The sequence below is a fragment of the Medicago truncatula genome, chromosome 7 (genome assembly GCF_003473485.1).
Source record: "Medicago truncatula cultivar Jemalong A17 chromosome 7, MtrunA17r5.0-ANR, whole genome shotgun sequence".
Taxonomy (NCBI): domain Eukaryota; kingdom Viridiplantae; phylum Streptophyta; class Magnoliopsida; order Fabales; family Fabaceae; genus Medicago; species Medicago truncatula.
In genome coordinates this window covers 1,862,462-1,934,550 of record NC_053048.1, presented here as the reverse complement: position 1 = coordinate 1,934,550, position 72,089 = coordinate 1,862,462, and the positions used below count along the sequence as shown (strand labels likewise).

Here is a 72,089-nt window from a genome sequence, read left to right as displayed (position 1 = left end):
CTACTTGTGCATAAATATGTATGTTCTCATCCCAATGGTGTGTTATTTTCGTAGATAATTTTACAATGGTAAAAAATATATTGTTTTCCCTTTACATTGAAAAGTTAGTTAAATAATATTCAATTCTTATTATTATCAAATTTATTATTTGAACTTCTTTCTTAATGTGAATAGGATAAATACAACACACTGATATGCTCAAGAGGCATTTATTAAATCCCTCTCTAATTCCTTCAGTAAATTTTGCAATCAAGGAATTTGTGAGGGATTTTATTTTTTCTTAACTAATTTCTCTTCCTAATTTTGCTTTTCATAGTAGTAAAATTCATAACTTCAAGGTCCATGAAATTTGAAAAACAATACAATTATTTGGTGCATGCACAAAAACTAAATGACAACTCCTCAAATATTCTGGCATAAAAGAAATTGCAATTCTTTTTCTAGAGCAGGAACTCATTCATCTCAGTTTGCTCGCTTGGCAGTAGCCTTTACGACACCTACCAATATAATTTTTCACACTTGGACAATCTTTATCTGTTATACAAATACGAGTAGTTGGTAAATAAGTAGAATCACATATTATTATGAAAAGAAATATGTAAATAAGTAGAATCAGATTATAAACGAACTTCGGAGTTTCAACCATATTTTTTCTCTCTTTACATCTAAAAAATAAGATATGATTTGATATATGTATAGTGTAATATGTTTATACTCTCATACAAGTAATTACATTTTTTTAAAATTTTAAAACCCTTCATAATATTAGAATACTTACAAAATGCCTCTTAAGTACATCAGTGTGTTATGTTTGTCATTTTCACACTTAGAAAAAAGTTCAACTAGTAAACTTGATAACCTTAAGAGTTAAATATTATTTAACTTGCTTTTCGCTATACTTTTTCCTTCAAAAAAAAGTTCATTTCATTTTTAACATTTTGTGACAATAAAGAGAAAAAATATATTTTGTACCATGGTAAAATTATCTAAGGATATATAATTCACCATTGGGATGAGAACCTATTTGTATACAAGTAGAATGCATGTGGGATCAAATTACATTTTTATTTAATCATTGGATCATAAAGAATGTTAGACATTTACTAAAACTGTGTGTCTAAATAGCATTACAAATGTTCTTTTATACATGTGATTACATAATTAATGTTTGAGTCTGCTGCAATAACTTGATCAAGTAGATGATGATGAACATGATGAAAAGTGGACATAAAATCTAAAGTGTGTGTGGAATACACTAACCTTTACATTTGATTCGCCTCCATCAGTGATGCCAACCGGATGCAAAAAGGAATACCAGCAAATCTCCTTCAAAATATTTTGGAATCCTTGACGTTTTGCATGTTCACACCAAATATATCGATCAATGATAGTTTACATAATAAAGATCTGTCAATTTCTCTCATGCATTTGAGAAAAGAAAGATTATTTAGTATTACTTTTGGCAGATCTTTGATTCAAAAGAATGTGATGTTCTATTTTTTTTGTTTAATGAATTTCTGCCTCCAAAATGTCTCTATTTATAGAGAAACTTATGTCCTTTTGATGAAGAAAGACAACTTTTTAGAAGAATTTGTTCATGAATGGTTACAATACTTGAATTATCAAGAATTACACCATTTACTAAAAGGTCTCTCTTAACCATTGCAACTTTTCAAATTTATATTTTAAAAATTACTCTCACAATTAATAAATTAATTACAAAAGGAATATGATATAAATACAATTATTTGGTTCACGCACAAAAACTAAATGACAACTCCTCAAATATTCTAGCATAAAAGAAATTGCAATTCTTTTTCTAGAGCAAGAACTCATTCATCTCAGTTTTCTCGCTTGGCAGTAGCTTTTACGACACCTACCAATATAATTTTTTACACTTGGACAATCTTTATATGTTCAACAAATACGAGTAGTTGGTAAATAAGTAGAATTACATATTATTATGAAAAGAAATATGGAAATAAGTAGAATCAGATTATAAACGAACTTTGGAGTTTCAAACATATTTTTTTCTCTCTTTACATCTTAAAAATAGGATATGATTTAACTTGCTTTTCACAATACTTTTTCCTTCAAAAAAAAAAGTTCATTTCACACTACTAGAAAACTCGGACTAAGCGACGGCCATTTTCTGTCGCAAAGTAGTCAAAAATCCATAGCAAACGACATTCTGACGGACACTACCAAAAAACTCAGATTTAGCGACGGCCCTTTTCCGTCGCCAATGATTAAAATTCGTAGCAAACGACATTGTGACGGGTTTTGCGACGCTCCGGAAATCCGTCGTAATAATGGGGGTCGGAAAAATTGACCGACGGAATATCAACTCCGTCACTCATTGCGGCGGCTCAGATACGGTCGCAAAGAACAAAATTCCGTCGCTAAGACTCCCACTTTATGGGTATATGTGACCCAGTTTTCCGTCACAAAATACCGACTTTAAATATATCCGTCACAAATTACTGAGGGAGGAAACCGTTGCAAATAACTGAGGGAATAATCCCGTCGCAAAATATCTGGGAATTTGATTAGCATCGCAGTGGTATCCGACGCAATACTGCAAAATAAAAATTTTGTGACTTTCCTATATTCCGTCACAAATAAGTTTTTTTTTTTTTTCCTTAAAATTAGTTTAGGAAATTTCTCAATTATTTCTCAAAACAATTTTGGAATATAAAACAAGGTGATGAAAAATCACAAGATAAAATACATTAATATGATAAAATATGATAAAAATCACATTAATATTTGATTAAAAACCTTTTTGATTGCGTTCACAAGAATCACACTACTTATCTTTTGCATCAAAATATATTGAAATAATTACTAAATAGTATTAGAACATTTACTTTAAACTAAAAGTTATAATCAAATTTTCAAAATAATATGATAAATAATCAAGTAGGTGGACACAGATGTTAATCCTAACTCGAACGATGAGGTTGATAAGGAGGTAGATGCGAATGGCCTTGTGTAAAAGACTCCATTAATTTCTGGAACTGCTCTCGGAGCAATCGTGAATCCTCCTGTGACTGTTGTGCCTGCTCTCGAGCTAAATGTGACTCCTCCTGTGATGCACGAATCAATTCCTCGTTAGTCTTCAACCGCTCCTTGAGTTCCATGTTTTCAGCTGACATTTTAGATATTGCAGTCCTCATATGCTCATATTCAGATGGTGAGATGCCATCAGATGACCTGGATGAAGAAGGCTTGTATTTTCCTGCCTCTGTCCCCAAACCATAAATACGTCCTTTCTTGTCGACTCCTCCAACTACGTCCAAGAAGATGAAGTTGTCTGACTGATGGTCATTAGACACATCATCCCCCTCTGTTTGTTGTGAGTTCCTTTCAAAAATCCGTCTTTCATATTCATCCTACAAAATTAGAGTTTGTCTTAATTCTTACGTACAAAAATATAAAATTAAATCAATTACTACAATTAAATTCATATACAAACCAACCAATAACAAGTTAAACAAATTAAAACTAGTTTTTAACTAATAACCATGTTATCATGACTTCTTTCCAAGTGAAGAAACATAAGATTATCATGTTCAGATGTCAGAACCTAATGAACAATAATAAGCATGCATAACATTAAAAATTATGGCACAAAAGCATGTAATATACAACAATATACATGATTAGATAACCAAAAACAATTATAGCACATGATGGCAGAGTTATAGTGTAGCAGCATGCATCAATACACATGAGAACAATTATAAATACTAATTTTAAAGTTTTTCTAATTACCTTGACTTGCCACCAACATCCCAAGTCCACAAAAGGATATAACTAATTCTAGATAATTTTCAATTGTTTTATGTTCATTTGACAAAGGGCTGGAAATGATAATATCATCGAATTGTAACTTACCGCAACCATTTGAGATTTGGAGGATACCCACTTTGATGGATCACCTTTCATTTTGTGTGTCTTTAGATACACTTCCCAACAACTTGGAGTCATGTTTGAGTCAGTTTTCTATAGTACAAAATAAATAGATTAGTATTATTATTAATTTAAATCACTATGCTTTACTGCAAATATAATTTGTTTACTTACTAATCTTTTAGAATGTTCAATTGTTGGAATTGACCCACAAGTGTGCAATGGACCATTAGAGGATCTTCTATTTCGCTTATTAACTGCTGCTTTGTCCTTCCATTTACTATCTTCCCAATTTTGTTCCAATTTTTCACGCAATAGAGCAGGGATCCATTCGCCTTTGTCCATTCCTCTTCGTACCCGATACATTGTATTTTGGTACCCATCAGATGCCTTATGATGATAAGTCTTCTTTATGTCTTGATCATGCTCAGGAAGCCACTTATATATCCTCTGCAATACAAGCAATGTAATTAATATAGGATAAACCGGACAACACGCTAGGAGCTTTGCTCTGGAACTTGTAACTCTTTTGTGAGTTATTAATATTCACCACTATTCTCTTGTTTCTATTGATTTATTCTGTTTTATTAGCTCTCTCTATCATATATGTTCATTAAAATTCGCTCTTTTCACTTTTGAAATTGTTTTTTCTCGAACTGTCGTTGACCCAGCAACAGTTAACCACCGCCGGACACTATTAAAGTCAGTTGAACAATTAGAAAAGTACCGACAATTAGAAAAGTACCGACGATTAGAAAAGTACCGACGACAGTTGAACAATTAGGGTTGTATATATGTTAATTGGTCTAACATTTCATTTTATAATTTTGATAAGAGACTAGTAACAGATTCCAATCCATACCCTCCAAAGTTGGGAGGGAGCCAAAAATGATGGTAGGCAGTGCGGTGGAATAGAATATATACCAGCAATTCCAAATAAAAAATGGACTAAGATAACTTCAACCGACAATTCCAAATAACAAATGGACTGAGCGACAAATCTAACAACGAGGACGATAAACATAAGTTGGAGGAAGAGAAGGACAGTACCTGAAACTCGTTATACCACAAGTCCGCAAGAGCCGTGTCATTTTTCATTAACTCTCCATAAGTTGCCCAAGTCCCTTGAAACAAACGTTTCATAATCTTTGTAATGTCACGTGGGGGCTTAACAGCAGGCTCAAACCTATAAAAATAAAATTAAACAAGTAGTAAAATACAAGGATACAAGTTATTATATAATTAAACGGAAAATTTTATAAAAAATCTTACGTTAACTGTGGTCCCGGACGGATCCATATACGCCTATCAGTAGGATCTGTACTCCCAGCTATCGGATACGAATCATCACGTGATGATGATGATGCATGTGGATCACCACCAGATACAACATCATATGGTCTATGTGTATTAGAAAGATGTGGTGGACTAGGAGTAGAGTGGGGAGATTGGATATTTGTAGGTATTTGAGATGTGGGAGCATGAATTGTAGACATTTGTGGACTTGGAGTAGAGAGTAAAGGTGGGAAATTTGTAAATGTTTGAGATATGGGATGATGTTTCGGTTGCCTTGTAGGTTGTGGAAGTTGGATATTTGAAGGTGTGTTAGATGTAAGATGATGTGTAGGTTTCCTTGTAGAGTGGGGTTCTTGGGTATTTGTAGGTATTTGAGAAGTGGGAGCATGGACAGTAGACATTTGTGGACTTGAAGTAGAGAGGAAAGGTGGGAAGTTTGTATGTGTTTAAGATATGGGATGATGTGTAGGTTGCTTTGTAAATAGGGATTTTTGGATATTTGAAGGTGTTTTAGATGTAAGATGATGTGTAGGTTTCATTGTAGAGTGGGGTTGTTGGGTATTTGTAGGTATTTGAGAAGTGGGAGCATGGACAGTAGACATTTGTGGACTTGAAGTAGAGAGGAAAGGTGGGAAGTTAGTATGTGTTTGAGATATGAGATGATGTGTAGTTTGCTTTGTAGATAGGGATTGTTGGGTGTCTGCAGGCCTAGATGCTTGTAATCTAGAAGAATGCGACAAAGTAGTTTTATGCTTACCTCCCTTATTTCCCTTAACTTTGTTGATGCTTATACCAGCACCTCTTCCACTGCCCCTTGTAATATCATTGTCTTCCATCTATCTATATACATATAAAACTAGGTAGTTAACTACTGTACATAAAAAAAAAAAGTTAAAATGCGCACAAAATTAGACATGGGCATAAACAAGTTAAAAGGCACAAAAAATTAAAACATAAGCACAATTAGCATTTTCCATTAATATGCATAAGAATCACACATAAGGATTTGTTGAAAAAATTTAATATTAGTCTGGAGAGTATATCACTTGATAATTTAATATCAAGTGTTAAGAACTTAAAGAAAACTAAGATTTTGCTTATGTCTCCTTCTTATAAAGATTAATCACGGAAATTTCAAATAAATTGGTCTCTCTGTAAAACTAATCATGGACACAGTTTTATGTCAAAGAACATAACCTAAAGCATAGTAAAAATACTATGAAAAAAAAAAGACCAACCATTCTCCCTAATTACTCATTAAAAACAAAAACAAAAGGGAAGGAGAAAAAAGAGTTTAAAAAAAAAAACTAAATTTGGACATTTATTAGTCTAGATTTTATTTGATTTTTCCTTTTTATAGCACTTAAAAATAATTTTAATTGGTTGACCGTGATTTATTTTTTTCACAGTCAGTATTCTAATTAAACTCAAAACAAAAACAAAATTATCTATCCAAAATCTGTTCTCCCTAATTAATAAAAAGGGGATTCAACTGTAAAAGACAGACCAAAAAATCTTCACTAACTAAAACATATAAATCTATAAAACAGCCCAAATCAAAACCTTAACATATAGGCATTCAAATTGTGCATACCCAATTCAGTTAGCATAGTTTACAACATAAAAACAAGAGAAGGAGAAAAAAGAGTTTGGAACCTGTTTGCAGCAGCCAAGTGAGATGAGCTAAGTGAGCAACGGCCCGAGCAAAGTGAAGGATTTAGGAACCTGTTTGCAGCAGCAAAGTAAGATTAGCGATAATTTGATCGAAGTGACCTGATGATTGAAGTTTTGGGAATTAGATTGATGAAGTGAAGATTTAGGGCAAATGAATTTGGAAATTAGAGAGGGGAAATTAGATTAGGAACCGATTGGGGGACCTGTTTGGGAGTTAGATTGATGAAGGATGAATGGATTTTGGTATGAGCGATTGCTGGTTGATGGGTGAATGAGGAAAAACTTTAGAGTTTTGTTATGTATCTGTTTGTTATAATAAGAATGAGCATGAACGATGCGAGGGAGAAAGTGGTGTTATGTTATTTATATAATAATAATACAAATAAATATAAATAATAATAATAATAATAATAATAATAATAATAGTAATAATAATAATAATAATAATAATAATAATAATAATAATAATAATAATAATAATAATAATAATAATAATAATAATAATCTATCACAGTATATAATTGGGAGCAAGAATGTTCTATTGTTTGTGTTATTGAAAAGATAAAATAAATTATTATATATTTTTGAATAAAGAATTTTTATTATATTTGTTATTATTGTTTTTTGAATAAATTTTATATTTTTTATATTATTGTTAAAAGATTAACGTAATTTGTTACCTACAATAATGAAACCGTCGTATATGAAAAAATCCAAGTTTTTTTTTTTTTTTTTTTGAGGGATTTTATAACAAACTTTTGTTACATATAATAGTGAGAGTAGAAATTATATAAATAAGACTGTAATGTTGTTAAAAATTTAAGTGCAAATTAGAATAACAAATCTGATGGCAAAAATAAAAGACTCTATGAATATTCAAAAAGAAGAAAGAGTGGAAGATTCGTTTGAAAAAAGTGAAGGACAAAGAGAAATAGTTGAAGATTCATTTGACAAGATACAAGAAAAAATTTGCAACGAAGAAGGAGAAGTTTCATCAAGAGTTCTAATGGATCATGATTTAACCGAAGAAGAGTATCAATTTGAGTTGAAAAAGTTTCAAGATATGGTTGAAGCTGGGTTTAAAAAGATACAAGAAAAAAATGGCAACAAAGAAGAAAAAAAATTACCAAGAGTGCTAAAGGATTTTGATTTAAACGATGAAGCAGAATGCGAATTTGATTTGAACAAATTTCCAGAAGAAGGAGAAGAATCTTCCATCACGAGTTTCAACATGTGATTAGGAAGATGTTAAGAAAACTTCTTCCTAAATTTTATTGAAACCCATTTTATTTTGATTTTAGATTTGAAATAAAGAGTAACTTTGAATCAAAGTTTCAACTTTGAATCAATGACATTGTCTAGAGTCTAGTACAACATAAAAACATTTTATGTTTAGTATTGCAGTAGTTTATCTTCTTTTTGAGAATTACATATTGCTTGGCCATAACCTTGCTTTTCTATAGTTGGTGTAATTTACTTTTCTTCATTTAGCCTTAATTTTTTTTTACGTATTTTCCACCTCTTTGATTTAGGTTTGGTTTATTGTGTAAAGGAGCCTCTTTCGCTAATTTCTTGTCTACGTAGTTTTCTAAGAAGCTACTGAAAAAATGCTTATGATTTTAAGCATTTGTTAGGTTTTTCTTTTAGATGCTCTTTTTTTTTTTGTAAATATTTATCAAACTGGTACAACCAAGGTATTATTTTGTTTTAAAAAAGTAATCTTTTTTTATAAGAAACTGATATAAAAGTGATTATTTTGCTTTAAAAAGATATTTTTGTTCTTCGAAAATGGATACCAAACGAGGAGTTCAGTGAATAGGTAACAAGTTAAATTTACAGATTTCACTAAAATAAATAAACAAAGTACTAATCACTATTGATCTCAGAAACTTACCCAGCGCCACGATTCAGCAAGGCAGGACCTCCACCTCGACCGCCTCTAGGCCTGGAACATCCCAAACAAAAAAGTAAATAAGTGATTGAAGATTTCAACAGAATTTGAACCATTGGAGGAAAAAAATATATGATACTTGCTTCCTATTTTGATCTAGTAGTTTAGATATGGACATCAATTTTCACCATTCACAAATAAATATGTACTCCAGGGTGAAACTAAGTGTCCAAATAGACATTCCCTCAAACATGTTATGCTCTTACCTTAGTTTTGGGATACCACATGAATATGAATAGGGCAAGCTTCAATTCTCCATACATGGGCAACCTTCATATAAGTTCCGCCATTAATTTTTTGTACAAGTCTTATTGATCAAAATTGAACAATATACAAATAACTAAAAACTCAAGGACTCACCACCCAATAACTACATTAGAAAACTTTTCTAGTACTGTGAGAAAAACTACAATGATCCTGCAAATTAAGGATGAACAAACACATAAATCAAACAATGATTATTAACTCCATTCCAGCAACTAATACCTTATTAGGTGACAATAACTCTAATCCATCTTATTTGGCCTAACTACCTCTCAAGTCTCAACTCAGCTACTAACTGCCCATTTACCAAATAACTAACCTCTTAAATAACTACTTAACTAACAATAACAGACCTATCAAGCAGCCATTATGTGACATATTTTGCACCCCCTGCATCACTTGTTACTTATAAAACCAGCCCAGCCATTTGGCCTCTTTAAAACTTGGTAAAACCAAGGTATTGATTTTGGCTACTAAAAGTTGAAAATACAAACCACTTTCAGCACTGCAAATTTCCATACATCGGTAAAAACAACATTGTCAAACAATGTACCAGATTGAATAGGCTTACCATTTTTGAAGAATGCTTAGCATTCCTCCATTACAAAAAACTAACTAATAGGCTTCCCCTCCCTTCACATTGAATATTTTTTAAAATAGCTTCATAGAAAATATCCTATAACAATGCAATCGAAAACCAAACATAAACAAAAAAAATCAAATAGCCAAATCAATTATAAATAGAATAGAACGAAATCATAAAAAATGTTCCATCTATCTATCTGCCACCAATGATCCTCATTATGCATTATTTCTTCTCCAAAAACACCACAAAAAGGGAATTTCTACAACAGTGAATAACTGAAACTTAGAAACCTTTCCAAACATAACATGTAGCGAATTACACGATTTTAATACCAAGATAAAGTCACTTAAATGAGGTTAATGCCACTCGAATGAAAAATCTTCAGTAAAGAACGTTATATTCGTTTCTGCATTACTACCATCCCTCCTGCAACTTCATTATGGGACTAATTTTCTGGCATACCAAGAAACCATATAAAAATGCTAGCACAAATGCTATCTCTATCTATATATGCCCCCTTCAAAAGTATCCAAATCATGCAGCAAAAACAAAATGCACAGATGGACTGAAAAGTAAAAGTTACTAAAAATCAAACATTTTTATCATCGCACATAAATTGAAATTTAATTTGTGTATATTCACATATACACCCAGGAAAAGATACAAAACAAAACACTGAATCATGAAACTCGATGATAAAAACTAAAAAATTACTTCAGAAGTGTCGATTAAAAATACAAAACTCATAAAAACTATTGTCCTGCAGTCCTTGAGGTTGTCACCACTTTCTTGGAATACGCCTGTTAGCTCTAAAAATTTGATACACATACCTGAGCTATTTCTTCAGAAGTGTCGATCATTCGTGCTCTGTTTTCAAGTTTGTAACAACAGCATCAACATCCATATTTATACCTCATCTCAGATCCATTGCATTCATTCCAGCTGCTACTGATTTGCATCCTTCCGTAAATATTACTCGGATAAGAACTGTAGCACAAGTGGTTCCTGCCAAAATTTATACCACTCATTAGTCGGGAGACAAAATGTACAATATCAGCATGTCAAATGTGGCCGTATTTACATTTAATTTCTAACATATATACCGCGTCCTAGGAATAAAACAAATTTCTAAAAAAAGCATAAGATACTCCCTCCCTGCACATTTTTTTTTGGATTTACAATCCGAAAGTAAGACGCACGAGAAACTTGGATGTGATGAAAAATTCACAAATTCATTATCATAAAATTTGTTTAGAAGTGTCTCCAAAAATTCACAGATTCATTATCATAAAAATCTCTCTATAATAAAAGAAATTGAAAGAAAATGAAAAAAGGATCATGTGTCTCTAATCTGTTGCATGACAAAGGGAACTACAAAACCATTGGTATTCATGTTATTGTGAAGAAGTGTTTCATAAGGCACAAAATTCATCTCTTGTAAATATTCATAGCTATCATCATCATCATCATCATTAACCTTGTTAATTCCAGAAGTTCCTTCACCATCTTTTCCTCTACTATTACTCCCCATGATAAACACAAACCAAGATTTTTTATAGTGATAATCACCACAAGCGAGATAGATATAAGTATATGAATTCAAAATATAAAATTCAACCGATTCACTAACCTCTTTCTTAGCAGCCACAAGTTTCTTCTCTTCTTCAGAGCTTGTATCATCATCTTCATCGTTAGAATCGGAGCTATCTTTCTTACTCTTTTTTCAACAGCAACAGGCTTTGCATCCTATACAGTGGGGCATAAGTTAGAACATCAAAGCATTATAAATGAATACCTATGTGAGGAACAATGTATAGGTTCTCATAAAATTTAAAGAGCACTACATTTTCATCCTGTAATTTACATTTTCACCCATTTCCTATAATTGAGAGAAACATATTGGTATGAAAGGAAACATATTGCAATTCATTTGGTATTTTCAGAATAATCATCTATGTTGTTTAGAAACTATATACTATGGAATATTAATAGTACATGAATAGTGATATACCTGAAGTCTGGCGTGCCCATCATCGACTGCATTAATAGCTACCTTGAGAACCTGAATTGCGGTTTGGCTATTCCTGAGTATCCCCCTACACCATTTTATTGTTTCTTTCTCTAAATTTTCTAGATACATCAAATCAAAACATTATATTGACCATAAGTATGAGCTTGATTTATAAACATTGTAATTCTGCTAATATTTTTTCCTTTGCCACGTTTCCACAAACACCTTGTGGGTACTAAAGTTCAAATCTGACATAACTCTTTTTAATTCTTTACACCCTTCATTTAAGAGAGAAAAAAACAGTTACACACTAAATGATACAACCCAAATATCAGAACATGTCCAAACAGCTTAAAAATTCATACCTTAATCATTGATTCTTGCTTCTGTTTACATGTTCTCATTCCAAATAGCAGCAAAAACCACTTCTAATATCCCCTTGAAACCCTTTTTGATCATCCATAATCTTTGTACCAGCCCTAGTCTTAGAACAACTTAGTTTAGCTTAAATATCAACTTTTAGTTTATGCATCAACGTCCTTGATAAAGCCCTAGCTTTCTCTCAACCTTCCACTTCAACTACTTCCTTTAGAGAATGAATCACCCATAGTCAGTAGGCAGTACCCAAGCTCTTGCAGCAACCAAACAACACAACAAATCAGCCAGGCTTCACATGCAATGTTTTTGATGAGCTTAAACAATGAACTTTTCCAATTTTCTTTCTTAAAGAGGGTTCGACTGAGAGGAATAAAAGGGAGGGGAAGAAATTTAAAGTTGGATTCTAGTTTAGTTTGCCAATTAGAGTGTGAAGATGGGATTGAATGTTGATTTCTACTTGATTTGAGAAGAATTAGATAAATTGAGGTGAAGGATGGAGGAACACGTGAGGGAAGAAGAGAAAACAGAGGGAGAGGGAGGGTTTTCTTAGAAAGAGAAGTGAAGAACAAAGAGAAATGATATTTGTACAACCCTTTTGACAACTTTTGCACAACTTTCTCTTAGATACCGCTTTTTCTTTCTTCATTGTTTTTTGATCAATAAGAAGAGAAAAAAACAAGGTTGTCACCAAAGTTGTCATCAATTGGATGTACAAATATCACTACTCAAGAATGAAATGGGGAAAATTCTTTTAAAATCTATATGGGAAAGTCACTATTTACTAATTTACCAAAATACTTTCATCAGGGCAAAATAGTAAAAAAAAAAAAAAAATGGACAAGAATTGTCCTATATAGTTTAGTAAATTACCGATGGATAATTTATTACTAGTTTCATAAATTTAATTTTTTTAATTATTATTAATTTTTTATTTTACAAGTTAAACAGTACGTTTCAATAACTCTCTCATTTTTGCATTTTTCACATTTACCATCACAATCTAATTCAGATAAAAAAAGTATAAAGCATGATACTTGTACAATAATAATAAAGTGATATTGAAACATAAATTCACGAGTAAATTCACATTCACATTTTTCACATTCAATCCTTTAGAGCATCCATAATGGTAGTTCCTTAATAGAGACTCCTTAAATGGACCCCACGTTGCATGTCACTTATTTATAATATATTAATAAAAGTACTTATTAAAGACTCAATGACTCCAATGACAATACACTAATAAGGACTCAAATAAAAAGTACTTAAATATGCCCCACTAACTTTGCATCATTAAACAAAAGTAATTTATTAATTAAATTATAAATTACCTCATAATATTTAATTACAATCCTTAAAAAAATTATAAAATATTTATTTATTCGTATTAACTTAAATTTCTACCACATTTGATAATAATTTGATAATAATTTCAAAATGGAAAAATTAACATTATAAATTTTACATTGCTTGTTAAAAAATAATAAGAATAAAAGAAAGGTTGGGTGGGTAGAAAATGGTGCAAGTTGTCCAACTATTCCTATTTGTTTTTTCTTTTATTTTAATTTTTTTTTATAATAGTGGTGTAACGGATATAATTTTCTTTTTAAGGGTTTTTTATATACACATTTTTGAAGTTTTTTTTTTTGGTCGAACATTTTTGAAGTTTTAATCCCATATTTTAAAAACCAATTTTTTGATCCCTATATTAAGGAAGTCAACAATTTTTTTTGATCCCCCATAAATTTTGATGATGTCACATCCTGTTAATGACATGATGCTGGCCGTGTATTAATCAGGTATAAAAAATATTTTCCATGTCATTCTTATTCATTAATATTATTATTTATTTTATTTTTATATTATAAATTAATTAAAATAACTGCCTCCATCTTTTCCATCAACATTCAACACTAACACAAGATTAATTAGAATCCATCATCAGCACTCTTAAAACTCAACCCCCAAATGTGTATGTGGTTGTTGGTTGTTGAAGATGAAGATTTGTTGAAGAAATTTTTATAATGAATACTAATATTGTAATATATAAGTAAAATAAAAATATATTTTTCAAATCATTGTGCCAAGTAAGCGTCACATCAATGAAGATGTTGGGGTACCAAAAATATCCGTTTACTTTCTTAATAGAGGATCAAAATGTTGGTTTTTGAAATAAGGGTATTAAAACTTCAAAAATATGTAAATAAGAAGACAAAAAATACATTTAAGCTAAATTTAGATTTGAATAAAAAATAAGTAAAAATGAAGGAAAAAAATGCAAATTAGTGGGGTCATGTGTTTGTTAGTGGAAGAAAAGGAAAGATTTTCAACAAAAAAAAAAAAAACCTAAAATAACTTAGTACTAGTAAAACACAATTAAAAGAAATAACAAATGAGTCATGATGGCTTGGTGGTAAGTTTCCTTGGTTGCAGTTCCAAGGTCGCGGGTTCAAGTCTCATCTCATCTATAAATAAGTTTTAATTAAATCACATTTTTTCATCATTTAATAAAAAAAGGCGAAATTCTCTTTGAGACGGCATCCAAGGACGTCGCAAACCATTTAGGGAATCTGCGACGGAATATGTAACGGAATACTTATCGATGGAATAAAACCCTCGCTAAATCCCTCACAAAATTACGTAATGTCACATTTCTGAAGGAATTTATGACGGATATGTAGCGACGACAGAATCCCTCGTAAAATTCGTCGCTAATGACATCAAAAGAGTACTCATCACAAAATCCGTCAATGTTTGCGACGGAAATTAAATCCTCACAAAATTCCGTCGCTAAAACTGAATTTTCTAGTAGTGGGATTTTGCGACGCTGCAAATATCCGTCGTAATAATGGGTGTCGGAAAAATTGACCGACGAAATATCAACTCCGTCATTCATTGCGGCAGCTCGCATTTGGTCGGAAGCACCAAAACTCCGTCGCTAAACCTCTCACAGTATGGATATATGAAACCCAGTTTTCCATCACCAAATACCGACGTTAAAAATATCCGCCACAAATTACTAAGGGAAAAAACCGTTGCAAATAACTGAGAGAAATATCCCGTCGAAAAATATCTGGGAATTTGAATAGCGTCGCTATGATAATGACGCTGCACTCCAAGACAAAATTTTTGTGACTCATATTTTCCGTCACAAATAAGTTTTTTTTTTTTTTCCTTTAAAATTAGTTTAGGAAATTTCCCAATTATTTCTCAAAACACTTTTGGAATATAAAACAAGGTGATAAAAAATCACAAGATAAAATACATTAATATGATAAAATATAATAAAAATCACATTAATATTTGATGAAAAACGTTTTTGATTGCGTTCACAAGAATCACACTACTTATCTTTTGCATCAAAATATATTGAAATAATTACTAAATAGTATTAGAACATTTACTTTAAACTAAAAGTTATAATCAAATTTTCAAAATAATATGATAAATAATCAAGTAGGTGGACACATATGTTGATCCTAACTCGAAGAACGATGAGGTCGATAAAGAGGTAGATGAAAATGGCCTTGTGTAAAAGATTCCATAAATTTCTAGAACTGCTCTCGGAGCAATCACGAATCCTCCTGTGACTGTTGTGCCTGCTCTCGAGCTAAACGTGACTCCTCCTGTGATGCACGAATCAATTACTCGTTAGTCTTCAACCGCTCCTTGAGTTCCATGTTTTCAGCTGACATTTTAGATATTGCAGTCCTCATAGGCTTATATTCAGATGGTGAGATGCCGTCAGATGACCTGGATTAAGAAGGCTTGTATTTTCCTGCCTCTGTGCCCAAAGCATATATGTGTCCTTTCTTGTCGACTCCTCCAACTACGTCCAAGAAGATGAAGTTGTCTGACTGATGGTCATGAGACACATCATCCTCGTATGTTTGTTGTGAGTTCCTTTCAAAAATCCGTCTTTCATATTCATCCTTCAAAATTAGAGTTTATCTTAATTCTTATGTACAAAAATATGAAATTAAATTAATTACTACAATTAAATTCATATATAAACCAACCAATAACAAGTTAAACAAATTAAAACTAGCTTTTAACTAATAACCAAGTTAAACAAATTAGAACTAGCTTTTAACTAATAACCAAGTTATCATGACTTCTTTCCAAGTGAAGAAACATAAGATTATCATGTTCAGATGTCAGAACCTGATGAACAATAATAAGCATGCATAACATTAAAAATTATGGCACAAAAGCATGTAACATACAACAATATACATGATTAGATAACCAAAAACAATTATAGCACATGATGGCAGAGTTATAGTGTAGCAGCATGCATCAATACACATGAGGACAATTATAAATAGTAATTTTAAAGTTTATCCAATTACCTTGAATTTCCACCAGCATACCAAGTCCACAAAATGATATAACTAATTCTAGAAAATTTTCAATTGTTTTATGTTCATTTGACAAAGGGATGGAAATGATAATATCATCGAATTGTAACTTACCGCAACCATTTGAGATTTGCAGGATACCCACTTTTATGGATCACCTTTCATTTTGTGTGTCTTTAGATACAGTTCCCAACAACTTGGAGTCATGTTTGAGTCAGTTTTCTATAGTACAAAATAAATAGATTAGTATTATTATTAATTTAAATCACTATGCTTTACTGCAAATATAATTTGTTTACTTACTAATCTTTTAGAATGTTCAATTGTTGGAATTGGCACACAAGTGTGCAATGGACCATTGGAGGATCTTCTATTTCGCTTATTAACTGCTTCCTTGTTTTTCCATTTATTATCTTCCCAATTTTGTTCCAATTTTTCACGCAATACAGCAGGTATCCATTCGCCTTTGTCCATTTCGCTTCGTACCCGATACATTGTATTTTGGTACCCATCAGATGTCTTATGATGATAACTCTTCTTTATGTCTAGATCATGCTCATGAAGCCACTTATATATCCTCTACAATACAAGCAATGTAATTAATATAGGATAAACCGGACATCAAACTAGGAGCTTTGCTCTGGAACTTGTAACTCTTTTGTGAGTTATTAATATTCACCACTATTCTCTTGTTTCTATTGATTTATTCTATTTTATTAGCTCTGCTCTATCATATATGTTCATTAAAAATCACTCTTTTCACTTTTGAAATTGTTTTTTCTCCAACTGCCGTTGACCCAGCAACAGTTAACCACCGCCGGACACTATTAAAGTCAGTCGAACAACTAGAAAAGTACCGACGACAGTTGAAAAAAAGATCAATTTCAAAGACGAAAAGAGCAATTGTCGTGTTCTTTAGGCTTCCACATTGATCACATGCCTTCCTAAAATTCGAAAAAGCTGCTATACATAACTATCAGAAGTTGTGTTTCAATGTTCTTGAAATTATATTTCCATTGGTAGCCTAAATTATAACTTGCATGTTTATTATGGCTACTGCAGGACACTACATCAGCTATGTATTTTCTACTTCATTGCCAAAAAAAAAATATGATGGTGCTCGTTTGAAGATGTTATACATTTTCAAAAGTATATATATAAAATTTTATACAAGAACATCAGACCGAAAGAGTTCTTCAATGTATACATTAGAGTGAAAAATGTCTACTGTTTATAGATTCAGCAATTGCATTTCAATCATAATCAGATTACCATATAGGACAAAACATTGAAAGGTAAATGCATTATTCTCCAGTAGACCAACACAAACAAACAAATAAAGCCAAGAAGCAAATACAATTTTAATACCTAGCATGCAGAGACACAAGTAGATGACACATATCTTAACAGATTTTGGACTAAATTAACATTAACTCCTATATTGATGAAAAAATGAGAGCCAAAGAAATTGTGAAATCAAGAACTTTCACGTTAATTAATACCATCATGATCATCTAGTAATCTCAAAAGAAGTAGATTTTACAAATTTAAAATGGTACTCGTTACTTCAAAGTTCATAAAAAGACATTGTAAGTTCTTGATAACCCAATCAGAAAGCAAACACCAAATGTATAAAACATAATAGTTAATAGTGGAGTGTGGTGCCAGTGAGACACCTTGAAAGCATGTATACAACATGGGTGCAAAAGGACATGGACACATTGATAAACTGAATTCTAAAAAATTATAGCACATGACATGGCTATAGTATAGCATTTGAAAAGTAAGCATAAGTTATTTTAGACATATTAAAATGTTATTGTGTATCTACATTTGCAGTATTCTCATCTGTACTAGTATAAAAAGGCAAAACAAAAAAAATCATAAATTACGACTAGATGTCTGTGAACCTTCAAACACAACAGGATTCAATAAGATATGGCTACTGTTTCAAAGATTAATTGAAGTTTGACCGAAGAAGTTAGTAGTTATGATTCTATTGGGAGTTTGTCACAAAACTACGTAATGTCACATTTCTGATGGTAACTATAACTGTTATTTTGCGACGAGAGAAACCCTCACAAAACCCGTCGCTAATGACATCAAAAGAATATCCCTCACAAAATCCGTCAGAATTTGCGACAGAATTTACACCCTCGTAAATATCCGTCGCTAAAACCGAATTTTCTAGTAGTGTCATTTTTAACATTTTGTGACAATAAAGAGAGAAAATATATTTTGTACCATTCTCAAATTCCTACGGAATTACCAGCGGATTTTGGTGAATCTTCCGTAGAAAAATTGTCCTGCGGATTTTGCCAAGGATTTAGGTTCCAGCTAATACCTTTGTGGTCCAGCTTCATATTAATAAATTGTGGGTAATTGTTTCCTTAGAACGTCAAAAAAAAAAATTGTTTCCTTAGCATTTTAGAATCCGCAGGAAAGGTACATTTGCATGAAATGTTGCAAAATTCGTAGGAAACATTTGGTTAGTGTTTGAGGAAAGCCTATAGGAACCTTTATCAAGATAACACTTTCCACAGGGAAATCCGTAGGCAATGGATTTTAGCATTCCAAACTGATAAAAATATGAATTATAAAAGATACAATTTTTAAACATTCTAGCAATTAGAATAAATTAAATGTGGTTGACCAAAAAAAAAAGAATAAATTAAAGGGTTAATAGGGCTTTACCCCCTGTAATATAGGGCACTTTTGATTTTCCCCCTGTAAATTTTTTTTTTTAGATTCTATCCTTGTAAAATAAAGATTCTTCAAGATTGCCCCCTAAGCCCTGTGACTCAGCAGAATCTATGATGTGACATTTTTTTTATTTTTCAATTTTTGTTTGGATACCAAGTGTAAAAAATAATTTACATGTCATTTATAATTAAAAAAATAAAAAAATCTATTTTTTTTAAAAACGAAAAATATTTGAAAAATCAGAAAAAAAATACAAATTTTTTTTCAAAAAATTAAAAAATTGAAATTTTTATTTTTAAAATGAAGTTCCAGATTTTTTTTAAAATACTTCCTAATTCCATATTCTTTTTAAAAATCGAAAAAATTTCAGATATTTTTAAAAAAATTTAAAAATTCAGATTTTTAAAAATATTTAAGTTCCATATTTTTTTTAAATCAGAAAAAACATTCAGATTTTTTTTGATTTAATTTTTAAAATAAAAAAAATATTTTATATTTCAAAATCTTTATTTCAGAAATTTAATAAATTCTTTTTTGAAATTAAATAATTAGAAAAAAAATTCAAATATTTTTTACAAATTCAAAAAAATTAGATAATAATTTTTTTTTCGAATTTTATAATTTTAATTTAATTCGGATTTTTTTTGAAATTTAGTATAATTTTTTTGGAAAATTTGGAAATATATTAAGTTCAAGAATGGAAATGGTATACCATATGGATTTTCCTGTCATTGACGGGAAATATATTAAGTTAGCATTTATAAAAGAATTCAAAAAATTTATTCCTGAAATTTTACGAATTTCTTTTTTATTTAAAAAAATAAAAAAAAAATCTTTTTTTTTTTCTGAAATTAGGAAGTATTTTAAAAAAAAAATCTGGAACTTCATTTTAAAAATAAAAATTTCAATTTTTTTAATTTTTGGAAAAAGAATTTGTATTTTTTTTTTCTGATTTTAAAATAATTTTAGCTTTTTAAAAAAAAAATAGATTTTTTTTAATTATAAATGACATGTAAATTCTTTTTTACACTTGGCATCCAAAAAAAAAATGCCACACCATAGATTCTGCTAAGTCACAGGGCTCAGGGAGCAATCTTGAAGAATCTTTATTTTACAAAGACGGAATCTAAAAAAAAAAATTTACAAGGGGGAAAATCAAAAGTATCCTATATTACAGGGGGTAAAGCCCTATTAACCCTAAATTAAATGTGTAGAATAGAAGAATGTTTAACAATTGCACTCATCATACAACATAATAAGAGAATAAAGATACCCCAAGTGGGGAAAAAAAGATAATGACCAAGTGAGTAAAAAAGATACAAAGCAAATATAATTCCTCTCGATTTTCCTGCGGAATTACCAGCGGATTTTGGTTAATCTTCCGCATAAAAACTGTTTACTGCGGATTTTGCCAAGGTTTTAGGTTCACAGATAATACCTTTGTGGGTAATTGTTTATTTAATATTTTAGAATCCGCAGGAAAGGTATATTCGCATGAAATGTTACAAAATTTGCAGGAAACATTTGATCAATGTTTGAGGAATACCTACAGGAACCTTTATCAAGAGAACAATTTCCACATGTAAATCCGCAGGCAATGGATTTTAGCATTCCAAACTGATAAAAATATAAATTATATAAGATACAATTTTTAAACATTCCAGCAATTAGAATAAATTAAATGTGTAGAGTCGAAGAATGTTTAACAATTGCACTCATCATACAACATAATAAGAAGTTGAACAACGATCCTATGAAAACATTTACATAGCTCCTCTGCCATGCTACCTCAAACGATTTAGGACTTAAACTACCAATCAATACCAATAGGACCAAAGTAAAATATAAATGGTAAGCCACAAACAATTTTAACAGAAATTATTTCATAAATTACAAGGAATATAAAAAAACTGAAATTGGTTGCTACATCTTGTAAATGATTAAAATTACAGTAAAACAAAACTATTGCAATATCCACTTTAACATTGAAAGAATTAAAGAGAAAATTATTTTTATTAATTGTGAGAATAATATCCAAAATATAAATTATGAAAGTTGCAATGGTTAAAAGAGACCTGTTAGTAAAAGGGTGTAATGCTAGATCATTAAAGCATCGTAACTAATCTTGAACGAACTCTTTTAAAGAGTTGTTTATCTTTATCGAAAGGACACAAGTTTCTCTATAAATAGAGACATTTTGGAGTTAGAGATTCATTCAGAAAAAGATATAGAAATATCACATTCTTGTGAAGGAAATGTCCTACATTCTTTATGATCAAATGAAAATAAAAAAATAAATTGATCCTATGTCCATTCTACTTGGGCATAAATATGTTCACATTTCAATGATGAATTATGTCCGTTGATAATTTTACCATAGTACAACATATATATATTTTTCTCTTTATTGTCAAGAAAGGTTAAAAAGTAAAGAACTTTTTTTTAAGGAGAAAGTATAATGAAAAGCTATTAGTTAAATAATATTTTATTGTTATGGATCAAGTTTATTAATTGAACCTTTTTTCTAAGCGTGAAAAGGATAACCACAACACACTCATATATTCAATAGGCATTTGGTAAGTATTATAATATTATGAAGGGTTTTAAAATTTTAAAAATGCAGAAACTATGTAAATAAATTATTTGTATGAGACTATAAACTTTATAGACTATAAATATATCAAATCATATCTTATTTTTAAGATGCAAAGAGAGAAAAAATGGTTAAAACTTTGAAGTTTGTTTATATTCTAATTCTATTTATTTGCATATTTCTTGTTATGATAGTATGTGATTCTGCTTATTTACCACTTTCTCGTTCTTGTATAACTGATAAAGATTGTTCACGAGTGAAAAATTATAATGCTAGGTGTCGTAAAGGCTATTGCCAGTATCTTCAATACTGAGATGAATGAATTCTTGCTCTAGAAAAAGAATTGCAATTTATACATTATGCTAGAATATTAGAGGAGCTGCCATTAAGTTTTTGTGCATGCACCAAATAATTGTATTTCTTTTTCAAATTTAATGGACCTCGAAGTTATGATTATGCACTCTATGATGAAAATGAAATAAGAAAAAAATTGTTTTATTTATAGGGTATTTTTATCTCGTAAATTTGACAGTATCACCCCTTCTCCATGTATCTAAGCTTTTGAGGTAGCAGTTCTTTGCTGCTCTCCTTTTTGGTTTAAACAAAAAAACCACCTAAAAGAATCACTTTAATAGTTAAGTTGAAGATTAGTTTTTATCTAAGGGTCCGTTTGGTTCGGGGGTTTTGATGGGGAGGGGAGGGAATATTTTAAATTTATTGTGTTTGGTTCAATTTTTAGAAGGGGAGGGGAGGGAGAGGAAGGGGAGCAAAATCCCTTATAAGTTCATTTATTGCTCCCCCTCAAATTGGAGTTTTTTGGAGGGGAGAGGAGGGAAAGATAAATGATTTAATGCAATTTTAATTATATTGACATAATTATCCTCATATTCATTTTTAAATGACAAAATCGTCCTTATTTAAAATTTAAGTGTTTCAATATACTACTTATTACCCTTTTTCCTTAACATGCATATATCATCCTTTTTTTATTTTTTTTAAGTAGAACCACGTATTCTTTTCTTCTAATATTTTTTTTACGAGAATTTTTTTTTTGTACTAACGTTGTTCTCATTTTTTTATTTAATATTTTTTAATTGTATTATATATTAAAACATTATCAACAAATTTTGTGCGGTATTTTTTATAAATATATTTTATAAATCAGTTCTAACAATAATTTATTTATAAATATTTTTATATTTTCGTAGATTATTTTATAAATATATTTTATAAATCAGTGCTCTAATATTTATGAATACCCAATATCTTGTCAGAAGTTTTGTGTATGATTATTTATGGCGTTTACGGTTACTAAGTTTTCATGTTTAATTTTTTATGAAGTGGATAATTTAAAAATCGTGATACTATTTTAATATTATAGGGATAAAAAAGTAATTTAGTTTTAAAATCCCTCCCCTCCCCTTGTGAACCAAACATATATTTGATTAAAATCTCTCCCCTCCCCTTCCCTTCCATCATTTGAACCAAACATATATTTAATTGAAATATCTCCCCTTCCCTTCCCTCCCTTTCCCCCCCCTCCATTAAAACCCCTCCCCTCCCCTCCCCTTCGTTGAACCAAACGGACCCTAACTCTTTTTTCAAATTGGTATAGTATATTGAAAACATCACAGATTCAACATAGCTAAAGTTGAAATAAAAGAATTGTTAAGTTTTAGTATATTAATTATTCCTTACACATGCAACAAATAGAATATGATTTGATCACTTCATCTATACTATATATAAAGAGAAGATACATTGTTTTTGATTGACTTTTTCACTTTCGATTTTATCCTTAAATAAATTTGACTTTAAGAATTTTATTTTGTTGGTGTCATTCAAGAAAATAAGAATTAATATTATTCGTTATATTGTTGTCGAATCCACACAAACCAACTCTTAAGTACTGCTATCGGTTGTTTCTTTGTTTATCTAAGATTAATTCAAAAACTATTTGTTTCGCACGTAAAAATAAAATAATAAATTTAATATTAACAATGAGGAGCCGGAATGTTGTTCTCGTCGACCGATGATACTCAAAAAACAATGCTTTTATAATTAAACCAAGATAATTTTCTTTGCGGGAAAAATTAAGTTAAAGATACCGCTTACTTTATGTAGGAGGTTTTAGAAATTGAACTTTGTAATTGTCCGCTTTTGCATGGTACGAATTACAACTTCGAAGTCCTGTTTTGAAAAATAGTTAATTCATACTTGGAAAGAGTAATTTTTAGTAGAAAACCAATTTAAAGGTACTGTGCTTTCACGCGCTTGTTTCTGTATTTTAAACTAATAACCACCAGCTTTCGCGTGCACGATTATAATTCTAAAATCTCCTTTTCTAAATAAATTTTTTTTAAAATATTAATTTCCGAATTTTCTAAAGTCTAATGCTTTTTTTATTCACTATTTGGTGCAAATCAGTATCAAGGTTCTACTTTCGTAGTAAACTTTTAATTTAAAAAACATAATTTTTGGACTAAAAATATACATCTGTTTCAAATATATAACATGCAATTTATTAGAGTAGCATTTGTGTAACGATCCTCGCATTCCAGACCCTATGAAAACTACTCACACATGTTGAAACAATAATCTATACCTATTTTTTATGAATTCATATTAAGAAATAGCAAAGAGAATAAAACCTGTTAATTTATGGATAGTCGAAATTAAAAAGCGAATAGCCACAACAACAGCAAATCGAATGATTGGAATAGAATTGGAACAGCAGTTATTAATCGCAGCAACAGGGAAAGTTAATAAATAAAAATAATACGGAGTAAGTTGTTTTCCATAAGCTCAAAATCAGCTCAATCCAAACGAGCCCATAATCAAATAATAATCAAAATTGAAGCTCTCAAGGTTATAACATTATACGGTAGCAAAAAGGTACATAACTGAGTGTTTGGGTTTTTTTATAGCCTAATTTTGGAACGGAAAACTCCTTAAATCATGAAGGAGATGTGCACCAAAAGTTGGATCATATAAAAAATTTAGACACAACAAGTACCTGTGACGCAAGGAAAACCCCAGCAGTAACCATGCAAGACACAATAATTGACTCTAAAACAAATGGATATCAAGCTATTTAGACAATGTATTTTGTGTGTTATCAAAGTCCCCTACACTTGAACAATTGCTTGTCCTAAAGCAATTTAGCTTGCAAATGGAAAAAATTAAAGGTAGCAACTGAACATAAAAGGACTCATGGAAGAATAACATCACAAATACAAGGACTCGTGGAAGAATAACCCCACAAATACTAATGCGTGGTTCCAAAGTTGAATCGGTCAAAGATTAATTCTCTAGGTACTAGAATCAACACCAAGGGTATTGTAACAATACAAACCACATTTTGCCGACAAAACTCTCCCTCCTAGCATACTAACTTAAATCATCTCGTTGTATCTTAGTCTCTTACCCTTATCTTGTTCATCCTCTTTCATTCGAGATAGTCACACTAAGACCCTTGAGTATCTATATTATTGTCACATAAATCGTAGGAAAACCGGTTAGCGTTTTAGCATAGATGGATTTCTTATTTCTATTTTTCAAGGTTTAACCATAACTGATCCCATTATTTATTTTTCGCTTATATTCATCGACTAACCTACTTATTGTGTGACTATAGATGGTGTCCAACAAGATATAAACTACATGAGGACTACTAAGAAATAAAAATTCAAGACTATAGTACAATGTTTATTTAAGTTAGGATCCATATTCGGGATATTTAGGTGTTGGAACAACACCGATTTTTTTTTTGAAATTTTACCCGGTATCCTTAACCTCGCTACCTCTGAAATCTATATGCTTTCTAAGTGACACTATAAATTCTAAGCCTTTCAAAAAAAATATTTGATTCAAGAATTGGGAAATCTAACAACAAAAGCAAAAACACATGCATTATTGACTCGATAGCACATCAAACACAATTATTTATCAGACTCGACAATTAAACTAAGCAGTTAAAGTGGGAAATTCCTCCCCCGAACTTAAAACCTACATTGACCTCAATGTCAATAAACAAAAATATGAGATCAATCATCGTCAGAATCAGCACACAGGGTGTGTATATACGCTTAATCATGAAATAGTTAGTATATTTTACATATTACGCTGAAGAATCTCAAAGTCAAGCTTAGAGATTGGAGGAAACACATATTTGGGAATCTTCTCCGTTGACAACACTATGAATGCAGTGTTCACTAATCTTCTCAGTTGTGAAGAAGTAAAGCAAGCAATTTTTGACATGAATAGAGAAGGAGCACCAAGTCCAAATGGTTTAGGAGCCTTCTTCTTTGAGAAATATTAGGAGCCTTCAATGCAATTTCTCAATTCTTCAAAAATGATTGGTTAATTCCTATCTACAATTCCAACAATGTGGTTTTAATTCCTAAAAGTCTTATAACCTTGGCCAAATTCAAATTCAATATTTTCATCTAAAGTAGAAACATTAGTGATGACATTTGTCTGACATCTGAAGTTATCAATATGCTAAACCAAAGTTCTTTTCATTGCAAATTTTTCCTCAAAATTAACATTTGAAAAGCCTTTGATACATTAGATTGGAAATATCTACTTAAAAGTGCTGATTTGCTTTGGTTTTAATGATAATTTTTGCAACTAGATTAGTACTATTTTGCATGCTTCTATAGGTTGTGATTAAGAAAGGTGATCCCTTACCTTCTCTTATGTATAGCCAAGGAGGTCCTTAATTGAATAATTCTTAGTCCCCTCTCATGTGATGTACACATATGATTTAATAATCTATAGATAATAATAAAGCAAACTAAGTATTTTGACAAGTATGCCATTTGTCAGCAAATAAGAGTGATTACTTCTTTTAAAGTTTCTATTAGTAGAAATATTTCCTTAATTGTGTTTTAATTTTTTTTATTTATTAATTTGTTACTAATAATATTTAATGGTTATTTTGAATATTTCATTCTCTACAAATTCCAATAGCAAGAAGCAAAACTACGTAATGGTTTTCAACGTTTTCTTCTAATGGGACATGTGCTTTTCTTTTTCTTTATTGATTATTCTAGGTTTTCTTTGCTTCCACTACTAAAAAAACAAAAATTAGTGAGGGAAAATATGAAATTCCTCTCTAATTCCGTCACTAAATTTTGCGACCAAGAAATTTGTGAGGAATTTTATGTTTTCCGTCACAAATTTCCCTCCCTAATTTTGCTTTTCCTAGTAGTGTTCATATTCTCATATTTATCATAGCATTTGATTTTATTTCTAACTAAAAGTAATTGAGGAACAACGTAATCTGAATGAGCTTTATTTCAGGTAATGATTTTATTGATGCAAATGCAATCACTTTTCAGCTAGCAACGTGTCTCTTCAAGGGAATAAAATGGAATTGATTGTTACTAACACGTGTTGCCTTTTGTTACTGATTGCTCTCCATTTTCTCCTTTCAAAATTCAATCAAAGCATCAGACTTTCAATCATAAAAATGGTTTTTCTGTCTTTAGTAGTAATTAGTTAGTATACATCATAGATGAATTGAAACTATACTTCTTTTGTTTTATAAAATTTCATACCTTTTTTGGGTTTTAGTATTTGCTAAAATTCAAAGACACTAAATGGATATATTTTTGTTGTCATACTTTTGTGAAAGTTGAAGAACTGCTAGAAAAACCATGGGAAAATGTTAAGCTATGCGCATTGTACTTTTATATTTCTAATTATTTTGAATCTATTTACTTAGGGTTTGGTACGTATTAACCATAAGTAATGTGTTTATCAGTTTTCCTTTTGTGCTTTGGATTTGTAGTTTATCCATTTGGATATCTCTTGGCCTCTTAGAGTTCATTCTCCTTATTTACAATTTTTTGTCTTTTAAAATTGTTTTGATCTTTTTCAGTTGTCTCATCCATGTTAATCTTTTATACTTGGAAAATGCACAACTCTTGAGAGATTGTTAAAGGATTTTATTGTTACATTTGTTACTTGGGGATGTTTTCTGCAGGGCATCTTCTGGTTGCTCTAGCAATTTTCTGTTTTTTACTAGAATTTGCTATAACATGATTTTAGTGTTGTTTTATAAATCATGTTCTATGTTAGTCTGGTCAATTCACAATTATTGAAAAATATATATTGAGAATAGACTACTTATTAAAAAGGAAAATTTCAAAGTGGCCTTTAATACTATTTCCTTACATTTTTGCATCACTTTATTTTTTCCATTTCCATTTTGTTTGAAGAACACCCTCTCCATGGAAGTTGGATCAATTGACTCAACTACAAGTTAGAAGGGTGAAGCATCGAAAAAGTGACAATAAAGCAATGAAGAAAATGGAATCCAACATTAATATAGGGAATAAATATGTGAGAAAGGTAAATCATGTATATTTGATCCAAGCCAACACAACTTTTTGATAGCCTTTGTCATCATTCTTTTTTTTTTTTGGTATAAACCCTAAACCAACCTCCTAGTACACACTATCATGCGAACGAAAAAGCTTTAAGCAAGCACGCAGCTAGTACAAACACTAGCAGATGGGTCTGAACGGTTTTGAGTTGTGAAAAAAATTATTATTATTGCGTCAAAACAAACAGGGTTAAATATGTTTTTGATCCCAATAAATATTTAGAATTTTATTTTTAATTCCTATAAAATAATCACATTTTTATGTTCTCTTAACATTTTTCTTTAGCAATTTAAGAGACAAAATGTTGATGGAAAATTTACATGAACTAAAAATGATGATGAAAAATTGTACAAGGACTAAAGAAGAAGTTTTATTTTATCAGAAATAAAAACGAAATTCTGAATATTTATATCAACCTAAAACATATTTAACCCAAACAAATATAATGAAAAGGATTAAAAAGAGAAAGAGAGGATACATAACACAACAGTCAAGGAGAGGCTCTCTTACTCAATTTTGAAAATTAAAATGAAAATGAGGAATCATTCCCCATAAAGAGAATCATATTTCACAGACAATTTTTTAATTAAACTCACATCAAACACAAAGGATAAAACACAACGGGTGTGTCTATAAAGTTCGACTCCATTCCAGTTAGGTCTTGATTAGTTTTTATCACCGACACGTGCGAAATCCCACAAGTTGTAGTGTATATACTATGACCTAATGTGTTGATAAATTTTTTTGACCCTACATATGTTATATGTATGAAATCTAGGTCATGTTGATACCATCAAATTTATGAGATAAGGATACCCTATAAGTAAAATAATTTTCCGCCTTATTTTATTTTATTTTATAACCATCATCTTAGAGTACAAATCACAACGAAAAAAACAAAAATTAGTGAGGAAAAACATGAAATCTCTCTCTAATTCCTTCAGTAAATTTTAAGATCGAGGAATTTGTGAGGAATTTTATATTTTCCGTCACTAATTCTCCCTAATTTTGCTTTTCATAGTAGTGAAAATCAAAACTGCGAAGTCCATGAAATTTGAAAAGAAAAAATAAATACAATTATTTGTTGCATGCACAAAAACTTATTGACAACTCCTCGAATATTCTAGCATAAAAAAAAATTGCAATTCTTTTTCTCGAGCAAGAACTCCTTCATCTGTCTCTGTTCAATATGCAGAAGCCTTTACGACACCTACCAGTATAATTTTTCCAACTTGGACAATCTTTATCCGTTATACAAGTACGAGTAATTGGTATATATGTAGAATCACATATTATTATGAAAAGAAATATGGAAATAAGTAGAATCAGAATATAAACGAACTTCCGAGTTTCAACCATATTTTTTTTTTTCTCTCTTTACATCTAAAAAATAGGATATGATTTGATATATCTATAGGATATAAAGTTTTTACTCTCATACAAGTAATTACATAGTTTAAGCATTTTTAAAATTTTAAAACCCTTCATAATTATAAAATACTTACTAAATACCTCTTGAGTATATCAATGTATTGTGTTTATCATTTTCATTCTTAGAAAAAAGTTTAACTAGTAAACTTGATAAGCATAAGAATTAAATATTATTTAACTCTCTTTTCGCTATAATTTTTCCTCCAAAAAAAGTTAATTTCATTTTTATCATTTATTGACAATAAAGAGAAAAAATATATTTTGTACCATGGTAAAATTATCTAAGGATATAATTCACCATCGGGATGAGAACCTATTTATACACAAGTAGATGTATGTAGGATCAATTTACATTTTGATTTAATCATTGGATCATAATGAATGTTAGACATTTACTAAGAATGTGTGTCTAAATTAAATAGCATTACAAAAGTTCTTTTATACATGTGATTACATAATTAATCTTAGAACATGTGTTTGAGTCTACTGCAATAACTTGATTATGATGATGATGATGAATATGATGAAACGTGTACATAAATTTTAAATCGTGTGTGGAACACACTAACTTTTACGTTTGATTCGTCTCAATAAGTCATGCCAATCGAATGCAAAAAGGTATACCGCCAAATCTCCTTCAAAATACTTTGGAATATTCCTTGACATTTTGCACGTTCACACCTAATATATCGATCAATGATAGTTTATTTACAGAATAGAGATATGTTAATTTCTCTCATGCACTTGATAAAAGAAAGATTTATTTAGTATTACTTTTGGCAAATCTTTGATTCACAAGAATGTGATGTTCTGTATATTTTTTGAATGAATTTCTGCCTCCAAAGTGTCTCTAGTTTATCATGCTTTTCTCTGTCAATTTTTTCCTGGCGTTTCCTTGGTCTATAGTTGTATTTGTGATTTGGTGGTGGTGATGTGTGGGTACGTTGTGGTGACTCACAGGTTGGTCAGAGATGACGTTTGTTTGTGATGGTGGTGATAGTTGTGTTGCGAGATGGTTGGGGGAGGAAGTGTAGGTGTTGGTTTGAGTGGTCATTTATGGTAGCAGTAGTGGTGTGGTTTGAATGGGGTGGTCGTGGATAATCCGGACTCGGATCTATCGAAACTCACGGTGGACATAAGGTGATTTAGAGCAGGTGTGGACGTTGTTTAGGTATGTAGGTGATGGGAAGGTGGTTAGTGGTTAGCTCTTTGGTATTTCTGTTATAGGACGCCTCTATGTTGGGTCCTATTCGTCGACGCTAGCTCTTGTTTCAATTTGGTTGCTTTGTTTTTGGGGGTTTTTGAGCTGATCTTGTTTCCTTTTTTGACATGATTTTGGTTTACTCACTGCCCATCCTATCGAATGCCATACTGATTTGTGCTCTGGATTCTGGTGGGGCGATTATTTTTGCTTCGAGATCAGGAGCTAGTGTCTAACTACATATGGTTTGGCTGGTTATGGTGTCCTCTTCGATGGATCGGGGATATGAGGGTTACCTTACTAATTTTTCACTAGAGTCTGGTGGACCGATCGATTTTGATTCGAGATAGGGAGTCAAATCTTTGATTCAAGTTTTCTTTGGTCTATTATGGTGTTTCTTCTTCGGCGAATCGGGGGTATAAAGGTAGTGAAAGTCGAAGGAGTGATTGAATTGAACATTTTAGGTGTGGCTTAACCATGGGGAGGTGAAGAGGATGTTTGATTGCGAGGACTTTTTTTTGGAGTGAGTAGCGGCGATGGGTATTTATGGATTTCGTTTCCAATGGTTGTTTGCGTTGGAGTTTGTTTTAGGTAGTGAAATTGGTTTTTGTGGTTATGGGGTTCATGGGTGTTGAAGGTAGGTCTTAAGTAGGTGATGTGTGTATTTCACATCTTTATTTTGAGTGTTCCGCTTGTATACGGCGCCTTTGTAGTCTCTGATTTACCGGTCTCAGGTCGTCTTCAACTGGGATCGAATTTTAAATAAATTTTGCGGTTAATTTTTTTTTTTTTTTACAAAGAAGCACATTAGTTCAGACATTCAAGTTATGCTCTACTCTAAGTCAAGGTCCAAAAAGAGTTTGTTTGTTGAAACATTTTAAAAAGTAGATTATGGTTCTTATTGATCAATTATATACTTTTTAAGATTCAAATATAATTCCATCTATCCCTTATCGTACGTTGACATGTCTTCCAAATGAAGCAAATCCATTTTATCAATTAAATTTCGATGTTGAGCAAAATAGCTAATTGATTCAATGACATACGACTTGATAGTTGAATATGAATGTAAACTAAACCCTCTATGCATTAGTATCTACACATGGCTTAAAACATATCCCTTAGATAAACATATGATGTTTCACACTTTCTAAATCAAATAATCATTTTTGGATTGCACGTCGGAAAAAGCATTAAGTATATAGCTAAACCAAAGATTACATTGAATAACAAATTATGTATAACCAGCTAGATCAACTGTGATACATTAATTGAAATCCTAGCTACATACATATAATTCCAAACACAAAAATATTAGTTACCCATAAGTAGAGTAACTAGCACGAAGAAGAAGTTTGAAGATGGAAACTCATCAACTAACTTGAATCCAAGCTCCAATGACTTCAAGTGGTGAATCACAATGTAACACCCCAATACTTTATACTTGTTCTTTTATAGAATTTTCTCAATTTGTAATTTAGTGTTCAATAATTTATTAAGAATTTAAGAAAAACCTTGACATTTTTCTACTTTGGTTAATTAATCAATTAGAACTTGAATTTTATCCCATGTACTTCATTTTTATTAATCAATTTGGTGTGACAAAAATATGATAATTATATCTTACATGATTTCTTTTATTCTAGTTTCTCTGTTGTGATATTTTTAATTGTGATTTGCTTTTGAATTATGTTAATTAGTCTTTATGTCTTCTTGGAAAGAATTAATTAGTCCTTATGTTGACATGGTCATCCATATAATAAACACGTTATATTTGCTTGCCTAGTTGCTCAATTAAATACGTTGCAAATGACATCCTAATATCTCGGATTTAGTGGTATAAGAAACAGTTTTAAAGTACCATTTCCTAAAAGGAAATGATTTTGGTGATTGTCACTCGTTACTCTATCTCTACTTCATAAAATTTGTGCAGTTTTAAAGTACTCTAATGTCTCATTCACCAACTTTTCCCCTCTTTTATCCAAAAACCAAAAATTTCAAATTTTCGGTGCAAAATCATGTCTTAAATCATTGAAGAAGGATTGTTAGAAAGTTTCTACACTCGTTTGACGTCGGTAGGTAATGCATCTTTTAACCCGTTTACAATGTTTTGATTTTTCTACCATATTTGTGTTTTCTGATAGCCAAGTTGTAACGACAATTAATTGCCACTAGGTGCCAACGATAGCTAACTAACGTTGGGCCAACAGTGGTTAACTGTCGTTGGTGCCCAATTTTGATTTTATTGGTGCTTTTTTCCTTCTTTTTTTGTATTTATTTATTGAAATAATTATTAATAATTTTTTAATATTTTATTCATTATTTATATTTATCGTTCAAAATGTGCTTGATGATGTTGTTGAGTCAAAACCAAGTAATGTAGACTTTCCGTTGAGTTGAGCTCGCCTAAGGTTGAAGCTTTCTTTGATGTGAAACCAAATATTGTTGATGCCTTCGTTGAAGTGAGACCTTATATTGAAGCTTTTGTTAATGTGAAATCTTCAGGTGTTTCCACGCTTCGTAACAACGAAGTAAACCCCACGCCATTATTTTTCACCTAAGATAGATGGAATGCATGAGATGATATGATTAATTGGGTTCATCGACAAATAACAAAGACGAGATTTACTATAGATATATATAGATGCAATCTCCAATAATCAATTTTATTTGTGTTGTGAAAGTAGTGATGAATATAAAAACCACCTAAGACGAAGAGGAAGACAAAACTGAAGCTTGAAGACAAGGGCTAAAGGAAATGTGGGTGTGAGTTTAGGTTGCGTAGTTAGACAAGAAAACAAATGAGTCGTAGTTGACTATTTTTAATGGAGTTCACAACTTTAAGATGTAGCCATGGTTATAGGATGTCACTTTATTGCAGGTAGATTAACTGAGAAAAACAAGATGAAAGTTGTTGACTTGACAAGGAGTTTTGGTGCAGCCTAGACATACTTTGATGAATTTGAAGGGTAAAAATCAAGAAAGTCTAAACAATATAAAACAAGTGTACAAAGCACGTCATATATAGATTCAAGATGTCAGGAAGAGATTACAAGGCAGAGATGCAACATCTGGCCACAAAATTGGAGAAGCATAAATATGTTTATTTCACTAGGACAAATTATGAGGCTACTACAGTTTAGGACATATTTTGAGCTCATCCCGAATCTACTAAGTAGTTTATTTGGTCATGCATTATCTATGTATTAGTTAAAAATACAATAAGGAAGTGGGTCATATCTATTTGTCATGCTCAACTCTCTTTGATTTATGTAAATTGTCTTTTGTTCCCAAGATGAATTTGTCATTGATTCATATAAATCAAACATATCAAAATATTTTACATTATTAATGAAAATCTTAAATTATTATTTTTATTTTTCAAAAATAATTAATTTGGCAAAATATGAAATTTCTTTCTCGCGTATAAATACTAAAGTCCAAGTTTGTATATGAAAATTGTGTATGTGTTCATACTTAAACCACGCAGGGGGTGAGTGGTTCACAACACACACAAAACCATGCATGGTTAAGCATACGACATGAAATCACTTTCTATATAATGATGAGCATCTTTTACGTCCCTATGTTGATTCCTTTTTCTTTTCTTTGGTCAAAGGAACTTCAAATATAATAAAGGGACCAAATTGATAACACACCACTTGCCCAACTATTCCTTAGAATGACAAAATTGACTTAGGCATGACTTTTTTCGACACATAGATCTTCTACTCCAGCTAATATATTGTCCTCAATATTTCTCAATATTGATTGATCATGCTTTCAAGAAGGAATATAAAGATTACTAACAATCATGATGAAGAGGTTATAACTTATAAGGTCGTTGCATTTATTTTGAGGAAGGAATATAAAGATTGGGATGATGAGAAGGTAATGAGTTTATCTCCCACATCCACCATAACACTACTACTGATACTTAAAAAAAGTGTGATGAATAAAAAAACTTGTGGGTTTATATAATGATGGCAAAATACCTTTTTTGATCATTTAAGTTTGACAAATATATCAGGTTAATTCTTTTAAGTTTTTTAAGTTTTAAATAGGTCTTTATTACTTTTTTAAGGACCTATTTAAAACATAAAAACTTAAAGATTGTTTTTAAAAAAGTGCATTAAATTACCCTTTTAAGGACCCTTCAAACAAGTACATTAAAATAACAATTTAAATGATCTATTTGAAACTTAAAAAAATTTAAAAGGGCATATATATGAAACTTAGAAAAACATAAAGAACATATTTCAAACTTAAAAAATTTAAAGGACAAATACCATATTTTTGTAAAACCTAAAGGACCAAAAGAGATATTTTTTCTATTATGGTTTAATTCACATACATCGCCGATATAATGATGTTTTACACCATCAATCAATCATAACTGTCAACTATAAAAATGGTTTGACTTTAATAATAACTACTTCTAAAACAACAGATATAAATGACGAGTTTAATTAATATACTTTATTATTGTACAATTATTTTACACATGCATGTCACATCAATTAAAAAATATAAAAACCGATGTGTTTTCATATTCTTTAATTGACACGACAACACGACATTTGATGCATGTGTTAAATAATTTTATACCGAAAGAGTATAAAAATTAAATCTTGTTCCTAATCGGCTACAAGACCCGACAAGCAATACCCAATAAAGACTGACCCATGACGACGACGAAACAAGCTAAGCTCTGTGCACCACACTGCATGAGAGCACATCTCAGATCTATCTGAGTCAACCAAGCCATCTTTAACCGTCTCCTGAAGAGGCCGCCGCATCTCATGGAGACGGTTATGCGCTTAGGCGCCTATATAAAAGTGACATAGTGCCACCCTCAAGGTATGATTCACTTTTACCCCCATTATGCACACATTCACCTCATTCTTATACTAACTTGAGCGTCGGAGTATTAACGTGCTTGCATACACAATTCTCCTCCACCGTGAAGACCACCGTCAAACATCAACCTCCACGGCAACGGAACACCAGTGTGTTCTTTTCTCAATCTTGATTGGATAAATCAAATTCTATAAATGATTATAATTTTTTGACAGCGACAACATATCAAAATTAAATTTTATATAATAACCAACCTTCTCAGGACCTGCATTTTTCTCGAAACAATTACTGAGATGATTAGTTAGTAATGAGTTCATATACGTGGTAAGCATAGCTACTTTTAAAAGCGCACACATATAAATGATTATAATTTGTTCATATATATATATATATATATATATATATATATATATATATATATATATATATATATATATATATATTAATATAAAACTTTTTACATCTAAATTAAACTTTACATATAAATTAAACCAACCTTCTCTGGACATGCATTTACCTCGAAACAGATACTTTGATTCTTTTTGTGAACTACACATATATGATGCATCAGATATTAAGAGATTATAAGAAAGTGATTGTAGGACATCATGTCACATGAGGATGACATTGGCCATATATTTGTGTATATCGCAATGTCATCCCTCCTGCGACAAGACATCCTCAACCTCTTTTATTTTCACTCTATATTTGTGATCTTCTTAAGGTCTTCTCTTTCTAAATACACTCCTTATTGCCATAAAATGTGTATATATATAGTTGAAGATGATGATGGCACAGTCTCCCCCTTTCTTAATCTTAACAATAATTGCCAAGAAAGTTAAATGCTGAAATGGTCGTGAAAATTCAAGTTGCAAAGAAAACATTGAATAAGAAATTATATTTTGTCAACGAGTTTAATACATATTTTTTGACACTATTGAGTTTTGTCTCAAATATAAACCAAATAGGCGGCTATTCATTGGTGTGAACACTTGTTTGTTCTATTAGTTGATTTTTCTCGATGCCACGTTAATTTCAGCGTTTTGGAGACCGTTATATAGGTCAACGAACAAAGAAAAATTCAAATAATGGTTTTCTGCTATAAAAATCTTATAAAACAAATATCAGCATTATCTTAATATTAATTTATGAGAAATGATATTTGTACAACTATTTTGCGACAACTTTTAAAACAATTATCTATTGTTTTTAATTATTTTCTATCTATTGTTTTAATTTTCGTATCAGTACATACATAATTTTGTATATCTTTGATTACCCATAAGATGTCATAAAGTAGTTGTTCAAATAACATACTTCTTAATTTAATAACTCATACATCAATAAAGATTTTTTTAACAAAAAGGCAATTATATATCACTTTATTACTTGGTAAATAATTTGGTACACTTGCCTAATCAACACATCAGTCGTGGTGGAAGTGTGGAATGTCTGGGATTTTAAAGAGAAATTGTCCAGGATGAGCAGTTTCTGAAAAAGACTTTCAGCAGTTTCTGAAAAAGACTTTGAGGCAAGTGCTAGCAATGTCTCCCTTGTTTTGGGAGATGATAATCTTATCTAGAAAATAAAGTGTGTCCTTATGGAGTTTCCTCTATACCATGCAAAAGGACTGGTTATTACTAGTCGATTTAGAACAACACACAGGCATTGGTTGGCAATGATGCAAGGTGTGTGATGACATATGTCGATGGCTGAAGAACTTCCTAAAAGCCAACATGGGAGTTGCACCATAATCTTTCGGCAAAGTTTCGACGTGAAGAAATTCTAAGAATGGTTCAATTTCAAGTGAAGAATACTGTTTATGGTGGAGATTGTGTTGGGGTGAGAGTGAGAGAAGTCAGTATGTAGTAAACAATTTCACATACTAATAATGATCTAGTTGTCGGTTTAGACAATGAACGTGATTTGTTTTTTTATTTATTTAGAATTTCCACATTATATTTTTGTGTTGTGATTGTGTTTATTTTTCTTTTTCAGCTCTGTTATTTTCAATAACAACTACTACATATATGCAATCCCCAAAATTAGCAAACTTAAAAAAAGAACTGTGAAATTGTCCAGCTTTTGAATTATAAAATTAAACCAATAGTTAGAATTATGTCTCTTAGTTATGTTTGTGGATCTTTTGAAAAAAGCATTTTGCTTTTTATAATGAATGAGTTTGAGATTAATTAATTTGTACAAAATTGAACTGTAAAATTTATACAACTTGACATGGACTACTAAACCAATTTCCAGAAACTCCACTTATTAGTAGTTTAACGGCTTGTACAGCTAAAACAACTTCCAAAAAACTAAACGAACAAGGTTAGTTTAATTTAATAGATAGAAACTCCTATCCTCGGCTACCAACTTAAAAAAATTAAAAGAAATATGTATAACAAAGTAAGGGTGTTCAAAATTGAATCAATCCAAAAGAAAAACCATAATTGAACCAATCTAAATCGAAATCGTAAAAATCGCATTTGGTTCGGATATATTCGGATCATTATTTTACTCAACCGCATAGTTTGGTTCAGTTTGCGGTTTTGATTTTACCAACCAAACGGAACCAAACCGCAATATAAAAAAAACACTAATTAAATATATATTATCTAGACCAATACTCATAGAAATTCAATGAAAATTTTAATAAAATGACATATTTTTTCTCTTGTTGAGTTTCTTCTTTGCTTTTTCTATCAAAAAGATATTTATGCACTACTTGAACTCCTAGAGAATGATTAAAACTTTAGCCTTTCTTATTTATTACGAAATAGGATTAGTTTTTGTCTACATTTTAATTTGATCTACGTTGTTGGGAACATTATTCATGGAAATAAAATTGTAATGTTGGATGAAATCTAAAACACTGTTGAAAATATGTTGTGTTTTAACTTTTATTTTTTTATGTTCGATTTGGATGGGGGAGGGGATAAAATTGTAGTGTTCGATTTTTTATTTTTTGAAAAAAAATCTAAATATTTTTCCTTGTTTTTTGGATTTAAAAAAAAAATTCCAGATATTTTAAAAATAAAATCTTATGTGAAAAGATTTTTTTACACGTGGCCAATTAAAAATGAAAAAAATGTCAAGTCAATGTCACATATTAGATTCTATTGAGTTGGTCGGGGGAGGGGAGTTTTCCGAAAGAAAAAAAAAATTGCGAGGACGAATTCCAAACCGAAAATTTCTTAGATGGATAAATCGAAAATGACCTATATTACAGGAGGGTAAATCACTATTAACCTTAAAAGAAATTCTGTGATACTATTCAGACAAACGATTTTAGCAAATGCCTCACATTTATTATGATCTCGTAATTAAATCAAAAAATAAATTGATCATGTAGATTCTACCTGTGCATAAATATGTTCTCATCCCAACGGTAAATTATATCCGTAGATAATTTTACCATGGTCCAAAATAATTATTTTCCCTTTGTTGTCACCAAAGGTTAAAAAATATAATGAACTTTTTTGAAGGAAAATGTATAGCGAAAAGTTAATTAGCTAAATAATATTCAGCTCTGGTGGAAAGGACAAACACAACACTTTGATATAATCAATAGGCATTTAGTAAATATTCTAATTTTATGAAGGGTGTTTTTAAAAATTTTAAAATTACTAAACCAAGTAATTATTTTTATGAGAGCATAAACTTTATACACTATAAATATATCAAATTATATTCTATTTTTCATATGCAAAGAGCGAAAAAAATGGTTGAAACTCTGAAGTTTATTTATGTTATGATTCTATTTGTTTCCATATTTCTTGTCATGATAGTATGTGATTTCTCTAATTTACATATTCATGTTCCTTGTCTAACAGATAAAGATTGTCCATGGGCGAAAAATTATGTTCTTAAGTGTCGTAAAGGCTACTGCGTGTTTTGAGAAGAATGAGTTCTGCCTTTAGAAAAAGAATCGTAAATTATATACTTTATGCTAGAATATTTTAGAAGCTGTCATTTGGTTTTTGTGCACGCATTAAAAAATTGTTTTTATTCCCACATTTCACGGGCCTTAAAGTTATGATTTTGTACTATAAGATGATGACAATGAAATGAAATATGGCAGAATATTATTTATTAAGATATCCTTATCACATAAATTTGACATTATCAACATGGCCTGGATTAAGATATATCACACATTTTTTCCATCTCCGCCACCTAAAAGAATCATTTTAACAGTTAAGTTGAAAATTAATTTTTATCTTACTCTTTTTCAAACTGGTATAGTATATTGAAAACATCATAAATTCAACATCGTTAAAGTTGAAATAAACTAATTTTTCAACTTTTCGTGTATGATTTAATCCTTAAGCATGCAACAAATATAATACAATTATTTGATATCTTTATGGTGTATAAAAAAGGTGTTAAGCACTCGAGAAAGAGTGAGTTTTAATTGTATTTACTAAAAAATGCATTGCTCTGGCGATATCATTACCGTTCTTCGTCACTTTCTCTAAACTAATCATAACCCACCACCGCCATACGTAATCAGCCTCCGATGACAATTGATGACATGTCATCTTACGTTATTCGTAGCATGTTTTTCAGTCATTTTAAGTAAGTTTTACATCCAGAATAGATGAGTATTAGATTAATTGCTTATTATTTTGGGATATTTGTATTATTTTCTATATTTGAGTATGTAATTCTATTCTTCCCGAAACATATAATTTTTAGGGTGGTTTGACGTCATTCACAAAGAAATCATGCAAATCAGCAGATCAAAACATCTGAAGATTTGTGAGGACTTTGGGAAGATGAAAGAATGAGGATTCAAGAAGCCTCATAATAATTTACAAAGAGAGAAATTATGTTCCCAAGTTCCAAGACATCTTATGTGGAAGAAAACACCCAAAAAGACAAAGAAATCGAAGTTCCAGGGCCAAAACAACACCCTCATGCATGCGCCTAGCACAAGCCTGGGCACATGAGGGAGGCGCCTATCAAATGGAAGTAGGCTCATGGCGGCCATAACACCACACACATGCGCCTTGCGCATGGCTATAGGCACCTAGTGCCCGTGCCTTGTGGGCAAAGACATTGTTTTTGGCTATTAGTTATTGTCTTAGTTGGCTAGGTTTATTTGCATGGTTGATTTTGTATTAAGTTTAAAGCTTAGTAAACTTTAGTTTGATGGATTGTGTTTACACATCGAATGTTTTGAGTTTATATTATCAAGTATGTTGTTCATTTTATTTTAGTTTGACAAACTCTTGATGCTTTTTGCTGATGCATCATGAGTTTGAAAGTAAGTGTTACATAATAGATTTTATGTTATTGGACTTTTTATGTTTCCAAATTAGTATTCGAGTCCATTAGGTATTATCATACATTATCTTACAGCCTTTGTTTTGATATGTCATGACTATGCTAATAGTATACTGATGAAACCCTTAGCATCTTTTTTAGCCTCCTTTATTATTTTATCTGATTCTCTACATTTTTTAAAGATTTACACAATCACAAAAGAGTAGGTATTAAAGAGAACATCAATTTCTAACACATCTCTTAGTATAATAATTTGTTGTACTGTTATGAATAAACTATACAAAGACAATAATAATATATTGGTTAAAAATAAACTAGCCAAATGAGATCGAATGACCCCATTGCCCCATATTATATCCGTCCCTACAAATGAGAATCTTTTGATGTGAGATTAAAGTGGTCAAACCTACAAGGTATGTGGAAGAAAGCAAAGTAACACCTTGATTAGACTATGGAAATAACACACTTAACAGCTTCTTACAAATTAAGAATAAACTTGATTACAATAAGCAGTGCTGTGACCAAGATCATGATTGATAAGGCCATTAATCTAATTCATGTGCTAGCATCCAATAAAAGAATGGTGCTAAGGTTCATTGGCTTCATGTATCTTGTTGAACCTGACATTATTTGCTCCACAATAAGTCTATTTGCCTTTTCAGATGGATGGAATGGATCCCAAAATACATACAAGTCTCTGTTAGGGCACAAGTTGGACAATGTTGTGCACACTCCAATGCCATTATAGGGTCCTTGCCCACAACAAGCTACTTTTGATGTAACAAATCCTACACAATTAATTCAACAACATAAATTAAATGTTACTAATCTATTTGTTACTTCAATAATGAGAAACTAGTTGTTGAAAATGAAAGTTGGCAATAGAGTCTAATATAAAGTATTAGTACCATAAGCTGTTGGATTAGTAACAAAGTCTTTGTGCATTTGTGCTGTATTTGCAGCAATGAAAATGTCACTGCCAAGTTTCCTATTGAGTCGTTGTAACATTTGTTCAAGTTGAGGGTTGTACAATGCTGCACCACGTTGTAGTTCCATAGAACATTCGCCATTTGTGCTACGTGTAGCGAGTTCTGCAGGAGCACAACCCAATGGTCCTGTTCCAGTGACTAGAACTCGCCGAGCGCCCAAATCATATAGCCTCTGCATTAAGTTTCATAAGAATTTATTAAGGACTCGTTTGTTACAATTTTTTCTTGAAAAACATATTTTTTTTCCTAAATATTATCACTTTAAAAAATAAATTATTGATGACATTTTTTTAAAAGGTGAATTTTACTGTGGTAAACAGACGCATTTTATAACTTATGGTTTTAAAATAAAACTCTAAATCTTCTTAAAAAAAATCTAAATGTTAAATATTAAAATCTTTGTTTTGATAAAAAAAAAAAAAAAAAAGGATCAAAACTTTTTTAAAAAAATGGAAATATTAATTTTTTTTTCGACTCCGTTATTTTTTTTAAAATTAATTTTCTTTACAGTAAACAAACATAACATAGGTTTTTTCAAATTATGTAATATCAAAATCACTTTTGTATTATATGCAAACAAACGGATCCAAATTTAACATTTTTTGCCAAGTAAGAATTGGAAAAAAAAATTGTATGTACGGTTTTACCTGCAAGTGCTTTCTGTACTCACAAATGAGAAACTTGACATAGTGTGGTAATGGATATTGGCGAGACCTTGAAGAAGAAGGTACAAGGTAATAGTTGTTTACAAAATCATTGCCTCCAACTGTCATAAGAAACAATGCTTTATTAACAAGTCTTCTAGTCCGCGAACCGCCGATTAAAGTCGTTAATCGTTGTTGATACTCTTCAAAGTAATCTAGTTGTGTATGCATTTTTACCACATTTATCTGCAAACAAAAGCTGCATTATCAAGGTTTACAGTGTCACATGTAATTTGGCCACTAACTTATAGCATGTATTATTATTTTTTTGTGGTGCCGGGGTTCGAACCTCGGAACTTGCATATATTATGATATGCATTGTCACTGCCAACTGAGCTAAGCTCACGAAAACTTATAACATGTATTATTTGAGTATGCATTATATGAACTAGTAAATGTAGCAGAGAGAGTGTGTCTGTGATTAAACTACTTACAAATTGAACTCCGGTATCATTAAGGATTCCAATTCCAGCTGAACCAAAATTGGCACCAATTAGAAGTTTACGTCCTTTTAATTCTGGGCTCAAATATGGTAAAGTAGACACAGTACCAAGTTGCTGACCTGAAAAAGCATAGTTTGTTATAAATGTGTTCTACTATTTGAAAAACAAAGATTTGATGTTACAATATCATTGTTTTTAGACATGATGAGGAAAAAAAAATAGATTTAAATGCACTTTTTTCGGATTTTTTACTTCCTATTCCAATTATTATTTTTAAGGAAAAAAAATTGGAATAGGAAGTCAAAATTTTAAAAAATATAATCTCTCAATTTTTAAAATTTCATAAAAAAAAGTCGCCCATAAATTTGGGGTCTATTTTTGTATCCAATTTTGTCATTTTATTTCCCATCTTGACAAAAAAAAAAAGTTTGAATATAAATAAAATGTAAAACGTTGTTTCTTGAAAACGAAACATCGTTTAAAATTATGTGACACTTCATCCAGCGATCGACCAACACATTATTTAGCTACACATCAACAAAAATAAGCCTCAAATTCAGTGTCTAGAGATATTTTTTAAAGATTTTAAAATGGGAAGCAACGTTTTTGGGATATTAAAGTTGGTGGTCTAAATTCATGAATCTGTATAAATTGGAAGGACAAAATTGAATTTAAGCAAAAAAAAATAAAAAAATATGCATGGAAACTTAGCTGATAAGATCAGGAATATTGAAGCCATTTGAAAAACGACCAGTTGGTTTACGAGTTGGATAATCAATTCCATAAGGAGGAGAATCAGCACGAGCAGTTGTAAGCAAATAATTGTTATTTCCATTATCAACAAGTGAATCTCCAAATACAAAAAAAGCTCTTCTCCTAGCTTCACCTTTAGGAACAATAACACCTAATATCAAAACTAAACTAAGAACTACCATTATATGAACAAAATTTGAAGATGGTGCCATTGAAATGAAGTTAATTTTTTGAATGTGAGTCTATGATTGAAGTGATGAATTCAAAGGCTTTTACTTTAGATATATATAAGTGGAAATTCATTGAAGTCTTTATATATACCTTTTTCTATACCATGTAGGTATAAATGTTGTAAATACTTGGTACTCCCTATGCTCTATGCTCACATTTATAAACAATTATTTTCTTTTTGGATTCATTAAATAATAATTGATGTATCTGAACTATATCATAGTCTAGATAGATCAATTATTCAATTAATTTTTTTTTTAAAAAAAAAAAACAATACTTTCTTATAAATGTGACTTGATGGAGTAGGTCACAAACACATTTGAAAAAAGATAGAAAGAGAAATTAATTAAAGTTACATTATTTCATAAGAAAAAACATCATTTCATTGTTTATAAGAATTATAGTAATTTTTTTACATATTATCATAAAAAATAATGAATGTTCTCGATTATGAGTGATAAAAATTCAAAAAATAATAATTTTATTTTGTTGACATTTTTGATGAATAAGATTTAGTTATTATAATTATAAATGATAAAAAATAATATTTTTCTTCAAAAAACAACTTATTTAACTATTAATTTAAAGAGTAGGTGTACCGGTACACTCAAATATATTGAGTGTACCATAGAATTTTCCGTTAAATATGGGTGTATTTTTTTTAAGTATTTGTGATCATGTAAAACTTTTTCTATAAATGTATCGCATGAGCCACTTTTGAGAATTTGAAATGCCCGCGCACATTAAGGTAGAGAACACATTAGCAATATTTAGAACCATATCGAACAGTTCAAATTTAATACATATTTTAAATACTTTTTAAAATTTATTGTACCGAACTTGATATTTAGAGTGTTTGATCTCAATCCAATGACCATTTATATGCAAGTTACATGAAGTTGTGAGTTTCATTACTAGTGCATGCATTCCAAATCCCACATTTGGGTGCTCTTCTATTGAACACTTTAAGTTTTTAGAACTAAACAAACGGCTAGTAACAAAATAAACGGCTTTCATAGCTCTTTCTAATTCGATGTCTGCCCTACGTTTGACCGTTGAATATGTAGGGTTATAAGATTAATGCTTTTTATGTCAACCTATCTAATTATGTGCAAACTCAAAGATTGGAAAGCTTATAATATTTGCTGACTAATTTTGCTAACCAATTTAATATTTGAGGTAGTCACAACCACAATAGTAACTAAACTTGAAGAGGGTGCCATTGAAAAGAAATGACCTTTTTGAATGTGACTATATGGTTGACTTGGTTAATTCAAAAGTTTCTGTACTATGTTCATTAAATATATATTCATAAAGATTACGTAGTTTTGGTTTCGGTGGAATTGAACTCGGTTACTTAAGTGAGATTTTGTGTTTGAGTCTTTTGAATAAAAAAATATGGTTGAGATGAGAAACTCACTAAAAGTAATGGATCAAATTTTCTGTTGGAAAGTATTAACATGGTTAATATGAGAAACTCACTAAAAACGATGGATCAAATTTTTTGTTGGAAATTATTTATTTGAAAAATCGTAAATACTTTCACATCAACAATATATAATTAAAAAATATGTATATTTGTAGTAATTAATCAAGCCACTTCTCTGGATACTCTTTATTGAAGGTTTTAAGTTTTATATCTTAAAAATGTGCAGGATGTTATGAGGTTCAATGCTATGAAGTTTAGTAAATATGACTTGGGAATTCGAAGGTTATTTGACAACTCTAGGACTCACACTGCCCCTCCCTTTCTCTTCATTGCCCCCTCACAAGAATTTAATACATAACAATAAAAAATCAGTAAGTAGAGGATTTTACTTTATTTTTGCATTAGTTTATGTCAATATTTGTTTATGTCAGTTTATTTCAGTATTGCATTAGTTTAATATTTATAATATACATGTTAATTTAGATAATTGTAATGCTCCTAGCAAAAGTTAGGGTCATAATCATATTAACTGCTAGAAAAATGCTTTTTTGACAATGAAATCTTCCTATTGACACAAGTAAAATACGTAAATGTCCTCGATGGCAGTTACAAACCGCTCAATGATACGCCGATAGTTAAAAGTCACTGGCACTCAGCAGTAGTTAACTGTCGTTCTAATGTATATGATATGAACGCAGAAACCTCCATTTTCTAGTTACAGTGTTACATGCAAAACATTTTCATTTTCAATCCAAAATCACCCAAACCTCATTTGCTCGAAAATCATCCTAATTTCTTCAAGTAAATCACAAGTAAGTCATCTTAATCCTATTTACATGCAATGTAGTTTGTTTAGGGTGCTAGTTTTCATAATTTTTATTCAAAATGTTAGTTTTAGATAGTTTTAGGTTAGGTTAGAAAATTAAAAATTAAGCATGATTTAGATGTTTTAAAGTATCATTTATGCTGGAATTGTTGTTTAGAGACAATGTAGGTACAATATAGCCCTTTAGATGTTCAAATAACACTAATTATGCTCCTAATTTAGAATGCACATAAAGTGTTTGATAAGTGAGGAAATCTTGCTTTTTTTGTGTAATTTTTTCCAAATATCTTCAATTTTATAAAGTATATATGTTATAATTATTATAAGCTTGGATTTTTTAAATTTTTTGGCAAGTTTGAAGAATAATATAATGTGGTACGTTATATAAATGTCTAAGTTGTTGAATGATTGTAAGTGTGGATTTGTATGAATGCCTAAGTTTAATTATTGATATGTTACATGTTACTTGCTTGAATTTTTATGCTATGGTCAAAGTCTTAAAAGTATATAGTTTTTAGGAAATGCCTAAATACATTATCCACGTATTTATGTTATTTTTAATTTGTTTTGTACAGATATGGCTGGGGAGGAGGATGCGTGGGAGCGGTGTATTAGAGAGGGTAGGGTGCGCAAAGGTAAAACTGCTATGTCAAATAGCGCTTGAAAGGAGATTGAGGTTGAAAACCCGTATGTTCCAAATACCTGGAGACGTAGGGACTTGAGGATAGGTGAAGGCGATGAGTCGGGTTCACATTCACAGATAGATTACTCCTCCAAGGTGGTTGATCCGACATCGGCGCATGATGAGGTTGTGTATGAGGAGGGTTTTGTTGGATATGATCGGATGGAGGAGGATAGAATGTTTTATCAACCGCAGGACGAGGCAGAGGATGAGGAAATGTCCCCAACGAAAATTAATTACAGTTCACTCTAAAATGGTCGTTCATTACCGTTCTCTCACCAACGGTAACTATTGAAGAATTTAGTGGGTAGTTGTAGATCATTAAATGCTTTCTTCAACTATGAATGCAGGTCAAACAAAGTTTTAGGCATCGTTTGGATAAACAGCTTATACAAATGCTTATAGCATAAGGGCTTATAACATTAGAGCTTACATTATAAGCTCTTATACTTGATAAGCTATTTAGGTTTGGATATGTACACTAAAAAGTAGTTACATAAATTGAAGTGTTTGGATGTGACATCACATAAGCAATTATCGAAATTTTAAATATTTTTAATTTAACAAAAAAATCAAAAAATCGAACCACAATTATCAAGATTTTTTTGATAAAAAATCAAGATGTAAAAAACAATATTATAATATATTAATTATAAATATATATAGTATAATCAATATTCGTCCTTAAAAAAATATCAATATTTATATAAGACAAAATTAACATTAGATAAGTATATAGTTACGTAAAAAAAAAATATTCATATAAGAAAAATATTAATATTCATTTTTATTTTGTTACGTAACAAAAAAATAATAAAAATCTTCCTTAAAAAAAAAATTATTTGTTACGTGTGTTAATTTAGTAAGATAAGTATATAACAATTTTGTTATATGCACCGCTAAAGATAACTAACATTATAATTAAAATATATGTTTTGAAAAAGTGGATCCAGAGAGAATCGAAGGAGGTTACATAAATTCATAAGCTTCTTGTTAAGCCGGAGGGTAAGCTGAAAATTTAGGCTTAATAAAATATCGTATAAGCAGCTTATGAAACTATGATAAGCTATTTTTATTTATTTACCCAAATACCTTTAAAAAGGCTTATGGGAGTAGATAAGCCCACATAAGCTCAAAATAAGTCAATCCAAACGTTAGTGTAATGAGGTAATTTAAGAAATGAAATAACACAGTGTGCATTGTATGTATACTTTATGCTCCAAGTGTTTGATGAAATGTGTCAAAGGATGTTTCATTGATTCTTTTATGTTGGTTGTTATGTAGATATATCAAACGAGGTTGGTAGGCTTATACTCTGTATGCCGACACAACACAACTATGCACACAAAGAAAATGCTACATTGAAGCTCCTTCTAAAAGGGACAACGTAGGCACAATGATGGGATATGAACCTCACAGAAGAACATATCGTTGATGGTTGAACTTACACCAGATGCATTTGAGCAGCAATACGAGGTTTATAATGACGACCAGCATTGTGCGCCATCACCGCCACCACATCACCCATCACCACACCACCAAGGCCCATCGCCACCTATGGATTTGGTGGCGGACCTTCTGATTAGTTAATACTGTCCAATATCTTGCATCACGTTGCCGGTAGAATTTGGGTGGGAGAAGTAATATTATTTTAGTCAAATTCAAGTATTTTTCTAATTTTTCTTTATTTAATTTTTATTTTTGTACTGTAGGGATGCAAAGGTGAACTCCGAGCCGACCCCATTTAGTAGGATAAGGCTTGACTGTTTTTGAACGTGAACTCTGATGCATCACACACAACAACAAGATAAGTGAGTTGCAACGCCCAACATCGCATCTGAATTGATTTTGGAATCCAATTCATTCTTCAATTTTTTCCCCACTTCTTGTGGATGAGACATTGTCTACCACTCAGTATCAAGTTCCAAGAAGGCGGAGGGGTTTCAGAAACTAAATGTTGCATTTTATTTTTATTTTGGTTTAATGTAAATGGTGAATTAATGAATGTTACTATGTAATTACCTAAAAAAAAATTCCCAAAACACATAACATTGAGTTTCTAACTTTGTGCAGCGTTTTTATTTGTAACTCACACTTAATTGTTGTTCTTGGCAATGATAATTAACTGCCGTTCCTGGAAACGCAAATTAAATACCGATTCCTAGCAAACGGTAATTAATTTCTGATGGGAGTATTTTAGGTAGTTCGAGATGCCTATGAGAACAACCATAAACACTTCAAATTCTCCTATATCTATATTCAGCGCATTATTGTATCTCTATCTCTCTTTCTATCACATTACAACATCTCACATCATCATCTCTCACTGCTTTCCCTCTCAAAATATATGAATGTACATCAAACATTTCCTTTATGAGAATGACACATATCTTACTTTTTAACATCCAAATTAATATAACATATTTGAATAATAGATGATTTCACAACAAATTGAGCTATATGAGAACATTTAGATCTACAAACACAATAAACTACCTATCAAAAGAAACAAATACACATTTCAACTCCTAATAATGTTACTAAATAGATGTTTCAACCACATTGTAACAATATATCTCCATCACAAAAGCATATTATTTTTCACACTCACAATGTAACCATTTTCCTTCACATCTTCCACAATTCCTACACTATCTTCCTTGTCTTCTTCTACTTCTTGTTCTTCCACCTTCTTCCTCTCAAGTGCTTGAATCAAATTCTTCAAACTAGTCTCGACATCTTCATTCACAGACTTAGGCATCAAATTCTCAGCAACATCAGCAGGTGTCATATTAATAACTTCCAACAAATCACCAATTTCATCAAACAAATAATGTGACTCAATATCCAAATAATTCTTAACAAGAACCTTAAAAGCTTCAAAACAACAATAAGATAACTCAACGTGTTTATCCATCCTTCCTGTCCTAATAAGAGCTGGATCAAGTTTCTCCACAAAATTCGTCGTGAAAATTATAATCCTCTCCCCTCCACACGCGGACCAAATTCCATCAATAAAATTCAATAAACCAGATAAAGTTACCTTACTATTTTTACTGTTATTTTCTTCTTCCTCTTTTTTCCTATGATAATAATCTTTTTGTTCCATGAATGAGTCTTCTTCATCATTTTTTTCATTTTTGTTAATCTTCCTTTGGCTAGTAAAATCAAGTGAACAATCAATATCTTCAACAACTATAATAGCTTTACTAGAAGTCTCAATTAACAACTTTCTTAACTCGGTATTATCCTTAACCGCGGTTAATTCAAGATCATAAACATCATAGTTCATGAAATTCGCCATAGCGGCTATCATAGTAGATTTACCTGTTCCTGGAGGACCATAAAGTAAATAACCGCGTTTCCAAGCCTTACCGATTTTTGCATAATAGTCCTTACCATTTCTAAACTTCAAAAGATCTTTAATAACTTCATCTTTTTTCTTCTTTTCCAAGGCAAGTGTCTCAAAAGTCGCAGGATGTTCAAAAACAATGTGACTCCATTTTGATTGTTTGTAACCATACCAACCACTACTTGGATTATTCGTATAAAGCTTCCTTTGCCGATTTCTCATCGCAATTTCTTTCCCTTCTTTCAAAACATGCTTGATGTAAGAAATTGTAATCAAATCTCTATGCTTTTTATGAAAAGTGAGTTTATAGTATCTCTTATAATTAGAGAAGGAAGAAAAACCATGTGATGAAGTTTCAATTTTGATTGCAGCCCACCAAAGCTTAACACCTTGAAATTCATCGGTGACTTCTTCATCATCATCAATGCTAAGAACCAATGGGTTTTGACTATCTTTTATGACTTCTGCTTTGAGTCTTTTGGCTAGTTGGGATGAGTTTTCACTTAGGTAGGTTTGTATGAAAGTGTATGCTTCACTTCTTTTGAGTCTTTCACCTGAGAATTCATGGAAAGTGATTTGAATGTAAGGGTAAAAAAGGGTTATTACTTTTTGTGAATAGATTTGAAGACTATCACGAAATGAAGATGGTAAAAAACGTTCAATTATGGCATACATGAACATTATGGTGGCTAGTATAGAGCCTAGTTGTGCCCATAGTTCACTCATACTTAGCTTTCTAGTACTACACTTTGAGTTATGTTGCTATGGACATGCATGGTACATGTTATATAGAGTAACTTTTTTGATGGAAAATCATACGGTCTTGTTAACAGGTGCTCTTTTATAAAAGATTTAAAAACGGAAACAGTACAATTGATAAATTTTATATTGAAAAAATTATTTTTTAACTTTTTAATGTATTTTTTTCTAAGTCAGGAGTAAGGACATGCATCAAAAGAAAGCAACGACATCTCAACTAGGTTGACGCCTCGAAGAAATTTCATCCTTTACCATCAAATTCAAATAAATTTTATTAAACCGCGTGGGGCGGGGGGGGGGATATACAAGAGGGTGGACTAGGCCAAAACCCTCAAAACATAAAGGAAAAAGCAAACAAAAACGTACACAGTCAACAAAAGCCGTCTAAGGAAACCGCGGGCCTTACAATAGAAGACATTCATTCAGCATTTGGAGAAGGATCCCCCAAAACGGGTTCGATACGACGGCTTTCCAACTTTTCAATGTGTTGAATATACAACTTCCAAAATAAAATTTACACTTTAAACTTCTTATCAAATAACCTAAAGGCACTTGTTAGCATTTTTCAAATTATAAACATAGCAGAAAACACTAATAGCTAGAATAATAACATGTTAATTATGAGTTTAGTAGAAAATTGAAATTTAATATCATTTTTAATTTTCTCAGAAAACCTGCTAGAGAACTGTATATTTGAAAACACTGCTAGCTGAAAACACTATCAGAAAACAATTTAAAATTCTATGAATACATTTTTTTTTTGTCATTCTCATCTAATAAAAATAATAACATCAATATTCAATCATCTTAAAGTTTTTCTAAAATAAATGACCTATAACATAAACATACATCCACACTAGCTACCAAAATAACCAAACCAAACATGACATTGTTTTTGCCCTAATATATAATTAAAAACAATATGACGAAAGTAAACCAACAATAATTTCAAAATAGTATAACTTGAATTAAATTCGATATAATATCAAAATAGTCTAAATTTTTCGAACAAAACAAATCCACCAATAAAATAAACTCACAGTAGGGAAAATTATTTTTTTTAAACTTCAACTTCTTCTTTTTTGACAAAATTTAAACTTCAACTTGACTAGTCTGAGTTCAAATTTCAACTTAATCCACCTATAAAATATTGTTAAATGAGTCGACTCGACTCGTTTAGTTCAACCTATTTTTTTATCTCTAATTTAAAATCGTAGTTATTTACTTTATTGGATGATTAATGAGTTGTGACATTTCATTTAATTTTAGTTTAAACATTTACTATAAAAATAAATAATATATATTTAAATTGCATTAAGATTCTAAATCATTTCCAAAATTTATTGTCGAATTTGTGTGCAAACGTAACTCTTTTAACATCTATCAATAAAATTTAGAGACATGTTTCATTTTTATATGGATGGAATATGTGGTGTGTGATGTGTGTTTTGCCTATAGGTGTTATATCACATGACAATCTGAGTTGAAGTGGAATTAATAAGTAAAGTTTTCCAAGAAGAATCCATTTGACAATGAGTGATGTTTGTCAAATCCAAACCACTTTCCTAGCTGGAATTTTTGTCAAGTCCAAACTACTTTTCTAGCTGGATTTCTGTCATGCACGATGGGAGCTTAAGGGACATGTTTGAATGTGTATGATCGTGGATGAATAATACACTACTTGTCCAAGTAATCAAAAAGCTAAGCCGACATTAATTGTCTTGCAACTTGCAACATAAAATCTAGTAAACTGAATCGTAATCCACCTTTAGATGATATGCTTCTAGATCCATTATACTTGTTTTTTCTTTGTTAAGTAGTTTAGTGATTAAAATTTCACATTTAAGATGAATAAGTGAGGAATCAGGATTCGAACTCCGACCTTACATATATAATACAATGTCTCTATTAGTTGAGTTATACTCACATGGATAATTTATCTATTTCTTTTGTACTTTTCGTACATGTTTTTTTATTTTATTTTATGTTATATGCATGCTTAGAGAATTCTTTATATTAATATTTGATGGATGGTCTTTAATACGCTTATGCTACAAAGTGTTGGTATGTGAATGAAGCAGGGGTAAGAGTTTTACATTTGATGAAAAGTGAATGTCGAGTACTATATAAGTGTGAAGATTCAAATATCTAATTTTTTGGCATAGGTAAGGATGTGATTTTCAACTCACTTGTGTTGTTTCGGTAAGGTCAATGTGATGCCTACTAATCATTCAATAGTGGCATTAAGGTCGATGACTTAACTAAAGAAGACCGACTCCGTGTATTGAAACTCTTCCATTGATTGAAGGGGAGCATACCCAAATGAATGGATGAACACATACATAATGCCTAGTTTTAGATTTAACATTTGGTATCTACTTGGGTGGTTGCTTAAAGGTCATTACCATTATTTCTTGGAGACCATCATGACAACACAAACGGATGAAAAGTTATATATACAAAGTGAAAATTCTTTCAAGTCTTTTTTTTTTTTTTTTGGCTTTTGCACCGGTTTTCGATCCATCAAAGATGGACGACTAGTCCGGCTCGTGCGTAGAGACATGCGCACTGGCCAAGCGTTGTTTCCCCTGGGAATCGAACCCGGTATTCCTCGGATACGTCCTTGGAAGGAGCTCCTTGCCACTGGAGCCCAAGCAACTTGATTAAATTCTTTCAAGTCTTATATGAGATGGAATTGTATTTTACAAGTTTAAATAATGACGATAGTGAGTGTTATGTACACTCTTTTACTAACACTCACTCTCTTATAAGGTGAAGTTCATATGAGTACTACACTTTGAAAATTGATCACATATAAAATGGTGAAACTTACATAGGTTTCATCCAATATAAAAAGTGAGTGTTAGATAGAATATTATAAGAAAAGTATTACTATCATTTCTCTAATTACGGGTTTTTTGAGATTTGAAACACATTTGACAATATATTTACGAGTTTTAACTAGAGACATCAGACCTACAGTAATGGATTCCTCTAATATTATTTGATTGATGGTCTTTAATACACTTATGTTACAAAGTGTTTGTAGGTGGATGAAGTAAGAGTAAGAGTTTCACATTAGATGGAAAATGAATGTCGAGTGGAGATTTAAATATCTAATTTCTTGGTTTAGGTAAGAATGTGATTTTCAATTCACTTGTGTTGTTTCTGTAGGATCAATGTGATGATCATCAACCTACTCATCATCAAACAATGGTATCAAGTTCAATGACTTAACTAAAGAAGATTAACTCCTTGTATTGAAACTCTTTCATTTGAGCATATCCAAATGAATAGATGAACATATACATAATACCTTGAAGTTTTTGGATTTCACATTTGGTATCAACCTATGTGGTTACTTGAAGGTCATTGTGATGATTTCTCGGAGACCCTCATGACCAACACAAATGGATGAAAAATTGTGTATACAAAGTGAAAAATCCTTTGAAGTCTTATATGAGATTAAAATGTGTTTTGCAAGTTTAAATAATTAAAATGTGTTATACAAGTTCACAGTGGCTTTCAATAAAAAGTATGATTAGATTCTTGACCAAAAAAAATGTATGATTAGATGTATATCCAAGTAAAATTTTAGTTATTGAAATTATATTATAAACTCTAATTAATCTAATAGTATGAGTTTCAAAACGCCCAATCAAATTATTTTCAGGATTAGCAAGTAGGAAAGTCCACCTCAAAAGCACTAAATTGGCCTAATAAAAAGTTCTAACAATGAATCTATATGAGGTTCACCTCCAACGCCATCCATATAAACTAAATCACCTTTGAAATAAACACTAACATGTTCCACCGTTCCTAGTATCATGAACACATTCAGATATAATTAGTGTGGTTGCTTATCTCGAATTCTGTTTCCGATAGAAACTTGATTTTATTCGATACAAATTCAACATAAAGAATAGAAACAATAAGGAGCGTATGACGTTGGAGCCACATAGTAAATAAGGGTTTTCTTCTCAAGTATGATCACCTCACTTATTCACTCTATTTGATAGCACCCCTAAGGAGTGTGCAACCAGTTGTAAGGATTATTAGCACTTGATGTAAAGAATACATCATCTTATTAGATGGTACATCCTTGTGATGTGTTGTTATATTCAACACACTTACTATTTAGCAGATCAAACATAATCTAAAAGTTAAATTCATTGTTTTTGATTCAACTTCCATTGATGTAACACAAACCCTTTTATTTCTTGAGCGCACGTGTGTTTGTGTACACACATATAAGAGTTTCTCCAATGAAGAACTCGTAAAATGAGTTTTTAAATGAAGGGTTAAATATATCTTTAGTCTCAGCACTTTCATCAGATTTTGGCATTAGTCCCTACATTTTTTTTTGTTTGGAATTGGTCTCTGTACTTTGTAAAAATATTGATATTGATCCCTGCACTTTGTAAAAATATATATATTGGTGCCACATGGCATGAAATGATTGGGCCACGTGACACTCCCTTAGTTTTGTGTTTTTTTTTAACAGAAAGTTTAACAGAGTGACCAATACCAATATTTTTACAAAGTGCAGGGATCAATGCCAAACAAAAAAAAGTGCATGGACCAATACCAAAATTTGATGAAAGTGCAGGGACCAATGACACATTTAAACCTTAAATGAATTGCATGTGTACAAGTCACCAATTTATAATCTATAAATATCAATTTTTAAAAACCTTTGAAGCCCACCAATACAACACTTCTAAAAATTTACTAAGTGAGTCCTATCAATAACTACACATCATTACATTTCAATAATAATTTTTATTTTTTCTATCAATAATCGTAAGTTGTTTTTTAAAAAATATATTTGTGGGACCCACACGTTATAGGAGATAAAGTATGCTTGCATAAACATTCTCTATCACACTTATTTTCAATTAAGCATGATTTGTAATCATTCTTCAATGGAGGTAGTTATTAAGCATCACATGCTACTAGGCAAAGAAGCTTTCATCGGAGATGGTCTAAAATTCTTCTTCTTAATAACTCATTATAAATATTAGGTTTTGTCAATCAAACCGTTGAATTAAAAATTCTTATTAAGTAGATAAACACTTTCAATTTTCATAAAATTTCAAAATTATTTGATGCTTCACCTAATAATAACTTCAAGTGAACAAATAATTAACTTTTAAAAATCCAAATTTTGTCAAAAAAAAAAAACTTTTAAAAATCCAAATAAATTTCTACTTTCCTATTACATATCTACAATTGTTGAACTTTTTCAATAAAAAGTTGGGAATTATTTTTTCTAAAAATTGTATGGAGTGTGATAAGTAAACATTCGAGTGCAATAAGTAAACAAAACATTTCAAAACCCAAAATCATAAAAACAAACGAGAAAACAAAAACTGTTACATAATAGAACCAAAATAAAAGAAGAAGAAAAAAAAAAACATAGTTCGAGGAATCCGAAGAAGAAGAAAAATGGCGGCTACAAACTCAGAATGTGATTCTAAGGTTTTTTTTTTTTTTGTTAATTACAATTTTTAAATTTTCTTCTTAAATTTTCTCTTATCAATTGATTGTTTTAAATTTTGTTTTCGCAGAAAAATGCAGAGAAACCAAATTTCGAAACATTTCAATTATTTTCCTCTTCCGTAGGTTCTGGTTTCGGAATATTTGATGATGTTTCACAAAATGTTAATGATATACCTCCACCTCCTTGTGTTGAAGTTCTTGTTTCTGAATCAGAGGTAATTTCTTGTATAATCTTTTTTTTTTTTTTTATTGTTAATGATTGTTTGAATTGAAATTATGTTGTTTTTGAAATATGGTTGATTTTTTTTTGGTTGGATTGTTGAAATTAGGTCCCTTTATTTGTTAAACATAATGCTGAGGAAGTCAATTTTGATGGGGTTACTTTGTTTAAGGTAAAGTTTGTTTCTTTTTGTTTTTCAAATTCTTATTCTCATGATACTAGAATAGAGTAAACCACCATTTTGAGTTCTGAAATTGTAAGTGTAAGTCAAAATGTTAAATTTTTCAAGTATCTTTTTAGAGATGCTGATGTGTAGCATTAAGTGACAACATGGCTTGTCGAATTTAGAAATCGTGGTTGGGCCCAACACAACCGCACAAAACTGGCTTGTGAGGTGAGGTTTTCCTCCACTTACAAACACATTGTCTAGAGCGTGGGCATAAATGGTGGGTGGCCCAACAACGGAAACCTGATAGCAGGTGGCCCAACAATCTTGGTGGAGGCAATGATATACCATCTTCGAAATCGTGGTTGGGCCTTGCACAACCCCACAAAACCTGCTTGTGAGGTGAGGATTGCCCCCACTAATAAACATTGTCAGACCATCTCTTATCCAATGTGAGACTCTTTAACTGTAGGCGTGATGTCACGTGGAACCCGTCGATGCCATGCCACACGAAATTCTAAACACAAGTTTCATACTGGTTAAAAACTTAAATTTTTATGAGTAGACTTCTCATTATTGCTAATTGGTTTTGGGTTCTGATGATGGAAGTCCAATACGCATAAAAATTTAAGTTTTAATCGGTATGAAACTTGTGTTTAGGGATATGTGTGACGTGGCATCCACATGGACAAGCCACAATGTCATTTAACATGACATATCATCACTTCTAACAGAACTACCTGACGGAGATAGCTTTTTGATAGATGCTAAACAATTTTGGGGAGCAATTTGATATTCCATATATGTGGGATCCCAAATTTCAAGACCTAAAATAGTTGTTTACTCTTCTATAATATAATGGGAATTATTATTACTTATTAGTTTAAATACCTAATTTTAGAACAATTTTAAAGACTGAATTGATTAATAGCTTAGTTTTATCACATTCTTGCAGGGACGGGTGAATACTCAACAAGTTTTTGGTTTATCCAACTTTGATTTAGTTCCTGGGAAATACGAAGGTGATGATATATTTTGCTACTCATTTCTATCTATGAAGCAAACACACTGAATATGAAACAAACACAAACTCAGAACAAAACAATGGTACATATTTGTAGACACCGATAGTAATTTTAGAAAGTGGAAGCAATTGAATCTAATAACATGTCTTTAGTACGAAATGTCAGTTCTACATAGATTTGTATTTGTTTGTTTACTCATTCATTTCAATATTGTTGATGACATATGAAGTACCAGCATAGACACGTATTCTGATAACAACACCATTACATTAACACACCTTTAGTCTACTCTATGGTACCGATGCTACGTAGTTGATGACTACTAAATCAGTTGCAACTTTGATTTCCTTTCATTTAGGAGGACTGAAGCTGTGGGAAGGTTCAAATGATCTAATTAAAGCCCTTCGTTCAGATATCAAAAGTGAGCTTATTTCATTTCGTGGGAAACAAGTATTAGAGGTGGGCATCACTTTCTTCAGGTGATTCTGTGATCTACTGTATTCATTATCTGTTTGATATAAAACTGTCTATTACTTGCTTAGTAGACTAACACAAACTCGCTTAGAAAAGCTTGTGTCATTTGATATACAATTGAATAAGAGGATATACTCTAAGCTAAGGTTTTTAGTTGATCTTCGTTAGCTCTCTAGAATAGCTTATACTAGTTTATATGGTAATAATTTGACTTTATTTCATCATTTGTTATAGAAATAGTTTATTCTTCTATCACAATATAATTTAGTTTCAAATATTTGATACAGGTGGGATGCGGTCATGGACTTCCAGGAATCTATGCTTTGCTTGAGGTGAAACTATGGTTCATTCGCTTTGCTTTGGTATCTTCAATTAAATTTGAAAAATGTAATGATGTGTTTACTATGGTTGATTAGGGGGCGGCTGTTGTTCATTTTCAAGATTTCAATGCCGAGGTCCTACGATGTCTCACAATTCCCAATGTAAATGCCAATGTTTCTGGAGGATCGCAACCATCGCCGTCTCGCTTGACAAATGACAAGGCAGAAGTTCGCTTTTTTGCTGGTGACTGGAGTGAAGTCGATAAACTGCTCCCTCATGTCGGTACAGATGCGAAACACAATGAAGGTTTTGGTTATGATTTTATTCTCATGGCGGAGACAGTTTACTCAATCAACAGTCTTCAAAATCTCTACAATCTAATCAAGAAGGTATGTTTTGATTATTGAGCCAGTCATTGCAAATTTGCAATGTGTGTAGAGTATATTTATGTTGTATGTATTAATATTGGTTTTCTTACATATTGAACTGTTTGATGCACAGTGCTTGCTACGTCCTCAAGGAGTTGTGTACATGGCTGCAAAGAAGTATTACTTTGGAGTGGGCGGAGGAACTCGGAGATTTCTGTCTGTGGTGGAAAAAGATGGTGAGATAGTATTGATATATGCAATAGGATTATAATTTTGAATCTTTGTACGTTATGTGTTTGGTAGCTGCATCATAAAAATGAAGTATTGCCTTTGATACGGGAACAATTTGCAATAGTTATAGTGATACTTCAATCTATTGATTTCAGTGTTGTCAAATAGTAGCTATAGCACTATAGTATTGCAGAATTTTAACAAACCACTATTGTTACGCGTTACGCAATTTAGTAAGTGTTGTCAAGTAACTGTTATAGCACTAAAGTATTGTAGAGTTTTAACCGACCAATATTGTTGTGCATTTCACAATTTAGTACAGAGTATTGTCAAATAGCGGCTATAGCATTGTAGCATAGCAGAAATTCACCATAACACTATTTTCCACGCGATTAACAACTTTGATTGGTTTCGTACTCTGCCATGCACATACACTGATATACGAAAAACACATTTGGAAGCTAAATCACAGATCCATGTAGTTATGCTGGGCAAACATTGTGAAATTTTTTTTGGTCTCATTATACAGTTTTAACTATCAAAGGTATGATGTAATCCTCACAGGATATTATTAGATATTTCTACCGCACTACCATTGTTTGACCGTATTATTTATCAATCTAGGCGAAGTTGCATTTTTTAAATCAAAATGGGTTAAGTAAGTATGTATGTGACTTCAATTTTTTCTTATGGAAGTCGTACATGGCTGATGGCATTGTCGGCTTCGCATTTTTTTTCTAATTTTTTGTTTTTAAATATATCGATGTTGCACATTCCATTTGCGACTTTAAGAAAGCTGTACTTGAGAATGGTGACATTATTACAGTGATCTATTTCTCTTCCCTACCATTTAGTACTTTAGTATATGCTAGTGTCATGTCATAACAGTGCTTTCTATGTGCAGGCATCTTGACTAGTAACATGGTTGCCGAAATCACAGATGGTTCGTCTAATGTGCGTGAAGTATGGAAGCTTTCATTCAAGTAGTGCTGGTGTTTTCCTCCACCGTTCACACCATCCCTCGTTTGTTTGCTCAAGTTTATGCATGCCTAAATGGAGGCTGTTGTAAGGGTGATGGTGGTTAACCCGAAATGATGGATCATTCATGTATTGTTGTGGAAATTGAACTATAAAGAATGGATAATATATTGTTTTTCTTTCTTTTGTCAATTGTATCTTCTAGTGGTTAATGCAAGAAAGAAAAAAAAACTATTAGCTTGTTTTTTGTAACATTAATGTTGACAATAGCATTGCTGGAGAACCTGTTACTACTAATCCCTAAGTAGATATGGTGTTGAGGAATCAAAGAATGATAATGAAAATGAGAGAACTAATAGAAAATCTTGATTGCATTCAGCTGTGGAACCATTCAATGTACCTGCTAAAAATAACCTAGCCTTGCTTAGTCTATTTAGCAAAATGGTCGGTCTATTTAGTCTTTTTTTGGTCAAGTATCCCGGTGGTGAAATTCACCTTTTTTAAGGTGTATAAGTTGGAGCTCGAACTCGGACCCCTGCATATAATATGCGATGTCCCTACAACTTGAGCTAAGCTAAAAGCCTTTTAAATTTAAAATGTCAGGCTTAGGCTGGTAAAAATGAGTAGTGATATATGTACATCAATTTCATGACAACCTTATGTTTCTCTTTTCTTATTGGTCAAAATCAATGAAGAGAGAAAAAGGAAGAGAGAGGAAAAGAACATCATGTGAGTATGAGAGAGAAAGTTGTCAAAAAGTTGTCGCAAAATAGTTGTACAAATATCATTTAAGCCATGCAAATAAATAGAGTTTTTTTTAGATGGTTTAAAGGAAAAGCTGAAACTCTTGAAGGGAAAGCTAAGGCAGTGGAAAAAAGAAGTGTTTGGGTTGGGTACTTAACTATTAATGATCAATGTTAAGGAAAAAAAATCAATTTTTTTCAATTAATGAAGATGGAATGTGCTTAGGTGTGGATGCTATTAAAGAATTGATCGAAGCTTATTTTTCAATATATAAATCAACAAACACAACAACAAGACGATAAATTATATAACACCGCATCAAGATGATCAACAACAGAACAATGTACTCAGATGACAACAAAAAAAAAAAAGTTCAGAAAAAACATGATTTATGTAGATACCACTTATTTACATTAAAAGAAAGGAACAAAGATACATATAGGAGAAATTTTAGGATAAAAATGTTCCAAAATCACTCCTCTTGATTGAGTGAAGAAAGAGAACTTAGAGAGAATGTGTAGTTTGTTTCTTAAAAAAAAAAAAATTAGAGTCGAATACAGTAACATTTAGTAAAATAGCACATTCCAACTTCCTTAACACGACAATTATAATTTGGACAATCACCGTCACTATTGCATTCACGATATGCTGTGGTATGAAACAAGAATAAAAATAATGTTATTAAAATGTTATAAGATATTGTGTATAAAGGAAAAAATGAAATTGAAAAAGATGAGGAAAGGGCCTTACCATTGGCCTTGATTACAACAATAAATAGTGAAAGAAAGATAATCATAGCATAAATAAACTTCAAAAGTTTAGTCATATGTTCCTTCATTTGCATGCAATACAACAAATTATTTTTTTACTTCTTTTATAGTGAAAAAACCCTCATACTCATCTTCAAATATAAAAATATATAAAAAAATAAATGTTACAAGAAACCCTTATGTAAAATTAAAATTAATTATTAAATATTTCGTATTTTTACATACGAGATATTTAATAATAATTTTAGTTTATCTCAATAGGTTGTGTTTTTCCCTTTCTCTCACCGAAGTGTTTAGTTTATCTTAGTAAGCATCTCATATAAAAATGTTGTTAGCAATCATAGTTAATTATTTCCATTTTTTTATCAGCTTTTCATTAATATTTGTATTTCTTTTTTAGCTTTACATGATGGACAAAAGGGAAACATACCCAAAGAACCATAATAGTTTTTAAACAATTGCAAAATTAGTTGTAGAAATAATATACAATTGAGCTGACCATATATTTATACTAAAATTAAAGTGAAGATGTTTTTGAGAAAATAAATAAATGTATCATAAAATCAAATTTAATATATGTCTATAAATAATTATCCTCTTGGCCAAAATTGCAACATAGGCGATTTGAGGTTTGATGAGATTTATTTCACTCGATGGAAGGTTAGTCAAGCATTATTACCTACTAACAAAGGTTAGTCCATTTCTTTTTGAATCTACTAAGAATATGGGGTCCTGAAGACATCAGACCTAGTTAAAACTTAATAGAACTAGACAATTAGACATTAAACCCTTACTCTCTCTTTATAGCACCACTATGCACAAAGAGTGATGATCAAGAAATTACATTTTCTGGAAGGCTCCACATATTGGACCTTGTAAATGGATCATGTCGATAAAAGGAAGATGTCAGCCGAGTGTGGGATGCCACGCATCCTCTCTACCAGGGAAAACCAACGTGGTACTCGAGCAAGACTAGGCATTGTAGGCATTGTCGTTTTTGCTAATAAAAATTGTTTTGTCAATAAGTACTCATCTAGTATAATTTTCACGACACAATCAATCAACATACATTTTATTTATGCTATTTTATCTCTTTAATTATCTTTCCGCATTTATCTTTTTTACTTCCATTTCTTAGTCTAGTAGCAAAACATTCAAAATAACCATACTTAACACTCTACGGGAGCAAATAAGGGATCCACAAATTAGGAACATAGCTCATTCCTCAACATTAAGCACTTTAAGAAAGGAAAACACAATCGAGAGAACTATCAACAAATACCTCAACTAAATATCTAATTTGACAACAAATTTGGCACATCAATAGAACAATATAACTTTTACCATTGAAAAACATAGTTCTTCGGATTAAGACTACATTTGACGTATGCACCTGAGATCTGAAAAGATTCGGACAAACCAAGACTGAACAAACATTCAATAAAAATACTCATCCAATATTAAATGCCAATAGCCGTTTACCGCAAGGTAAGAGAACATCAACAGAAGAGGAGTCAGGAGTACACATCATTGTTCACCCTTGTAGCAATGAGTGTTTTCCTTAGGAACATAAACATGAAAAGATTAGCAGTGAGAAAGTTAAACTTGCTCTAAAATAACAAGAGATTATACAACTTGGGTATATTCCAGTAATAATCAACACATAGACAAAAATAAAAAAGACCTAAACCAATATTCAAAAAGAATATACTAACTAATAGACACAAAATAATTATGATTGTGCGAAAAAATGGAAATACTATCAAAATTGATCAAAATTAGAGAATCCTTCACAACGTAAGAAAAAACTAATTGAAGGTCAAATACTGTGATTATATACTGTGATCAAGTGAAAAAACTGTGATTATATATTGTTTTTATTTTTTTTTAACAAATTTGATCATATATTGTTATACATGCATATAAATCATTCAATTCAAAATAACGCCTTCTTAAAAAACAAATACAAAATAAAGCCCTTCAAGAAAAAATACAAAATAACAAAAGAAAAATAGCGATGTTGGAGGATTTCTTTATTATTATTAGCGAAAAGACGGACACTCACGTGTCCGTCTTTCCGCTCTTTTAATTGCGTTAACGTTTGAAAATTATGAACGATATTTTTTTATGACATTTTGATTTTATTAATACTAAAAATATAAATGTTTGTTGCTTTCAAGTTATAACAAATCAAACTAACCATGATTATTTATTCTAATGACACTAACAATATAAAAAATATATATAATCTAAATTCTTTTTTTTAATGACACCAACAACAATTTTTATTAAAGAAAAAGTTTTTTAAGTTTATAATTGAGATAAGAAAACAACAAGTATAAATATACTAATCTAATCTGTTACACTTTTTAAATGATAAAGAGAAAAAACAGACATATATATATATAGACACACACACACATACACTAGGTTAGAGATTCGTCGTTGCCTGGGTTAGACATATTAAATAAGGTTGTGTGCGCGGACACGCATATAATGACATAGTCGGAAGCGTAGGATTAGCAAGTGCTAAACCTAGATAGAAAAATAACAAGTTTGCAAGCGACAAACATGCGAAAATAGGGTTCCAGAATCCATCAGAAATTGCGAAAACTCTCTAAAATATTATTTAATGAATAAAAGTTTCCTCTTAGGCTACAACTGTTAAGCTTAAATAGGGAAATAACAAAACCCTAATGAGCCGAAAATAACAAACTGAAACAAAAACATAAAATTACTAAAATTTGTTTAAAATAAAAATACTAATATAATTACTAAGAAAACCTTCCTACATGAGTCTCCTCCACCTCTGAAGAACTCGACCTCGAGTTCTCATTTTGATAAAGAGCTCTCTCCTTCAATGAACAAGAGGCCACCCGGATACCATTGTAGGAATTATAAAGCCTTCGTGGGAAGGAAAAAAGAATATCCAATGTCACCATAGTCAAATTTCATAGGGTAATCTTTGTTGTAACAAAACGGGCAACAATATTTCGAATTAGAGATTTTAAAATTGTAGTAATCATCCTTCAGTTTATTGTAATATTTGCGCTCATAGTATTCCAAATCATATTTATGGTATGTTATTACCAACTCTAATAACCGGAATTTATACTCCTTCCCAGTTCGGAGGAGATAATGATATTACTTATCAGGGAGGAGATAATGAGATGATGTTTACATGGGGTACACATAAGATTGCTATGGCTCGTGTTTTTCACTTTGATAAAAGCCCAAGAGAAAATAAGTCTAGTTTCTTGGTAATAACAGAACATGAAAAGGAACTTGATAATTCTGTTTAGGAAACTTAATGTTTATGTCTAGTGGTGAGCAAAGGGCTGATGAGTGTTCTGAAGAAGGAAGTTTCAATTCCATAACAAGTGATAGAGAACCTAGGAGATTTCAAAGAGTTGATTGAAGGTGAGCCATCAAACGATTTACCTCCCATGAGGGATACATGTTAGATGAAAAATGTTGTTGATAAACGCCGGAGAGTTAAATTTGTCAATGTGGCAAACATCTATGAATATCATGTAGATGAAGTTCTTTGTTAGAATGAGAACTCGGAGTCGAGTTTTTCAAAGTGGAGAAAACTGATGTATGAGGGTTTCTTTAGTATTATTATTTCAGCCTAATTTTAATAATTTATTTTATTTTCTATTTTGAATTTTCGGCCAATTAGAGTTTCTTTAGTATTTAAACACTTCAGTTGTAGTTAGACAGACGGTTTTTATTCATTCAATAATATTTTAAGAATTTTCTCAATTTCTGAAGCCTTAATATTTTTATAGGTTTGTTGCTTGCAAACTTATCTATCTTTTGCTTTCGACTACGTCAAATAGTACTTATATAAACATGGTGAAATTTGATGAGGTGAAAAGTTCAAAGAAAATGGATGGAAGAGAATAACAATAAGCACACCATTTGCCTATTTGACTCTACTAGGAGAAAATTTTTCACAATAAAAAATATAGGCGATGACTTAGGGTTCAAGTGTTATAGTGACACCTCTTTGATTTATTAAAAGAAATTGAAATTGAATGACCAATAATATATTTATATGAGATCCTTACTAAAATTAAGTGATCAATTCAATGAGTTAAAGGACAAATACAACGTATCAATGTGTTTAAGAGACGATTACAAATGGTTATAACTTTAAAAATGGTTTCTTACAATTCTATACATTCTAAAACAATACTTTATTGAAATAAATAGAGCATGGAGTTTTACATATTATATAAATTGATAATACAATTTTCTACTTACTACATGCAAATGAAAAAATGGCTATAATTCTTGAGTTTATTTATATTGTGGTCCTCTTTTTTTCTCCATGTCTCCTTGTAACCGATGCCTATAGTAAGCCAAATCTCTCATCATTTTAAAATATATTTTTTACCGTGTAAATTATTTTAATCATCTTCTAATAACATTATTTAATTTTATAGATATTACTTGTAATTCTGCCCTTGATTGTGCAAGTAATCGATGTATTTTACCTGGAATGCCGATATGCGTAACAAATAAATGTTTATGTGTTTAGCAGGTAATTAGTTAAAAATGATTCTATTACTTCTTAACTTATTATTCTTTTTTCATTTTATAATGAATATTGTTACCCTAATGATTTTACTTGCACTTTGAGTTTTATTTCTTTGACTTTTCAATTTATTTAGCAGGACAATCTTGCAGAGCAACATAAGATGAATGCTTGAGCCACAAAAACCTTTTTTCTAGTATATTGTCAAATATAAACAAAACAATGTTATTTCACTATATGTACCTTTATAATATAAATGCATGTATTGTATTCTTAGATTATATAAAATAATGTCACCACCAAAAACAAATGTCATCGCCACAAAAAAAAAATACATATTATATAAATAATGTGATTACACTAATTTTTTTAACGAATTATTTTATATAAGGCGGAATAAGTACAATTACTATACTTCTAACTCGAGATTTAGTACAAGGGATACTTGATCCAACCAAATAAACACCACACTGAAAAATATTAAGTGAGTGTATAATACATCGAATTAGTGAACCATTCATAATTTTTTTTTTTTTTTTGAAAAATGTGAACCATTCATAATATAAACAAGAGATCCATTTATTTTTTGGCAGAAACCATTTACAAGATTGATTTCTGGTTATTTCTATGCATGTATTAAGTTAAGGGAAGGTGAAAGTCATGTTTGATCAATTCCATGACAATGGAGCTCTCCCATGAGGGTTAAATTTTATTTTTTGGCCTTAATACCGGAAATGGACTCTCCTTTTGAACTAAGTGCTTTTCAATCTATCTCAATTTTGGGATGTTTAAATAAGTTGTTGGTAAAGTTGTTAACGTCAAGACCAGTGAAAGTAATGAACAGGGCCGTCTTAACAAATTCATAGACCCGGTTTTAATTTTATAAGGGATGCAAAAAAAAAAAAATCTGGGCCCCAAAAAAATAAATAAGTTATTTAAAAAAAAATATATTAAAAATCACACTTTTGTGGGTCTTGAACACATGACCTCACACTCATCAAAAAGTGGCCACGCCACTAAAGCAAGCTGTACAAATTAAATTAATTTGCTTTTAATAGATATATAACCATTATTTTCGTGGCTTACATATAAAAAAAAAAATTTGGGCCCCAAAAAGTTGGAGGCCCGGTGTCGTCGCCCAGCCTCGACGGGCTATGGGCCAGCCCTGGTAATGAATACAACAGTGTCCTTAAAGGAAGACAGTTGATGGATGGGCTCATGATGGTTGATGAATTTATAGATGAAGTTTTTGGAACAAAATTGATGTTATATAAATCCTCTAGAGTTTTGATGATAACAAAGTTTTGAAGAACAATTGGATAATTTAATATGTGTTCAAGTGTGCAGGATCATAAATAAAATTTAACAAGGAATGAACATGTATAAGAGCATTAGAAGCACAAGAGAAACTAAAAGACTATGGTTAAAGATCTAAAGAAAGGTCAATCAGAAGTCAATATGTTGGATCAGAAGAAAGGAAGTCGCTCAGAAGTTGAAAATCTGCATCAGACTTGGAAGACCATCAGACTCTGAGGAATATAGAATCATGAGGGACCCAGAAGACACGTCATATTTGTCCTCTTCTGTAGATGTCTCAATCAAGACTCTGATAGTACAATTTGTCCTCTTCTGACCACGTGTAAAAATAAACAAAGAACTTCAAGAACAAAGAGAATGAACGGATAATTCCCGTTGTAGTAAAGGAATTTCAAATGTCTAATCAACGACATTGTCCATATCCGACAATGGCTAAACATCCTTGATTTGAAACTTCTCTTCGACTCTTAATGTGCTGACACTTTTTCAACGACTCTCAAATTCTTTCCTATATAAGGAGCTGAAGACTTGAAGAACAATAACAAGAGACTCTGCTATTTTTACTGTGCCCTTACTATGTGAAATCAAAAAGTCCATAGAACACTTACTAATTTCTTATCAATGTTTGTATCTTAGAAATTCTAAGTTTAAGAGTCAGTTATGTACCTAATTGTTTACACCTCTAATTGTATATTAAGTCTAAGAACAAATACTTCATTTTTAATCTTTTAGAAGTTTCTTTCAATTTGTGATTGAGCATTTGAAAGTCTCTTGATTGTGTACTTCAGCATTGCAAGTCTATTGGTTGTGTCCTTGAGCATTTTGTAATTAGTTGTGATTATAGTGAATATCTCTTGGAAGTGCAATGGGACTGAATTACTCCTAAATTGTCGGAGGAACCAGTATAATTGCTTGTGTCCCCTCTCTCTCTCTCTCTCTCTCTCTCTCTCTCTCTATATATATATATATATATATATATATATATATATATATATATATATATATATATATATATATCCCTCTATCTCTCTCTTTATCTTTGTGTTTGATTATATCCATTGATATCAGACTCTATGTCAAACTCTAAACTCATCATACTCTGACCACTGCTTAAACACTTAGAAAAGTCAGAAAAGACCAACACAGATCAACCCTCTTCTTGTGTTTTTCTCACCTTCAGATGCGAGGAGGATGAAGTGGGGGAAAAACTACTTGATGTTAATTGTGAAATTTAATTAAACTTATGACCTGGTGGATTGGACTTTTTTGGACTATATGCTGGGAAGGTTTGGTTTTGGATTAAATGGATGAAGACTTGTATTTGTACAAATAATTTGTTAGTTTTGGTAATTGGTTGTCCTATAGGGGAAATCTCGACAAAGAGGCCTAAACAAGGAGACCCCCTTGCTACTTTATTATTTCTCTTGGTAGTGAAAAGTTTTGAGGGTCTCACGAAGTCAGCATGTAGGATGTACATGTTCAAAGGTTATGTGATGGGAGATGGGTGTATGAAGGTATCTCACTGTCAATATCGGGATGATACCTTGTGAATTGAGGAAGCAACTATTGAGAATTTGTGGGTAATGAAGGCTATTTTGAGAGCCTTTGAAATAACATCTGGATTAAAAGTAAATTTTGCGAAAAGATGTCTTATGCGTATAAATGGCAAATAATCATTATTAAAGATGGGGTCAGACTTCCTAAATTTCAGTCATAAAATGACCAATGGGAGCTAAGCATAAAAGGCTTTCAACGAGCGAACCAATGTTAGGGAAATAGTATGTTAGCTTGAGAGGTCGGGTAGTGCTCTTGAATGGAGTGTTAAACATTATTCTGATTTTCTTTATGTCACTGATGCATATATGATAACCGGTCGTTTTGTAGGTTATTATATTGCACTTATCCCCCATAATCGATAAGAAATTAAGTGATTGAATGGCCTATAACATCTAATCAGTGACCATTTATTAATTTATGGTTTTAAGTAGTTTTTAGTGTTCTTTAATCATTTTGAACTAGTATTGCTTATTATGGATGTTTTATGGAACATGATGAGGAAATGTATTGGAGATATATGCAGCTACAACATATAAAACAAGTTTGGCGATGTATGAAGATACAATGTTAGAATATGCAAAGAGTTATAGCGCGACAGATCATCTAGGATGGTCGTACAATAGTACGAACCCAAGGGACTATTGCTTATCATTGCTTAAGAGCTATGTTCTATGAGTTAGCCCCAATGATCGGTAGTACGAGGAATAAAGAATATGATTGTTACTGCAAGGATAAGTTAAGGACACCTCATGTGGGAAATGATCAATGGGTACAACTTGTAGTGGTTGACATTGTACTATAAACCGATAACCACATGTTAGTGCCAAGGGTCCAAAATTCTGCATAGTGAAATTAGTGCCCAAGTCCCGTCTAGGGTTAGCATCAACTAGAGTTTTCACTCCATCTCAACTTCTCCATGTGTGAGCATCGGTGCTAGTTCTTAGTGATTTATAGTTTGAATTACTTTGGTGATGCTTCAAACTCACCTCTATGCTTGTTTGAGTGTAATGTGTTCTTAACTCTTTATTATATATCAATTTCTCAATTTTATGTTTTCATTTCATCTTCGTCTTTGTGGTTAATCTCATCATGACCTAAACCCCTTCTTGTGGTTTAGACATGATGAAGTTATGATGTTCTTTGCTTAAGATTGAAAGAGCTATAACTTCGTATCTCTTTCAAACAAATTATTTTAATGAAAAATCTCTGAAAGTAAAACTTGATCACTTTTATTTTTAGGCTTAATTGTAGTTTTTGCCCCCTATGTTTCACAATCTTGCGATTTTGGCCTCCTATAAAAAACAATAACAAATCAGCCCCTTAAGTTCACCCCCTTTTTCACTTTTGTCCCCCTAGTCCAATTTTAACCCAATCAACGCACATGTGGCACTTCAAGGACGCCACATGTGTAATTTTTTTGATTAAAAAAAAAAGCCATTTGTGTATATTTTGAATTCAAAAAAGGAAAAAAAATGGACCACATGGTTTTTTTTTTATTAAAACGTTACACACGTGGTTTTTTTTTAATTAAAAATTACACTTGTGGTCAAAATTGGATCGGGGGGCCAAAAGTGCAAAAGGGGATAGACTTAAAGGATTTATTTGTTAGTTTTTTTTTATAGGCGGTCAAAATCACAAGATTATGAAACATAGGAGGCTAAAATTGCAATTAAGCCTTATTTTTAATGCCAAGTTCCCTGATACCGGCAAGTAATGAGAATGAAAAATGTTTATTTGATATGAGTTATATCCCTGAGCACCTTTGAACTTAAACAAGATACCAAGATCTTTCTAAGAGTCTTGTTGCATGTTACTTATTGTGATTGTATCGGAGTGACGGTTTTTCTCCCCATGCTTAACATAATGGCACTGCCAATATGCCCCCAAAGGCTCCCAAGTTATGAGTTATGTCATAAGTGATTCTTTGCTTAAACCACACTTTTACTTTTGAGAATTTCTAATTCATTTTAACTGTTTTTTAAACTGTTGTCTTTATTTTATTGTTCACACTTATGATTAATTATTTTATTTTCTTAAAAACAAGTAATTTATTGGAAAATGATAGGAAGCTATAGCTCCCCATTCTCTGTAAGATCTATTGTTGTGACTTTGTTGTATATTTTGGGGGTTATCAATAATCCAAACTTATGGTATATGATAGTGTCAGACACATCTTCCAGCTGGTGGTGAGATTTGGTCTCGTTGGAAAGAGTGGAAGCTTAGGGTAAGAATTGGTTTACTAAAGGAATTGAAATATAGATTGGAAATGGGAGAAACAAAGAAGGGTAATTTTCACTTAGTTAAATAATAACATTTTTTTTTGGTAAAATAGTTAAATAATGACATATTATGTGTTGGATATTATTTAATCATAAATAGTATTTGAATTATTAAAAATTGTTAAAAAATCATAAAACACCAACATCATTAAAAATGTTCATGTGAACTCCCACTAGTTACATACATTGGAATTTAACATCATGGGCAAAATTGTTGACGAAAAATCTTTTGAGAACTAAGATTTGAACAAAAAATTTATTGATGTTAAAATCGTATTTAACCTAAAAATACATACATTCTATAATATATACTAGCGAAAATACGGACACTCACGTACTGAGAGAAGTAATAATGTGAAAGAAGTAATAAGATTAACACCGGTTGATATATGAATAGTATTAAAGGCTTTAAAAGAAACGAAATTATTTTTGAACTTAACTATTAAATGCAGTAACAATTATTATAAATACATTTTCCAACTTTAGGATCCGAACACAAATAATTTGGACAACCATCG

At 31.0% G+C, this 72,089-nt stretch overlaps 5 protein-coding genes, 6 long non-coding RNA genes and 1 pseudogene across 14 annotated transcripts; 4 read left to right on the top strand and 8 right to left on the bottom strand.

The window, feature by feature from the left end:
• Positions 1–132: 132 nt before the first annotated feature.
• On the bottom strand, positions 133–738 carry LOC25497482 (uncharacterized). The gene is made up of 2 exons (XR_005643238.1): positions 630–738; positions 133–534 (listed from the first exon to the last, which is right to left on the bottom strand). It is a non-coding gene; the product is annotated as an uncharacterized lncRNA (long non-coding RNA).
• Positions 739–2,818: 2,080 nt separating this feature from the next.
• LOC112419483 (uncharacterized) lies at positions 2,819–6,982 on the bottom strand. 4 transcript variants are annotated; one of them, XM_039828193.1, is made up of 7 exons: positions 6,868–6,982; positions 5,969–6,051; positions 5,188–5,245; positions 4,966–5,101; positions 4,090–4,365; positions 3,901–4,008; positions 2,819–3,395 (listed from the first exon to the last, which is right to left on the bottom strand). In XM_039828193.1, the coding sequence occupies exons 2-7, from the start codon at positions 6,045–6,047 to the stop codon at positions 2,946–2,948; spliced, it is 1,107 nt and encodes a 368-aa protein (XP_039684127.1). In that variant the 5' UTR covers positions 6,048–6,051; positions 6,868–6,982; the 3' UTR covers positions 2,819–2,945. The 4 variants fall into 4 exon arrangements, with proteins under 4 accessions (XP_039684127.1, XP_024633037.2, XP_039684126.1 ...); XM_024777269.2 differs by lacking the exons at positions 5,188–5,245; positions 6,868–6,982; XM_039828192.1 differs by lacking the exons at positions 5,969–6,051; positions 6,868–6,982 and having other exon boundaries at positions 4,090–4,362; positions 5,188–5,893.
• A 1,688-nt stretch (positions 6,983–8,670) lies between these two features.
• Positions 8,671–9,650, bottom strand: LOC120577141 (uncharacterized). The gene is made up of 3 exons (XR_005643195.1): positions 9,197–9,650; positions 9,043–9,106; positions 8,671–8,830 (listed from the first exon to the last, which is right to left on the bottom strand). It is a non-coding gene; the product is annotated as an uncharacterized lncRNA (long non-coding RNA).
• A 220-nt stretch (positions 9,651–9,870) lies between these two features.
• Positions 9,871–12,633, bottom strand: LOC120576873 (uncharacterized). The gene is made up of 4 exons (XM_039827468.1): positions 12,063–12,633; positions 11,698–11,975; positions 11,317–11,432; positions 9,871–10,691 (listed from the first exon to the last, which is right to left on the bottom strand). Exons 2-4 carry the CDS (start codon positions 11,824–11,826, stop codon positions 10,580–10,582), a joined length of 357 nt encoding a protein of 118 aa, XP_039683402.1. The 5' UTR covers positions 11,827–11,975; positions 12,063–12,633; the 3' UTR covers positions 9,871–10,579.
• A 2,789-nt stretch (positions 12,634–15,422) lies between these two features.
• On the bottom strand, positions 15,423–21,485 carry LOC112416395 (uncharacterized; annotated as a pseudogene).
• Positions 21,486–39,967: 18,482 nt separating this feature from the next.
• On the top strand, positions 39,968–40,922 carry LOC112416408 (uncharacterized). Its single transcript, XR_003006849.2, has 2 exons — positions 39,968–40,197; positions 40,318–40,922. It is a non-coding gene; the product is annotated as an uncharacterized lncRNA (long non-coding RNA).
• Positions 40,923–41,190: 268 nt separating this feature from the next.
• On the bottom strand, positions 41,191–44,084 carry LOC25497478 (GDSL esterase/lipase At5g33370). Its single transcript, XM_024770151.2, has 5 exons — positions 43,757–44,084; positions 43,036–43,163; positions 42,545–42,787; positions 41,817–42,069; positions 41,191–41,696 (listed from the first exon to the last, which is right to left on the bottom strand). Exons 1-5 carry the CDS (start codon positions 44,007–44,009, stop codon positions 41,464–41,466), a joined length of 1,110 nt encoding a protein of 369 aa, XP_024625919.1. The 5' UTR covers positions 44,010–44,084; the 3' UTR covers positions 41,191–41,463.
• Positions 44,085–49,356: 5,272 nt separating this feature from the next.
• Positions 49,357–51,092, bottom strand: LOC25497477 (AAA-ATPase ASD, mitochondrial). Its single transcript, XM_024770274.2, has one exon. It carries the CDS (start codon positions 51,041–51,043, stop codon positions 49,547–49,549), a length of 1,497 nt encoding a protein of 498 aa, XP_024626042.2. The 5' UTR covers positions 51,044–51,092; the 3' UTR covers positions 49,357–49,546.
• A 5,311-nt stretch (positions 51,093–56,403) lies between these two features.
• On the top strand, positions 56,404–60,665 carry LOC25497476 (histidine protein methyltransferase 1 homolog). The gene is made up of 9 exons (XM_013592060.3): positions 56,404–56,557; positions 56,647–56,793; positions 56,908–56,970; positions 57,920–57,986; positions 58,348–58,448; positions 58,751–58,795; positions 58,880–59,173; positions 59,286–59,388; positions 60,288–60,665. The coding sequence occupies exons 1-9, from the start codon at positions 56,525–56,527 to the stop codon at positions 60,368–60,370; spliced, it is 936 nt and encodes a 311-aa protein (XP_013447514.1). The 5' UTR covers positions 56,404–56,524; the 3' UTR covers positions 60,371–60,665.
• An 812-nt stretch (positions 60,666–61,477) lies between these two features.
• Positions 61,478–61,999, bottom strand: LOC25497475 (uncharacterized). Its single transcript, XR_003006614.2, has 2 exons — positions 61,856–61,999; positions 61,478–61,753 (listed from the first exon to the last, which is right to left on the bottom strand). It is a non-coding gene; the product is annotated as an uncharacterized lncRNA (long non-coding RNA).
• Positions 62,000–62,402: 403 nt separating this feature from the next.
• Positions 62,403–62,954, top strand: LOC112416280 (uncharacterized). The gene is made up of 2 exons (XR_003006615.2): positions 62,403–62,566; positions 62,683–62,954. It is a non-coding gene; the product is annotated as an uncharacterized lncRNA (long non-coding RNA).
• A 3,125-nt stretch (positions 62,955–66,079) lies between these two features.
• On the top strand, positions 66,080–66,782 carry LOC112416456 (uncharacterized). The gene is made up of 3 exons (XR_003006944.2): positions 66,080–66,237; positions 66,327–66,424; positions 66,558–66,782. It is a non-coding gene; the product is annotated as an uncharacterized lncRNA (long non-coding RNA).
• Positions 66,783–72,089: the final 5,307 nt, after the last annotated feature.

Bases quoted from the DNA above. Each gene is read 5' to 3' on its own strand.
- LOC25497478 (XM_024770151.2), bottom strand. From the start codon at position 44,009: ATGGCACCATCTTCAAATTTTGTTCATATAATGGTAGTTCTTAGTTTA. The intron at 42,788-43,035 runs GTAAGTAGTTTA...TTTTGTTTGCAG, and splicing joins ATGATACCGGAGTTCAATTT to ATAAATGTGGTAAAAATGCA. The intron at 41,697-41,816 runs GTACTAATACTT...TTAATTGTGTAG, and splicing joins TACTAATCCAACAGCTTATG to GATTTGTTACATCAAAAGTA.
- LOC25497476 (XM_013592060.3), top strand. From the start codon at position 56,525: ATGGCGGCTACAAACTCAGAATGTGATTCTAAG. The intron at 56,558-56,646 runs GTTTTTTTTTTT...TTGTTTTCGCAG, and splicing joins ACTCAGAATGTGATTCTAAG to AAAAATGCAGAGAAACCAAA. The intron at 58,449-58,750 runs GTGGGCATCACT...TATTTGATACAG, and splicing joins GTGGGAAACAAGTATTAGAG to GTGGGATGCGGTCATGGACT.
- LOC25497477 (XM_024770274.2), bottom strand. From the start codon at position 51,043: ATGAGTGAACTATGGGCACAACTAGGCTCTATACTAGCCACCATAATG.
- LOC112419483 (XM_039828191.1), bottom strand. From the start codon at position 5,612: ATGTCTACTGTCCATGCTCCCACTTCTCAAATACCTACAAATACCCAA. The intron at 5,102-5,187 runs GTAAGATTTTTT...TTATTTTTATAG, and splicing joins CGTCCGGGACCACAGTTAAC to GTTTGAGCCTGCTGTTAAGC. The intron at 3,396-3,900 runs GTAAGTTACAAT...CTAATTTTGTAG, and splicing joins CCAAATCTCAAATGGTTGCG to GATGAATATGAAAGACGGAT.
- LOC120576873 (XM_039827468.1), bottom strand. From the start codon at position 11,826: ATGTATCTAGAAAATTTAGAGAAAGAAACAATAAAATGGTGTAGGGGG. The intron at 11,433-11,697 runs GTATATCACTAT...CCCACTGTATAG, and splicing joins ATGGGCACGCCAGACTTCAG to GATGCAAAGCCTGTTGCTGT. The intron at 10,692-11,316 runs GTTAGTGAATCG...AAATTTTGGCAG, and splicing joins TTGTGGCTGCTAAGAAAGAG to GAACCACTTGTGCTACAGTT.